Genomic DNA, 72,089 nt, shown 5'->3' with positions numbered 1-72,089 from the left:
ATAATTAAATGGATGAAATATGAAATTTTATTAAAAGAAAAAGGGGTGAAAAGAACAAAGTTTTGTCCATCTTTGTTCATCATAGCTTAAAGTTAGAGAAGAGAAAGGAGAGAGGAGAAAGCTCTTGAATGTTCGGTCACTTGGGGAAGAAAATTGAAGGTAAGTTCATGGTAGTTTGCTTCTATCTTGATGTTCATGAGTTCTTCTTGATTCTACCTTAACTCTTGAAGCATATTTTGGTTTTTAGTTGTGTTGTGAGCATTTAGTCATGAATTAAAATGAAGGAAATGGTTGTTGTTTCATGTTCTTTTGATGAAAAATGGAAGATAGGTGAAGTTGAGCCAAACAAATGAGCATGCATGTGCCTTAGATGCTAAGGGGAAAAATTGGCTAACATGTTGTGCTTTAAAATGATGAAATGGAGATTATACTTAAGTAAAATCATAGATATGTGATGATTGATTGGCGATATACATGTTTAAATAACAAGCATGCAAGTTAGGTGTGAAAGAGTGATTTGGTAATAAATCTGCTTGGGACAGCAGCAGTAACGTGACTTTGGAAAATCACCATAAATTGTGGGAGATGAGTTAGAAGCTGCATAAATTATGTAATTAAATCTTAATGAGTCTAGTTTCAAATGGAATAAACGAGAACATATTTTGAATTCTGTACAATGAGAAATTTGATTCCTAATGAAGAGTGGTCAGATTAGTCAAATAGTGAAACATGGGAAACTTTAAGAAAAATCTGGTATTGATTGGCCAAACCAAAAATTCTGAAAATTTTATGGATAGAAGATATATGAGTCTATTTTCAGGGAAAATTAACGGCACTTGATTTGGAGTTTCGTAGCTCCAGTTATAAATGATTTAGTGACTGTTGTTCAGGAAGACAGCTTGCAGTGAAATTATGATTATGTGGTAAACATTGACAAAAATTTGTTAAAGAGTTGCTTATTGATTTCTTATAAGCTTACTATGATCTGTAGGTGTGGTTGGCCAAATATTGTAAGGGGTTAATACGTAGTTTGTATTTGAATAGTTAGATTAAAGTGTTAGTAATCTAATTGTAGGCGGTTCGTGTGTGGATCTCGTCAGCATATCGTCGCAAACAGGTGTGTAACTGACACCCTCTCATAGACTAGATTGGCAAAAGCCGAAAAGCCGAAATACCGAAAAGTCGGTATTTTGGGAATTTGCGAGTGTGCGAATGCTCGTAAGATAGTTGGGTTTGTATATTTGGTAATCTAAAGTAATAAACTGCAGTACGCACGATTTCGTACATTTTGATAATTTGGGCTTAATGGGCCAAAGATCGGGTTCATGGGCCAACGGGCCCAATTCGATAAGTATGCGTGGTAAGTGTTCTGATAGTACGTAAATTGTTAGGATATGCATGAAAACCCTAAAAGCAGCTAAATTACTATAATACCCCTATGTATGGAAAATTACTGTTATACCCCTAGGTGCAAAATTACCGTTATACCCCTAGGGTTAATTTTGACTGAAAAGCATGACGATCTGATTCCGTATGATGTAAGCCATGATTATATATCTGTTGCATGGGGACATGGGTTATATTATAGAGGAAGCGTCCTGGTGGCTATGCCACAATTATCTGATCTGGTGGCTCTGCCACATATATCTGTTCTGGTGGCTATGCCACGATTATCTGATCTGGTGGCTCTGCCACATATATCTGTCCTGGTGGCTATGCCACAATTATCTGATCTGGTGGCTCTGCCACAATATCTGTATCTGATGACTTCGTCACAATATCTAGCAGCTTCGCTGCGATTTCTGTGGTGTGTAGCGGTTGGGTGGGTCGAGTAGTCTCCCCACATGGTGTAAGGCTGGTACGGGGGTGTTATGGATGAATTTGTGTTGGGTTTCTGCATAAACATGTAATATCTGTTCTGTTCCGTTATGGGCCTATGGGCTTTATTCTGAATTCTGTTCTGGGCTAAGGCCAACTTATTCTATTTCTTTGGTTTGAGCTGATATAGGCTGTGGTTTGAGCTGATATAGGCTATGGTTGGGTTAATTTACACACTGAGTTTCCCCAAACTCACCCATTTTATTTTCATCCACGCAGGTAATCCCCAACCATAGTGGGCTTGGAGCTGTGAGGGAATTCGGAGTTGCCACCTGTTCTGAAAGTTTGATTTTCTTCTGGTGAACTGGACATCCTTTTAATTACGTTTAAGGTTTTGGGCTTTTAAATGTAATAAGGCCGCTTATTTATTTTGATGGTTTTTATATGTTTTATTAAGATAGGTAATATTTATATTTAACTGTTGAAATTGGATAGCTTTAGGGCGCGTTTCAAAACAGTAATTGATTTCAAAAAACACGAAAACAGGCAAAGATTCCGCAATGAAGATATTTTCCAAAATTAATCACTTTTCCTAAAAAGGACTTAATCAAATCAGTTTCCTAAAAATATACATGACGTTAAGGTATGGCAATGGCGGTTTGCATGTCTAGGATTGGATCCGAAGGGAGTTTGGTACTTAAGCAGTCCAATAGACCCACCTCCTCTTTTCCGGTTTCCTACCTGGTGCACAGCTTCCATTCACTTTAACCTATAATGAAATTATCTTTTAAAACACTAAGTAGGTTTTTCTGGATCAACAATATAAAATTTTTTGAACGCTTCGATGTGGCATGTCGGATCCGGCCATAACGTCTGGGCTGGGTTTGGGGTGTTACATCAGCCGCTTCACCAACGTGGCAAGTTGACTTGCCACATCAACTGGTTAACTTGCCATGTCAGCATCCCGTTAATACCCTAACGGAAACTGTTAATCAGTGACTATTTTGTCACTTTTTTATAACGTTAGTGACTGTTTTGTAATTTTTCGATAGTTGAGTGATTGAAATGAAACCTAGGTGACTGTCTTGTCAGCTACCCCAAAGTTGGGTGACTATTGGTGTAATTTACCCAAATTCTATTTATGTTGATTTTAGAGTGTTCATTTTTTTCTTTGATTTTTGTGTAGGTTGAGAAATGAAACTTTTGAATTTGGGTTAATGTAAATTATCATACGTCGGGCAAGGGTGTTCAGCTTGAAAATCATTTAAATATAATGAGGTTTTTTTTAAAAGTGGTTGAAATATATCTTATCCTGTTGCAACCGTCGTTGCTTGTGGTATTGGTGAAAATGTGGAGACTAGAAACTTTTACCTTCCACTTCTCCTGCGGTGAATCAACAATAACTTTGGAAGATATAGCCCTGATAATGTGCCATCCAATTGAAGGAACTATTTTCATTGAGGTGTCTAAATTTGAGTTTGAGTTGAAGAGAAAAAGGTTACTTGGCCATTTTATTGAGGACAAGAGAGATTTAAAGGGCGATCACGTAAAGTTTACATGGTTGTATAGATTGGTCAAGCATTCACTAACGAACAAAATAATGAAGAGCTCAATAAATATGTTAGAGCACACATAGTGTGCGCCACTTAATGTATCTTCCATTGTTGAAAGACACAGCTTGTGTGTGCATACATGGCTAAGGTTTCACAATGTTGGCTTTCCTGTGCTAGACCCTTAATAGTGCAATCAATTAAGAAACACAAAAGTTAAACCATTATTGCATCCTCCTTCAAGTGTGAAAAAATAAAATAAAATAAAATAAAAAATAAAGAACACACAAATTTTACTTGGAAACCCTTTCAGGAAAAAACCACAGGCAGAGAAGAAGAAAATTCACTATGTTGAAAATTTGAATCAATACAAAAGGAATAGACTATGTCTATTTATAGACTTGTAAAGCCATATTCTAGTAGGATTAAAACACCTTATCCTAATCAATATAAAATAGATGGAGTTTAATAAGGTTTAAAAAACTTTATTCTAAAATAAAATAAAAGAAGTCTAGTTCTATATAGATTTTACTTTTATTATATTTTCCATGGTATTTTATTTAAATAAGAATTCGGGTCACTTAATTCTAACAATCTCCACCTTGACACAAATTCTCAATGAACAAGTTTTTTATCGCGAACTTTCAATAAACAAGTTCTCCACCTCTTCCATAAAACACCTTAGGGGTTTAACTTCAACAATGAACACCAATCAAGCCTAAGCAATGCTCAAACTTGGTTATAGGAAGTGAATTAGTCATCATATCTGTAGGATTTTCATGAGTACTAATTTTGCTCACAACAATATCACCACGAGCAATAATATCACGAACAAAATGATACCGAACATCAATATGTTTTATTCTCTCATGAAACATTTGATCTTTTGTAAGGAAGATGACACTCTGACTGTCATAAAATACTGTACTGATTTGAAGGTCTTCATTGAGTTCACTAAATAGTTTTTTCAACCAAATAGCTTCTTTACAAGCCTCAGTAATCTCCATGTACTCAGCTTCAGTAGTAGACAAAGCGACTGTAGTTTGCAAAGTGGCTTTCCAACTAATTGCACAACCTCCAATTGTAAAAATGTAACCTGTGAGAGATCTTCTTCTATCAAGGTCTCCAGCAAAATCAGCATCAACATACCCTATGACTCTATCTTTAATTCTTCCAAACTGTAAGCAAACATCAGTAGTGCCTCGTAAGTATTTTAAAATCTACTGAACTGCTTTCCAATGTTCTTTACCAGGATTTACCATGTATCTGCTAACTGTACTGACTGCATATGATAAATCTAGACGTGAACAAACCATAGCATACATGATAGATCCCACTGCACTAGAGTATGGAACATGTGACATGTACTCAGTCTCATCATCTGATTGTGGAAACAAAGCCAATGAAAGTTTGAAATGGGCTGCTAAAGGAGTACTAACAGGCTTAGCACTCTACATATTGAACCTGCAAAGAACTTTCTCAATGTACCCCTTCTAACTTAGGTACAATTTACTTGATTTTCTATCTCTGAGAATCTCCATACCAAGTATCTTCTTTGCTGGTCCTAAATCTTTTATCTCAAATTCTTCACTTAGTTGGCCTTTGACCTTTCTTATCTCTCATTTATCTTTTGCTGCTATCAACATGTCATCAACATAAAGAAGTAGATACACAAAAGAACCATCACTGTTTTTCTTGAAGTAAACATAACTGTCTAAACTACTTTTGAAATCATGAGAAGTCATAAAGGAATCAAACCTCTTGTACCACTGTCTTGGTGACTGATTCAAACCGTAAAGGGACTTTCTCAGCAAGCAAATATAGTCCTCTTTTTCTGAGACTATAAAACCCTCTGGTTGTTGCATATAAATATCCTCCTCAAGTTCTCCATGTAGAAATGCAGTTTTTACATCTAACTGCTCAAGCTCTAAATCATGCATGGCCACAATACCAAGCAAAGCTCAAATCGAACTATGCTTAACAACTGGAGAGAACACATCTGTGAAGTCCACTCCTGGAATTTGACTATAACCCTTTGCAACAAGCTTTATTTTATATCTGGGTTCTTCAACTCCTGGAGTCCCTTCTTTCTTTTTAAACACTCATTTACAACGAACAGCCTTTTTACCTTTAGGAAGTTTCAGAAGGTCCTATGTTCTATTTTTGTGAAATGATTTCATCTCTTCTTGCATAGCAAACATCTACTTTTCTGAGTCTTCACAGCTAACCGCCTCAGAATAATTAGATGGCTCTTGATTCGCATCTATATCTTCAGCCACATTTAAAGCATAAGTAACTAGATTAGCCTCGGCATACTTATTTGGAGGTTTAATTTCTCTTCTAGTTCTGTTTTTGGCGATAGAGTATTGTGGTGAAGAAGCAACTCTATTCTCAATTTTTGTTCTGGCTTGAGGAGTTGACTCTGTATTAATCTGATGCTCCACCTGCTTTTGATTTTCTTTTTGGAAGAGTCTTAAAAGATAAGTTAGGTAGCATAGCAGTTTCATAAAAAACAACATATCTGCTAATCACAACATTTCTATTTTCAGGACACCATAACCTATACCCTTTTACACCAGCTTTATAACCAAGAAAAACACATTTAATGGATCTCGGTTCCAATTTTCCATTATCAACATGAGTATACACAGGACACCCAAAAATCTTTAAATCAGAATAATTAGCAGGATTACCAGACCATCCCTCTTATGGAGTTTTTTTCTCAATGGCAACGGATGGAGATCGATTGATCAAAAAACATGCAGTAGAGGCTGCTTCTGCCCAAAATGATTTCGGTAAGTTGGCATTTGACAACATACATCTAACCTTCTCTATGATCGTTCTATTCATTTGTTCTGCAACACCGTTTTACTGTGGAGTATGACAAACTGTCAAGTATCTCATGATCCCTGTAATAGCCAATTTTGGCCTAAAAGAACCCAAACCAAATAAACAAAAAAATAGTCCAATACATGGCCCACAATTAAAACAAAGCCTAATTAAAACCCAATACCCAGATTTCAACCCAAAATAAACCCAATAACCTAAAACCCTAAAGCCCAAGTCAGCCCACTATCTTAAACTTTTTTTCAGTAGCCACCCTAACCCTAGCCACCAAAGTTCAGCCGCCACTCCCCCCTCTGCCCTTGGCCATCACGCGCGTCACCACCACCGCTTGGGGCACCAACCATCGGCCTTCCATGCGTCTGACACCTGCAAGACGAAAATAGCACGCGAAACACAAGAAACGAAGAAGAAAAAATAGCAGACAAGAAGAAAAAAACAAAAAACGAATCTATGTAATTCGATTATAAAATTCAAAACATCCATTTGTAGTTTTTTTTTTTGGGGGGGGGAACACGAACTTTAGCAAACAAAATCACAATAGCAAAAAAACAGGAAGGTTGATTTTATTTCTAGTCTTGTTCCATGTTCTGATTTCATTTATTTTTTGTATTATTTGTTTTTTATTTTTATTTTTATACGAAAATAGACAAAGGAAAGAGGAGGGGAAGAGAGTCTTACCGGATCTACACTGTGGCCGCATCGTCGGAGCTCCCCTCTCCGTTTGGCACGGTGAACCACCGGCGATGATGGGTGTTGAAACCCTAGCTGTAAGAGAAAAATGGGTGGGGGAGTATTCTCTGTTTTTTTTTCAAACAGGGAGAAAGCAAAATAAAAGAAAAAAATAAATAAACAGATTTAAATACTGCATGAAACAGCGTCGTTTGGGCAAAGGAGAAGGGTCTGTGAGCCTAAAATGGGATATTTTGCGGTTATGGCCCCTCTTTCTTTCCTGAGTCATTCCATTTAGCCCTGTTTGCATTTTTCCTTTTTTAAATTTCACCCATTTATTTTATTCCGTTTCCGATTTCATCCCTGGACTGAGCTAATAAAACGCCGCGCATCAAAGGGCCTGGGATATTTGCTCTTTCGGGCCTTGGTCCTTCGCGCGCTTTCTAATGCAGTCCCTGGAAGCTTTTGGTATTTATGATTGTACCCCATTATTTTATTAAGACTTACAAAGCAGTCCCCGACTCATTATTTTCGCATTTATTTTTAATTTGCTTCTGTTTATTCATTAATTCATTTATTTTATTTTGTTTCTTTTCTGTTTTATTTTTATTTTACTCTTTAAACTGCTGTAAATCTTTTGTTATTTTATATACATTAGCTCTCTTAAAACTATTTTATATATTGTTTATTTAAAATTGGTTTAAAGCATACATTTCAAATTGTTTACTACATATTATCTTGGATTATGAACATATATATATTTCTTTATTTAGTTACTGCCTTACTATATATTATCTTAAATTATTTGGCATATTATTTATTTTATATTTTACGTATAGATTATTTCATTTTAAACCTTTACATATTTTATATTTTAAACTTTAATATATTATGCAGCTTAAACTTATTTTTCTATGTTTTTATATATGTTATTTATTCCAAATTATTTATCCTTATTCTCTCTATATATTATTTATTCGAAACCCCTTTTTCATTATTTTTGTTAAGACCAGATTTATAGATTATTTACTCTAAAGCACTTTTTCCACATATTATTATTTTAAGTTTTCATATGTTATTTTAAATTTTTTTTTAAAAAAAACTATTCACTTAAGGTTAATATATATGTATATATTATTTTATTCTATTTTAAATTGAAATCATATATCAACTATCTTAACTTATTTTATATTATTTACTCTAAATTTGCTTTATAAACTATTTTAAACTTGTTTTTTGTGAATTGTTGTTTTATTACTTGCTTTAAATCGTTATATGTACCTCATTTTAAAACCCTATTTATATATTTTGGAATGTTTTATTATTATTTACCTTAAGATTTTTATATTATTTGTTTCATACTTTCGCATACTCATATATTATTGGTTTTAACCTTGTTATAATCTTTTAAAACTGTTTTGTATATGGTTGATCTTTCTTTTAAAATTCTCTTTGCATATTATCTATTTATTTATTTAGAACTCATTTATTATCCTTTTAATCTCGTTTCTTCTTACATCTTATTCATTTTAATTAACTTTATGCTATTCAATTTTTATTTGATTATTTAATTCATTTATCTTTGATTGTTAATGTTAGTATTTAAACGATGCATGTTGTACGATTATTGCCATTGCATGATTCGCTTATTTGTATTGTTATATTATTGTCATTCACTTGTGTAATATTTTTATCATTGTTCTATGTCGCACTACACCTTTATTTCATATCGTCACCCCAATAAATCAAACCTCGTTACATTCATCCAATAAATTGTTTTATGTGAAAGTATCAAATTCGCTACTATTCAAAAACGAAATTTTCCAGATAAGGCAATGCTTTGCATTTTGGAACATCAAGGAATAGTGCCCTAACTTTAGGGGTTTCGATTTCCTTATTGTTTCTAAATAGCTAAATATCCTTTTCGAGTTTTAAAACACATGAAATTCTCATTAAATTAAGAGACGACCTTGTGCTCGGGAATTCATGGTATTGTGTCCTAACTTACGGGATGTGATACTTTGATATCTCGAGATAAGGGAATCTTTAAACAATCGATTCAAGCTAATTCAAGAATTTTAAAGTCAATATTAATAAAAAAGATCGTATTTCAAATCCCTTCCCGATTTTCAAATTTTCGATATTAGGACACTAACTAATCAATTCGGTACCAATTTTTGGGCGTGTCGAGGGTGCTAATCCTTCCTCGCACGTAACCGACTCCAGAACTCATTCTCTCAAGTTTCATAGACCAAAGGCACTGTTTTAGTAAACTAAAATTGATTTATTAAAACAAATGTGATCCGATCACACCTAATAAAGATCGGTGGCGACTCCCATTTTAATTTTCGCTTTCAAACCAAGTCGACCCCGTTTTTTCAAAAAATAGTTTCGACAATCCCTTCTGACTTGCACAATCTATTAAACTCATCAGAACAGAACTCTAAGCCATTGTCTATGCGGAGGTATTTTATCTGTTTTCCCGTCTATTTTTCAATCATAATTTTCCAAGACTTAAATACGGAAAACACATTGCTTTTCTGCTTCAGGAAGAACGCCCAAACTTTTTTAGAAAAATCATCAATAAAGGTTAGCATATAATTAGCTCCACCTCTCGAAGGCACTCTGGATGGCCCTCACAGATCAGAATGAATATACTCTAACGTTCCCTTCGTGTTATGGATTCCTCTAGTGAATCAAACTCTATTTTGCTTCCCAAAAACACAGTGCTCACAGAAATTCAGTTTGTAAATTCCTTGCCCATCAAGAAGTCCTCTTTTGCTCAATTTTGCCATGCCATTCTCACTCATATGCCCTAGGCGCATATGCCAAAGTTTAATAATATCATCATCTGACAAGGAAGAGGAAGCGACAGCTGCATCACCAGTAACAGTAGAACCCTGCAAAATATATAACTTGGCAATCTTTCTCTGCCCTTTCATCACAACAAGGGACCCTTTGGAAATCTTTAAACCCCACTTTCAGCTGTGTATCTGTACCCTTTTGAATCAAGAGTACTCAACGAAATTAAATTTCTTTTCAATTGTAGAACATACCGTACATCACTAAGTGTTCTGACAACTCCATCAAATATCTTAACTTTAATTGTTCCAACACCTGCGATTTTACACGAAGTATTATTTCCCATCAAAACAACACTTTCAGACACTGTTTCGTAAGTTGTAAACCAATCCCGATTGGGACTCATGTGGAAGGTGCAGCTTGAATCAAGTATCCACTCCTCGCTTACTTTAGAATCATTGACAGAAGCGACTAGAAGTTCACCATCGCTGTAGTCTTCTACAACATCAGCTTCACCGGAATTTTCTGGTTGTTTTCCCTTTTGATTCGCAGCCTCCCTTTTAATCTTATTTTGTAGCTTATAGCACTCAGATTTAATGTGCCCTTTCTTCTTGTAGAAGTTACAAGTTTTACCTCTGTTTGAAGACTTCGATCTACCCTTAGATTTACCACGAGGATTCCGTTCCTGTGTCCTACCACGATCATCATCAGCATTCCGATCTTGTCTCCCACGAACAATGAGACCCTCTCCTTGAGAGTCGGGTTTAACCACAAGATGCTTTATCTTATCATACGAGGTTAAAGAATCATAAACCTCATCAACTGTGAGAGACTCGCGACTATATAAAATCGTGTCTCTAAAGGTTGAATAAGACAGGGGGCAACAAACAAAGTAGAATCAACCCTAGATCTTCCTTATCATACTAAACCTCCATGGCCTCCAAGTTTGAGAGAATTTCTTTAAACACTGTTAAGTGTTCGTGTACAGACGCACCTTCCTCTAAACGATGAGCATAAAGACACTGCTTCATATGCAACTTGTTTGTTAGAGTTTTCGACATACATATTTGTTCTAGCCTCTTCCATAATGCAGCGGCAGTCTTCTCTTTCATCATATCCTGCAAAATTTCGTTGGACAAATGCAGATGTAATTGTGTTAACGCCTTTCGATCCTTACGATTTTTCTCTTCATCTGTTAATGTCGAAGGCATCTTATCTATCCCTAGCAGGGCATCCTCCAGATCCATCTGTGCAAGAACTGCTTGCATCTTAATCTGCCACAATGCAAATCTGGTCTTGCGATCTAACAGCGAAATTTCATACTTCAAATACGCCATTACTGTGATTGAGGTGAACAACCCGGAAGCTCGGATACCAATTTGTGAAAAAATAAAATAAAATAAAAAACACACAAATTTTACGTGGAAACTCTTTCGGGAAAAAACCACAGGCAGAGAAGAAGAAAATTCACTATGTCGAAAATTTGAATCAATACAAGAGGAATAGACTATGTCTATTTATAGGCTTGTAAAGCCATATTCTAGTAGGATTAAAACACCTTATCCTAATCAATATAAAATAGATGGAGTTTAATAAGGTTTAAAAAACCTTATTCTAAAATAAAATAAAAGAAGTCTAGTTCTATATGGATTTTACATTTATTTTATTTTTCATCGTATTTTATTTAAATAAGAATTCGAGTCACTTAATTTTAATATTAAGTTTAGGCTTGGATATGGTGTTGTTTGTAGTGTCGATCCCTTTTCATCCATTACGTTTTCCATTAGTGAGAAGGTAAGAAGACATATATATTATATTGGTTGTAAGAAATTGTGTAGTCGTGTAATATATATATTGTAATTTGTGGTACAAAATACATTGCAAGACATGTAATAAATAGTATAATGGGGTAATATTATTATAATATGCATAATGGTAAATTTAGCCTTTAATATTTAAAGTTTTGTCAATTTAATTTTTATTTTTTTTAGTTAAATTTAATCATTAACCTTTCATAAAAAGGTCAAATTATTTTTTAAACATAATTAATTTTACTTTAATTCTAGCTAGTTCAATTAATAAATTTTGATTCTAAATTTCAACTAAATTTAATAAATTTAACCTTAAAATCAAATTTAATACTCGTGATTCATGTCGGAGTGTTTTCAAATTATGATCATGCAAGCTTGACATCTGGATTATTTTGTTTAAATTTATTAATTTTAGAATAATTTAAAATTAGATTTAAACAAACTATTTAATCAAGTCATGCTTAACTATTTTTTCATGTTCAAACGATTTCGAATTACGATGGATATATTAAATATATCCATTAATATATATTTAAAAATTTTCTATATTAAATATATATTAAATATAGAAAAACCTTAAACCATTAATATATATTTAAAAATTTTCTTGATTTATATGTCAAAAAGAAAAAGAAATTTAAAATATTACATGTACCGAAAGTATAATTATAGTTAAATTTAAAAATTGGTTGATTAAAATATTAAGAATATAATTTCTTTAGAAGTACGTAAAATTAATTTTAGAGATTATAATTTTTGGTTCCAAATTAGGTACACTACAATATATGTATTTTTTTTTATTTCACTTTAGTACTTCAACTTGGTAACTAAATTTATTTTGGTTTCTAAACTTGAATTCAGTCAAGATTTGATGATGTCACCACTGTTCTTAGAACATGGCTGGATTGATCAATCAGATCGATTGGGTCGAGAATTGACTAGCATATTGGTCCAAACAAAAGGGTTAAAAATTACTGAAAATTAGTAAAAATTAAAAATGGAGACAAAAATTAATAGTTGAATTGGTTTTATAAAAACTTTCTTTTTAAGTTTTTATGAATTTTATTTATTTGTTGTTGGTCTAGCAGTTAAACCAATCAAAATTGAAAACCAGTAGTCTGATTGGTTCAACCACTGATTCGGTTATTAGAACATCATATGTGGCACTATAAGATTGTACCATGTCATCATCTAAATATTTATATAATTTTTTTAAGTGATGATGTGACACAATTTTAAAGTGTTATGTCATTAAAATTTTATATTTTTAAGTTCAAAAACGAAATACTACAATTGTCAAATTTAGATACCAAAATAAATAAATATATATATAGGTACCAAAGTAGACTCAAATGTCCCTTAATTTTATCTAAATAGTTCTCTTTCTTTATTATAGAAATTAGTTTTATGACATATTATATATGTGCGCAATTATTACTCAAACTATAATGTAATCATTTGATACACATGTAGCGGAGTTTTTTAACTCCACAACTACATTTAATGTTCTTAATTGGTGTTCTAGAAAGATAAAACCATATACATGAGACATTTTTCAATTTTTTAGATCTGCTTGGGAGTTAAAAATCTCTATCATATCATATGTATTTTTTTTATTCTACAATTATTCTCAAAAAATTGACATCTATCTCTTTTTTTTAAATATGTTTTTTTTAATATTTTACTATATAAATAAGATAATTATCAACCTTTTAACTCTGTTGTAGAGTTTAAAATTTTTAATATAAGTTTAATTTAATATATTGATGGTAATGAATTGAAATCTCCAAAATTAAAACAAAATGTTATTTTAAATTAGGAAAGCAAATAAAAGTTCCAATATAGAATAAAGATCTAATATCTTAACCAATTTATAAGTAATCTTTTTCCTTTTCAAAATCATCTAATTTTAGATCATTATCTTCGTCGATTTTTAATACGCCCGCAAGTACTAGTATACTTGATACAAGTAAAATTAGAAATTTAATTTTCCTACTTAAAAAAAATTGAAAATTAATGCTTTTTAATGTATTTACCGAAAAAATTACTAACAGTGTTTTTAAAATTTCAAATTTTACTGAGAGCATATAGCGAAATTTCTTAGTCCCGATTTATAAATTCAGTTAATTGTTTGAATATTGTAATACCTAATCCTTTTGGGAGCATCATATTGAGGTTCAGTGATATTCGTTGTAATTTCTTTGAATGTACAAAATTAAAAGAAAATGTTTCGTAAATGGTGGAGTACCAACAAAAATCCAAGTTTAGAGCAATTTATGACTAGTTTAACTCCATTTTAAGGGGATATCTAGTGCTTTTATGGCATTCCACCATTTCAACATCTACAATCCCTATAGCATCAAATAAAAATAAACATACAATATATTCTCTCTCATAAAGGGATATTACAGTTTGGAAAAAAAATCCCATCACACATTCTAAAATCAAAAAATAATAAAATTGCCCCCACTAACTAAATTTCAAGCAAATGTCCCAAAATTTTTGCCATTATAAGGGACCTAGAAGCAACTTTTCCTTCAAACATGATCAAATCAAAACAACTATGAAGGGCAATTAATAGCAGTACCAAGTTGTACCCAGGCAAATTCCTGTTTGTATCCAACACCTTCACAAGAGGCTTCACATGTGTATACTGCTATCGTTGCCCAATCGAGAGATTCCGCATCATTCTTCACACCAAAGTAATAAAGCAACTGAGGTAATATCTGATCAACACATTTGTACATGTATTAGATATTTCCTTCTTTGAGCTAAAGTAGAGATTCCAAGGAGGAATTTGACATTCTAAAATCAATGGGAAAAATAAAAAAAAGTCCACAAAGGATTAATGCAGAGGATTGATATATTCCTCTTATTTTTAAAAATTGATCATAAAAAATTGGGATTTCCATGAAGATAAGATTATCAAGTACCTGAAATTCAAAACATAGATGACCACCGCAATAGCTGCATATGGGAATATCAGCCTTGGAAGGGCGACCACCTAACATGGGCCACAGTGGTTTAGAACCAGCACTCCGGCAATATCTGTTTTTGTTAAAAGAAATAAACAAACATGAGAAACATAAGAAAATCAAGCAATGGAAAAGAAAAAGGAATGAACTTGAAGAAAAAATATGTAGTTCTAAATGCAATATCTTCAGCTTTTTCATTTTTATGGATTAAGTAAAAGATTACGATTGACATTTGTTAGTTTGTTACTTAAACAGGTCTATTTAAGCATATTTTGTTATCTTCTTTCACAACGCCATCCTATATTACTAGACTCAGGTGTAAGTGCTGAATACGGACATGAATTTGGTGGAACCTTGGAGGTCATATCCCCATATCTATGGGTCGGACATGAATGCTGGGCATGGATGCTTTAAGAAAAATGAAGAGTCGAAGTAATATTGATGCCATCCTCCATATCAAGCTAATGTAACATATGTAGGGTGCTTTATAGTTTATACAAGCTAAGCACAGTAGAGACACTACTCACAAGTGGTTTGCTGGAATCCCGATATCTTCTTCTAAACTGTTATATGGTGCACAAGAAGTCAAAAAAGCATTTAAGTTCTCACCTCAAAACTTGTTCAGGAGCCTTGCCTATCCGCTCTTGGAAAGAAGCCCAACTCTTTTTGTCACCATCTCCCTATACAACAAAGGATGCGAGCATTAAGAGACTTGGAACAAGAATGCATAACATGCCACTGCAACAGTACTGGTATCAATACCTCAAAAGTATCCATAAGTGACTTCATTGTGTCATCAACCTTGTTTCTAGGTATCAATGAATTATCGGTATGTTCCTCATCTCCAGACATCTCTGTATCATATTCACTTTCATGCTCATTTTTCATCTCATACTCTGGCCATAAACTCTTGCTTGCAACTGTTTAACAGGCAACATTTTAATACAAGAGAACTCAGAAAGTTTCACAACTAACATTTGTTTAGACTCTGCAGTTCAAATACACATTCACTCTATTCTTAAAAGTTATCCCAGAAGAAAATGGCAGAAGGCTTGGCCATTAACATGCCAATTTACATGCATAGCTGATTCCAAGTCAATACCCAGGGGGTTAATATCAATTAATACTTGCCTTTTGGGCCTTTAATTTGTGCAACTCCACCATGACAGGCATTGGAGTCAGATGACTGAGGTGAAAGACTCAGCTGCTGGCATTCAAGTTTATGACCTGCACGCCAGTGCATGACCTGAAAAGTAAGAAAAAAGGAAGGGTAAGCAAACAATCTTCTAACAAGTGAAAATAACCAACACTTGAAAACCCTACCTACCTGGTGCTTTTGTGAGCAATATCGTGCTACTTTACAGCTACTACAGAACTTATCTCCTTTCCAGGTGCCACACCAGTTACATAGTGGAGCTGCAACAAGCATACAAGGGGGAAAATACCATTATGAGCATGAATGGAATTAATGAACCCAATTTGTGTTGGCTAATACAGTGATGCAACAAGGGGCTAATAAGCTAAGTTGACTCCTAGCATAAAGTGATCGCTATAATGTAATGGTCAAGGAAAAATTGAGTGCATATAATCATGAATAAAGCAATTAAGCAAAATCCATAATAATGTCAACTTAAACAAATATTTAATGACATATAAAAACAGAAATAAATTAGGAAAAGAGCATGAAATCAACTTCAACTTCAACTTAAACCAGTATTTAATGACATAAAAACTGAAATAAAAATCAGAAAAGAACATGAAATCAACAGCAGGGGAACTCATAGCAGGATCACACTGCATTATGGATACACTCAAGAGAAATGTTATTTTCATGATGGAAAAAGCTTTCTTCTATGTTTTTTCACTTTCCTTTTTAAGTAATAATATGGGTCATAAGAAACTTTGCATTAAAATTTTAATAAGCTTCCCTCTTCTAATCAACCATCAAATCTATGGAATCACAGAGATCTGCCAAGAAAAACTTGTATAACAAAGCTCAAGTTTCCCAGAAAATACAATTGCTGGGAGTGATGAAGTACAGGTGGTGAAAAGAAATGAGCAGAGGAGAGGAAATGAGTTTGTCTGATGAAGAAGAAAATAGAAGAAATTGAGGATGAAAAGTAGATTAAACAACTACATCCAAAGTGCTGATAGTTTCCCTCTGTTTTCTCAATATACGGATGAAATGAATCTGAAGGATTTAAATGAAAGAAAATCCATTCCTTCCTACTTCTATTTCCACCTAAAGAATGAAGGGAAATGCATTCTCTCATCTCTCCCCTTTTTTTCCTGGTTTCAACTTTCCCTTATTGCCCTACTTAAGATGGTGAAAATCAAAAGTTGGCAACATAACGCAAAACTCATCCCTTCTAATCAAGCACATAATGTATGCTGAGGTAATAAGATATACACCTACACAAACTTAGTTATATTCAATATTGTCATTAAATTTGAAATAGAATTTAATAACTAAGCAGAACCCAAAGTTACCTCCAGGGGTTAAAGGTTTGTCGGTGGCATTGCCTTCAGGGGGTTTACTTGAATAAAAAGAATTTCCACGAGGCAATTGGCAACGAAAAACCTTCACACTTGAGAAAACAATACAGAATCAGAAAGGTACTAGCACACTGAAAATACTAGCGTTGAGATGGAAAAAAGCAAGAATTCGATATACCTCCTTGATTGCTTATCCGGATGACGCTTCCATTGTTCATGTTGATCTCGGAGAAGACATTTCATAGACAGACACATGAACACAAATAATGTTCGATGAAATGTTGAGTCTTTTTCAACTAATGGAGCATAAACCTAGGAATTCAATCAAGATGAAAATTAGCAGAATCAGCCCACTTCTGCCCCTCTGTCTCCCAAGTATATGGTAACTCGTATCAAAGAGAAATACTCCATGGCGTAAAAAAGTCAAACTATAACTACCAAAAGAGCTTTCAGCTTTGGAAATTTCAAGTAAGGAGTCAAACAGAGTGATGCAGAAGGATAATCAAGCATTTTTATTTTTCTAATATAACAAAAATATAAAACAAAATATGACATTTATTGGAATTGATTCAAGTTTAAAGTAGAACTCAAGCCTGACAAAGCATTACAATTCAAATAACCAAAAAAGGTACCTGGAGTAGGAATTGCAGGGGTTCTCCGCATACATCACATACACAAGACATACCTGTAGGCAAATTATCTGGGTCCAACCAAGCCTGCAAAGAAAACAATATCATAAAAATTCCAAAAATGTATACGTTTTTACTATTCAATTAGCAAAGATATTAGAGAAAAGCAAAAAAAAAAAAAGGAAGAAGAAGAAGAAATAAGGTTTACTGGGACGCCTCCAGCTTTGCTTGGAAACTGCTGGCGAAGAAGTGACCAGTTGTGTTCAGGCTTTTCTACAAACCCAAGAATTACAGATTCCTGTTCTTCATCATCGTCTTCGTCTTCACCATTATCATCCTCGTCAACAGCGATGTTTTCGTCATCGTCATCGTCGTCATCATCGTCAAGGTTAGTAATTCGGAGGCCCTTGAGCTCATCCACGGAATCACCCTTGCCATTAATATCCATCTCGTTGCCGCTTTTTCAAAAAATCGTTAAAAATAACAACACTGTTTCAAAATGGACAAGCTTTTTTATTTGTATTAGAGGCAGCAGGGAGATAAGAGAACTGAAGAATCAGCTGCGGCGGTGGACTGATGGCAGTGGATTCAACTGGCGGCGGAGGAGGTTAAAGCTTCAAGTGATAGTATCGAACTTGGTTTCAATGGATTTTAAGCTGCTCTCGGTTGAAAAAAGAAAAATTAAAATAAAGCTATCATCTTTCCTTTGCAGGTAATCAAATTATCATTTTTATTGCCTAAAAAATATAGGTTAGAAATTGGTATCCCAGCCCAAGTTTTCAATGGTTAAAGTTAAACAGACTTTTAAAAAGCCCAATTATATAAATCATCAAATTATGTTCGTTTTATTTGTTTTTTTTTTTTGAATTTTGGTTTTCAATTTTTTTTGGTAGAAAGAAAAATAGGCCAAGCTTAAAAACTTGAGAAACTAATTACTTGATTCCACAAGAGCACTCAAACAAATATCTTTTTTTTTAGTGAAATCTTGATTTTGGAGGGTAGTTCTTCAAGAACCACTAAATGATCAATATCATCCTTAATCATATTGGCTAGGTAATCCATCACTTTATTATTTGTTATACTAATACTTTTGAAATTTACTTTCCAATCTTTGAAACACAAGTCATTAATCATATGAATTTCAACAACATTTCTAACTATTGTAAGTTCTGTTTGAAGAATCTCAATAAGCAAAGCACTGTCAATCTCCAATTTGACTTGTCTAAAACCTTTATCCCAAGCTAATCACAAGCCTTCAAGAAATACTTTGACTTCAATTTGGAATATATATGCTATAATTATTAATATTTAATATTTAAATATTGATAAAGTTGGTGTTAGGAGTCTCTTTCCATTATCTTGAACTTGTTTGCACTCAATAATTCTTCTTGATAACTTGTAAGTACATTTTAGAGCTTTTAGTTCCAGTAGCTTAGTGAGAACAAATCGGAGAATTAGAAGTTTACTAATAAACATCCTACTCTAACCAAATTCCTACCTATGCAGCCAAATTATTTCATTACTCTGGACTTTCAGGAGATAGCCTACCCCCATTATTGTCATATTTCTTCCCCAGCTTAAAGAAATGTTGCGAATTTAGAGAGTTGAGTAGATGATTAGGTGATACCCAAAGTTTGTCCTACTTCTTTAATTTATTCCTTGAATAAGGTTTGAATTATGCACGAGGCTAGGTTGGATTGAATTATGCTTGCAATAGATGTGAACTTTTCATTTATGATTTCCTTGTTGCATTCCAATGTTCTATTAGGGAGGCTAACCAATCACGAACTTATCCCGAATCTGATAGGATTGATCTTAAGTCCCGAGAGGATCCAAACCACGTTGTCTTTGCAAATTCACATGTTAGGAAGAGATGCATTCCATTTTCATTTTTCTTATTCATTATTGTATCTCCATTTTAATCGGCAGAACATTGTTCCAAATTTTCCAAATGAAGATGGTTACCTTGAAAGGCAGTTTCATAGCCTATGCTTTCCTCCGTACTCTTTCTGAAATTCTTGCTTGATTCAAGTTCTGCTTCACATTTTTGCTTCTATTGATTTCTTTGTGATATGCAAATTGAATCGAGAATTCTCCTTCAAAAGAATGCCTCCATCTTGTTACTGTGACACCATCAAAACATGAGCTCCGCTTTGTCCAAATGCCTATCATCTTGGTATGGAAGATTTGAGAGAATTGACCCTAAGTTATTTAAATTCTTCAACTGAACTTCCTTTTGCCACTTGATGACATCTCTCCCACAGAGGATGATTTTCCGTGTCCAAGAATTACCAGGTTTCGACTGAGAATTTATGATGTTCTCATTGTAGCAATATTTCTGAATAAGCGTTTCTTGCAAAAGCCAGCTACTTAGCTAGAAGACTTTCGTGATCTCTTTCTCAAACCTAATCCTCCTCAAAATCTATTTGAACAAAGGTGATCCTAGCTAAGATATGGGTTTCCTACTGTCAAAATCTTCACCCCACCAAAATTTTCACATGATCTTATCTATTTTCTCACAGATGTTTTCGGAGCCTAAAAACAAGATAATTGATAAATCGGCAGATTAGAGAGTATCATCTGAACAAAGTGTTATGCGCCTTGGCGTAAGATCTAGTCACAGGTCTAGACAAGAAAGTATCCTTGCTTCGACCTATGGTTACTCAAAGGCAGATTCGTCTCTGACTGAACCCCCTTCCCAAACTAACGTTTGTGATAAAAAATAAACTCCCCTTTTATTTCATATTGGCAGCCTTTTTATAGGCTGTTAATTACAAAGGAAAATCCTAATCTAATTCCTAATTTAAAGTCCTAATAGAATTCCTAATTTAAAGTTTATAAGGAAATAAAACCTAGTAAAACTAAAACTCCTAAAGAAATTAAATAAATGTAGAATTCTAATTCCTATTCCTCCGTTGATATTGTTTTCCAATGAAAACATCTATATCATTACTCCCCTCTCGGAGTTGAGCTTGTCCTCAAGCTCAAATTCAGGATAAGCTGCTCGAAAATTATCAATTGGTTCCCAAGTGGCATCTTCTTGAGGACATCCTGCCCATTGCACTAATAGTTCCCGCCGACCCTGATTATGTGGAGAAGAGAATGGTGATCTACTGGGTCGAATGATTCCTTGTTGTAACATTTGGTCACACTGCTTCTCAATCTCATCCTTTTGAAAATGTGGATATCGATAAGGCCTGACTACAATTGGTCCCGTTCCTGGTTTGAGAGTTATACGATGGTTACATTTGCGGTTAGGAGGTAACCCAGACGGTTCTTGGAATAAATGCGCAAATTCTACCAGTAGCTTATCTAATACTACATTAGTTAAATCCTGTCCCTGTATCAAGCTGAGTTGTGGAACTTCCTATGGGTGCTGCCCTTGCCAGAGTATCTTCTTCTTGTTTACTGCAAATTACATAATTAAGAAGCTGAAATCCCATAAAATTGGACCAAGGGTACACAACCATTTAACCCCCAAAATCATATCAAACCCTTCTAATGGTATTGTATAAAAATCAGCTTGAAAGTTGTCATTGGCCACAACGAACTGTACTGATTTACAAATGCCAATGCTAGGAACCCGTTCTCCGTTTGCCACACATACTTGCAACCCCCTTTTCTTTTGTATTTTCAGTCCCAATCTTGGCACTAGACCTTCGCGTAGAAAGTTATGTATACTGCTTGAATTAACGAGAACTAACACTGTTTTTCCTGACACCTTTGCTGGTAGTTGCATAGTAGATGAATTGCAAGTTCCTCTAATGGCATGTAAGGAAATTTCAAGATCATCTACCTCATCATCTTGCTCATCTTTAATATCTGGTACTTCTATCCAAAATAGCCTTTTACATTTGTGTCCCATGGAGTAAGACTCGTCACAATTATAACACAATCCCTTAGCCCTTCTCTTCGCCATCTCTGCTCGTGTCAATCTTTTGATAAATGGTGTGGAAGAACCTATTTTGCTGTTATTCCCCATTGGTTTCGTTGTTTGTCCTCCTCCCTTTGCAAAGCTCTTAGTTGTTGGAATAATGGAATTGCTGCCAGTGTTTTGGGAAGCTGACCAGTTTATATTGGTTTGAGATAACATCTTGGAAGAGACTTTTTGTTTCCATTCCAAAGCTCGAGCCATATCATTGCAACTCCAAGGTTTCCCGGTTGTTGCATCTCGATATCAATTCTAAGTTCCTCTACTAATCCGGCAGTAAAAAGGTTTACTTGTTGTCGAGGTTTAAGATCAGTAGTCCTAGCCAGTAATGATTGAAATTGATGTTGATATTCTTCTACCGTCCCAGTTTGTCTCAAGTTTGCAAGTTCCTCAAGGGGTTATTACTCATAAGTGGCCCAAACCTGACATGACAACACTCTCTAAAGCGCTCCCAATCTAGATTTGCCTCCTCTTCCTCGATTTGATCAAACCACAATTGTGCTTCTCCTAAGAGATGGAATGAAGCTAAGCTGACTTTGTCTTCTTCGTTGGTCCGCTGATTGCCAAAAAAAATTTCGCATCTTTTTAACCATCCTAAAGGATCACCAACACCATCATAAGTGGAAAATTCCATCTTGGAGTATCTTGGCACCATGCCCCCACCGTGTTGTGAATTTGAATTTCTTTTCTTGCCTCCACTGCTGCCTTGTTCTTCATTATTTTTTTCTAAATTCTCTTTCGTTGTCTTTTGGACCGAAAGAGATAAAATCGTCATCTGCTCCTCTAATGCTTGTTGCCTTGTAGCCATTTGTTCCATAAATGCCTCCAGCTTGGCTGTCAAAGTTTTTTCGTCACCCATGAGAGTTGACTCTGATACCAAGTTGTTATGCGCCTTGGCGTAAGATCTAGTCACAGGTCTAGACAAGAAAGTATCCTTGCTTCGACCTATGGTTACTCAAAGGCTGATTCGTCTCTGACTGAACCCTCTTCCCAAACTAACGTTTGTGATAAAAAATAAACTCCCCTTTTATTTCATATTGGCAGCCTTTTTATAGGCTGTTAATTACAAAGGAAAATCCTAATCTAATTCCTAATTTAAAGTCCTAATAGAATTTCTAATTTAAAGTTTATAAGGAAATAAAAAACCTAGTAAAACTAAAACTCCTAAAGAAATTAAATAAATGTAGAATTTTAATTCCTATTCCTCCGTTGATATTGTTTTCCAATGAAAACATCTATATCACAAAGTCAATCTATCTATTTGTCTAAGAAGTTTCGCCTTCCACAAGATAAATTTTGGTTCCGTTTTGGAAAGTAAAGGCTGGAAGAATTTACCTCATCTTTTTAAGTCCTCTAAATTCACTCCAATATATTTACCTCATTTGGTTGTAAATTTGACTTGTAAAATATTTTTGATCACTTGTTCGAATTTAGGCTGATGGTTTCGATTCATCATAAATTTCAATTTCTCAAAGTTGATCAGGAGTCTAGAGAACTCACGGAAAAGCTTAAAAAGGCCTCTAATGACTTGACATGTTTCTCTGCTCACTTTGAAAAAGATACAACTATCATCTGCAAAAAAAGTGAGTGATGGGGATGCTTCTACTACTTATTTTAAGACATTTTATTTTCCTTTCACTTTCAGCCATTTCAATCATAAGCGAGAGGAATATTTTGGCATAACACAAACAAGTACGGAAAAAGAGAGTCTCATTGTCTTAGATCGCCTTCTGGCTTGATTATTTCTGCAAGGGTTCCATTGATGAAAACTGATATGTCACCAATGAAACGCATGTCAAGATTAACTTAATCCAGTAATCATCAAACCCACTGACTCTCAAGATTGCCTCTCGAAATTTCCATAAAAAAGAGACGAGATAAATGAAAAAAAATAAAATATATTTAAAAATATATTACAATTATGATTATTATTTGATAAAATATAATTAAAAAAAGCACATTCTTTTATTTAGCAATAATAGCATCTTCCATGAACCTCAACAGAATTATCAAAACAAAAACTAAGTGAAAAAAAAAACTAGTACAGCTCGATTGAGCTAACTGATCAGCTGTCTTATTATTATTAAAACGACTAACAAAGTTAAGTATAAATTGCAAACTTCCTTCTCGAAGTGATCTGATATGGATATGTCCAACTTATCATCGCGCACCTTCAAAATCAACTCATATGAGTCGCAATGTCCGTGAAACCCATATTAGTAGCATACTCAAGCTCATCTTGTATGGCTTGAAGCTCTGTCCACCACACTCCTATCATCCCCTAAACAGACCGCACACAGCCCTCTATTACCATCTCGTCACAATCTTGTATCTAAAGAAACATTTTGGATCGTGTAATCTCACATTATGATTTCATCGTAACATTAAATCCATTTGATTGACAACTTTTTAGTCAATCTCAGATTTATGTCAAATTTATCTATTATTTTAGTGATTTGATTTATTTTATCCTTAAATATAATAAAATAAAAACAAAAGTTAAGCGAATTTCTTTCATTTTAAAAATGAAAATTAAAAATTTGTTATAAATATGTTATTGAGTGGATGGCCATCATAATTAAGATAAAGTTTTAATATGCTTTAAATTCTAATAATTATTAGAATTAGATCTCTACTTCTTTTATACTTCTTATACCTATAAATATAAACAGAGACTCTGATGAAGTATTGTAATTATTCCTTTTGATCAATAAAATACATTCTCTATTGCTTTCATATTTTCTTTATTCTTTATTCTCTCCATCTCTCTTTATTTTATAACACGTTCTCAGCACGATCTTACTTAAAGTGATAGTTCCTTTTATCGACGATCAAATTTATCCTCCATGATTTTTAATTTCTTTGACAGCAAGATGCAAAGTTTTTATAAGAAGTTTCTTTTATTTAATATTTCATATCTGATTATTATTTTTCCTTCTTCTTTCATTATATGTTATCATTGTTTTGATTAACTTATTTTACTTTTTGTTCTTAAGGATGGTGAAAGATTTGATACCGTTATCTATATGAAATCAAGAATATTTTTGAACTATCGCATACCTTCTAGTGATGACAATGATGTTAAAGATCTTCAGGTATATTTCACTATGTTTTATTTATTGTTTCTTATAATTGAAGACTAATCATGACAATATGCATAGATAGATTTTGATTTGAAATCTCATACATGTTTGCGATTGTGATTATGAAATAAAAAATATATTAGGATGTTTATAAGTTCGTCTAGTATCTATTGGGATGTTTATAAGTTCGTCTTACTAGATTTGTTGCATTCCCTGAAGTGAATGTAAAAATAAAGAAAATAAAAGATATACTCATTTACCACTAAAAATGGGAACATAGTAATAAATAAGAGAACAATGAGAGTTCTCAAGATAACTTTTCAAAGGATAAAGATAACTTATGTTATCAATGTGATATGAAATATTGTTGTCCACATATGTAGCGTATGCCCAAATATTTTAATATTCTTTGAGGAAAGATATGAAAATATAATAAAGAATTCTATCATTACAGATAGAAAATATTTATCTTATTTAGTACTAAAACAAACAAATATTATTCCAATATTTAATAGTACAAGAAGAGCTAATATATCACTATCTAAAAAGCACAAAATTTATGATGGATAATGCATTACTTTTAAAAGTTATTTGTAATGGATCTCATATTGAGATTGTGAATGAGTAAAAGATTATATTTCATATGAATAAAAAAAGGGATTAAATTATTAATTTATAATATTTATGATATTCTTTTGTCATCATCCCTATTAAAGGGTTGAAAGTAAAATATTTGACTGTGAAATATCTACTCATAAGAAATAGAATATGATAATTCAAAACTTATTATGGTGCATCAAAAGTTGCAAGTATTTTTTAAAAACTGTAAGTATAACTCTACAGTATTCAGAATAAGCTCTCAATTAAAATTACGTGGTAAATTATTACTGATGAGAACTTGCAAGAGAGAAAACTTTATGTATGAAAAGTCATTGGTTATGTACTTGCTATACACATGGAAAATAAGATTTACTCTCAAAGTTTGCTATTAATAGATTTTTGGGCATTTGAAGATTTTGACATATTCCCTGAAGCGAATATTGCATACAATTATTTGAAAATTATATTTATTGACTTGGTGACATTATAGACTTCACATTGATTTACACATTTCTAGTAGTAAATGACATAATAGTATTTATATGTGGATACAAATCAAAAAGAATGATAGTAAAACTATTAATTTGTTACAATTTAGTACAATTGAAACACATGCTAAAGTAAACAGAAGTTTACTGATACAAATGCGTTTACTACTTGGCATGACCAGTTAGACTATCTTGCTTCATATATGAAGTAGAAATTAATTAAGAATTCATATGGACATCCATTAAAGAACCAAAAGATTCTTTAATTTAAAGAATTTTCATTTGTTGCTTGTTCTCAATAAAAATTGGTTCTTAGAAACTCACTAGCTAAAGGTGAGATTTAATGTCTTGCATTTCTAAAATGAATATGGGATCATTCATCCACCATGTGGATGGTTTTGATATTATATGATTTTGGTAGATGCATCTACAAAATAATCACATGCGTTATCAACTCGCAACCTGTCATTTGCGAGATTGCTTGTTTAAATGATTAATTTTAGATTATGCAACTAAAACAATTCATCTTGCTAATGTTGGTGAGTTGGCATCCCAAGTTTTCAATTATTATTGCATGTCAATTGGGATAAAAGTTGAACATCCTGTAACTCATGTTCACACATAAAATGATTTAGCTAAATTATTTATCAAATGCCTCCAACTAATAGCTAAATCATTACTTATAAAAACAAAACTTTCTATTTCAACATGAGATTGTATTAATTTCCATGCTGTATGCATCAAGCCAATAAATTATAAATACTCCCCATTACAATTGATTTTTGGTAAAAAGCCAAATATTTCCCATCTTATAATTTTTAGATGTGCAGTATATGTTCCAACTGCTCCACCACAGCGCACAGGTCATAATAAGATATTGGGAATGTATATTTATATGAGTCTCCTTATAATATTTTTGAGCAAGTAATTCGAGATTTAAATGTGACATGAGTTGTCAGTTTTCCCAACAGTAGGGTGAGAGAAACAATAACTTGTAATGAGTTAGGGGAGAGTAATTGAACCAGAAGTTCAATAAGGATAACTTATTATAAGTTAACTGTTAGATGTATTTACAACACTACACGAAAACAAACTTTTAGCGGTGTTTTTTTTAGCTAAAAGCGCCGCAAAAACTATTAGCGGCGTTTTTCCAAGCGCCACAAAAAAACACCGCTAAAGGTAACGCCACAAAAATTAGCGGCATTTGTATGAAAAAAGCATCGCTAAAAGTCAAGGCTTTTAGCGGCGCTTTTCCTACAAACGCTGCTAATTTTGGCAGATTTGAGATGTTCATTTTTTTACCAATTTCCAACCCTTCTTGCATGAAATCCAACCAAAAACAGCAAATGTAGCATAAAAAATAGAATAAAAAACATTAAATCTAAATGATACTTCAAATTCAACGAAAGATCTATGATGTGAATTAATAAATTAAGTATAACTCAAAACATTCTTACAATAATGTTAAATGTAACAATGTTAAAAACGTTTCTTACAAGGAGAAAACTAATGTCTAAGATGGTCGCTTTTGCAACTGCTGAAACATTTGTATCATTTGCTGAAGCTGTAGCTGGAGCTCATCGTACTTTCTGCTCTGCTCTACTGCCGTCGCTGCTGCCGCTGCCTCCCTCTTTACTGCCTCCGCTCTAAGTTGAACCTCGGCAATTTGCTCAACTGTGCTCGCTTGCATCTGAGCTATCTGGTCTCTTAACCTCTGAACTTCAGCTTGAGCTTGACTCCCGGAAGGCATGTATTGCTGGGAGCCGGATCCAAAATATTGGGTCGGGGTAACACCAGATCCTTGAAATCGAACCCGACCATACCTTTCAGGACCCAAAACTTCAGTGATAATTCTGTTATCAATATTCTCGAGATTAACAGAACTATCAGTCGAAGCAATCGCTTCGTACTCCGTCTTTTTCTCCTTTAGTTTCTCCTAATAAATCAATTAAAGAGTTAGAAACGAAATATATAATAAAAAGAAATGCAACATAACTTAACATTATTTAAAACTACTAATGACGAATTAAACCATTATAATTAAACATTATAAATATTTATAATAAATCAAATTTTATTAAGTAAATATATCATAATTTCTCCAACTTCGGATGTCATAGGAGATCCATCTTTCTTCCTATGCGTAATCTCAAAAAGCTGAAGGCGGCCAACTTTTTGACCTGACAAAACTTCCTACAATATAGTAGTAAAAATATTATTTAATAGTAGAAAGTCATTAATATTTGACAGAATTAATAAATTCATAATACCTCGGCCTCAGCTATAGAAGCAAAACTTCTCGACCCTGCCGTGTGCGTGAATTTTTGTTTTTGCCCGCTACTTATTCCAACTCGCTCACGGTCCTACATAATGAAATTATTATTACGTATATAGTAAATACTATATATAAGAGTTTTGAAATACATAATACCTCTCCTTTCTTTGAATTCCAGAATCTAACCGTATCTTCCCATTGGTACCTCAGCATTCCCGGTGGGACATTTCTCAATTTTTCCTCGAGGCTTATGTCTTTCTTAAATTATAGTTTTTTCAAAGTGCTTTTATGGTCTCTCCATTTTTTACCCAATGCCTTCTTGATATAGTCATCAAAGACCTCTAAAGCAAATCTCTCCTAAAAAAACACAAGTTTAGAATGTAAATATAAATGAAAGTTAAACCAAAGTATTATAAATTACTTTAACGTTTTGTTACCTTAATTTTATCAAGAGCCTGATTTTTGTTGCTATCAGGCATGTGATGCCATGATTCGTAGTTGATGGGCAACATATTAGCATTTCGTGCTATAATGCCCAAATAGCCTGCTAAAAGTCGAGCTTCAGATCCAACAGGCTGACCATGACTGTTTCTACTTACTTTGACACATTCGACAGGATTTAATTCGTATAAATCTTTAAGCAGCGTAAGTCCTCGAACTCTAGGCGTCCCATCACTTTCAGCTGAAAAACGATATGTTATTATTATATTAAAATTGAAAAATGAATCAATAATAAAAGTCAACACACATGTAAAATAAACTTAACATTACTTTGAAATTCTGCAGGATCGTCAAGTGCCTTCGGTACATTCGAAGATCCAACAACTGTCTGCTATTCACTATTTACTTCTTCCAAATTTGGAGTATTCTGGACAATACTTCGTAATCTTCTTTTATGCATTTTTCCTGCAATACACATAAAATGATTGAAATTTTAGTAACAAATTACAACAATAATAGTACATGTAAAATAGTTAAATTATATAACATGACCAAGATTAAAATTATAGTATTACATATAATTAAAAAATCGTAAAATCTTACTACATCATTATTCGTAAATATCTTCATCTATATCATATTAAACCCATTGATGTTGTGTACTAGTACTAGGGATATTTTCATCTAAGTTTTGTTCTGGAAAAGACAATGTTTCTGATCTTTCGACGATGTCATCTCTACTTCCATTACCTATGTCAAACAAGTCTCTAGGGGTGTTTCGGAGTACAACATACCAACCCTCATCAGTTGGATCTTTCGAATAAAAAACTTGTTTCACTTGAGAAGAAAATACATATGGTTCATCCATCAATTGTTGTCCAGTGTGAATCAAGCGAGAGAAATTAACTATTGTAAAACCAAATTGATTTTTTTTAATTCCGCGAGCAGTATTAACATCAGCACAATCACACCGGAATATAGTAATCCAACTCAATAATGTAGGTAAGAAGTCCGTAATACTCCACATTACCCTCAACCGGATTACTGTCCCTAGCACTAGCATAACTTGTAATTGAAGAATTAACAACAATTCCACAATTTTGAGTTCTCCTCATTCTCTCGCGATATTTTGTATGAAATCTGTATCCATTGATGAGGAAGACACTATATCTTTTTATTAATCTGTTCGGACCTTGGGAAAGCCATTTAACTTCGTCATTGACATCTTTCCCACTCCAAACCTATTAAATCGAAAGTAAATTGAGAAATTATAAATGTATTATGTAAAAACATTCTTATTTGATTAACTAAATTTCGTGATTATATGTAACTTATTAACTTCAGTTACATACCGTTTGGCTTAACCATTCATGAAAAGATTCTGTGAATAACTTATTAATCTCTCGATGTTATAATCTTCGAGAGCGTGCACGAGATCTCAAAATTTGTTTGTATTCACTATATTAAAAACAAGTTTAATTGGTTAGAAAATAAACAAATCAAAACGACGAATATGTGAGGAAATTTTAGAACTTACTTACGTAACGGTTCAATTGAATCATGGTGAAAAAGTACATATCGATGTGCTTGTATCCACGATATATCATCTAATTCTGTAATTTCAACTTTGATGATTGGTTCTCCATAACTTTGGAATAAATAAGTTTCGGCCAAGTTATGATCATTGAGCCCAGCATTTCTACTTGGTCTATTCAATCGTATTTCAACATCTTCTAAATATCTAGAACAGAAGGTCATGCATTCCTCTACCAAGTAGCCTTCAGCAATTGATCCTTCTGGATAACGCTTATTGTGACAATAAGATTTCAATTTGCTTAGGAACCTAAACACGATATACAATATTTATCAAAAGTTGTAACTAAATGTATAGAGGTGAATGAATGAGTACTTGACAAATAAATTAGCACCTTTCTATAGGATACATCCATCGATAAAAAACTGGTCCACCAAGTATTGCTTCGTGAGGGAGATGGATTACCAAGTGCACCATAATAGTGAAGAAGGAAGGTGGAAAGATCTTCTCCAAATTGCATAAAGTCAAAGCGGCTCGATCCTGTACTTTCTCAAGTTCTTCAATATCCAAAACTTTGCCACAAATAGCTTTCATTATATTAGATAGTTCAATTATACAGGACGTTACATTTTTTGACATACAGCATCGTAAAGCAACTAGGAGTAAATCTTGCATCAAGATGTGGTAATCATGTGATTTTAATGAATATAATCTTCGATCTTTAAAACTCACACATCGAGATATATTTGATGCATACGCATCTAGGACCTTTATATCCTTCAACACCATGCAGAACACTTCTTTCTCTTCCTTTGACATTGAAAAAATAGAATGCGACAACCGATATTTCCCATTCGGAAGTACTTGAGGATGAAGATCACACCGAATTCTTATGTCAACTAAATCAAGTCGACTCTGAAGATTGTCTTTTGATTTTCCATCGATATTCAAAATTTTCCTAATTATGTTCTCGCAGACATTCTTCTCAATATGCATGACATCAAGATTGTGACGTAAAATGTTGTGCTCCCAATAAGGCAACTCAAAAAAATACACATTTTTTTCCACAAGTCTGCCTCATTATGATCATCTTCTTCGTTAGATTCATTATTAGATTCATCCCTCGACCTTCTCTTTGATTGTGCGTTAGGTGGTTGATTCATCTTCCCATAACTGAAGTTGATATCTTTTAACATAAACAAGATTTCAGATCCAATGGTTGATTCATCTTCCCATAACTGAAGTTGATATCTTTTAACATAAACAAGACTTCAGATCCAATGGTCTGCTCAAGAGCTCCACTGTATTCTTTAGTACCGTGAAATAGAGTTCTCTGAAATCTAAATTTATGATTTCCATCTATCCACCGATGGTGGCCCATGTAAGAGAACTTCTTCCCATTATACGACCACTTCGAACAAGTTTGCGCAGCACAACAAGATAGGAATAACGTCCTTTAGTACTCCAACCCGATAAATTAGCATAAGCCAGGAAATCATTAATTGTCCACAACAAAGCTGCACGTAAATTAAAGTTCTCATTTCTCAATACATCATATATCTCAACACCCGACCATAATTGTTTTAACTCTTCAATAAGTGGTTGCAAATAGATGTCAATATCATTTCCAGGACCTTTCTCTCCAGGGATAATCATTGATAAAATAAATGAAGATTGCTTCATGCAAATCCATGGAGGCAAATTGTAAGGAACAAGCACTATAGGCCAAGTATTATACGAAGTACTCATGATTTTAAAAGGATTAAAGTCGTCAGCTGCTAGGCCAAGCCTCACATTCTGAGGATCGTTTGCAAAGCTTGGAAATTTACTGTCAAAAGATTTCCAAGCTAAAGAATCAACAGGATGCCTTAATAATCCATTATCAGTTCGCTGATCATTATGCCACCTCATAGAATCGGCCGTCTTTGACGACATAAAAAGCCTTTGAAGTCTTGGTATTAAGGGAAAATCGCAAAACCTTGACTGGCTTCTTTCTTAACTGTGCCCCACCTTTATCCGCATTCTCATCTTCTGTATTCCCATTCATCCAACAAGACTTACTGCAAACATGACAAGACTATTGGTTCTTCTGATCACCCCAGTATAACATGCAGTCATTTGGGAAACTATGAATTTTATCGTACCCAAGGCCCAAATATTTTATTAGTCTCTTCATATCTTGATAAGACTGGGGGATTTTTGCAAACGGAAACATCTCTCTCAGAAACTCTAGCAGCATTGTAAAAGAGTTTCCGGTCCACCCTCCCAAACATTTTAAGTGAAATAGACGAATATAGAAGGACAATTTCGAATATTTTGATCCCTCGTAAAGTTCTTCATTCATTTCATTAAGTAAATTGTAGAACTTTGCCGCTTCTTCATTTGGCTCATCATCAGGTACACTTGTTCCCTTTTTGCCAAAAACATTTCCACCAATATTACAATCATCGGATGCAATAAAGTTAGATGGAAACGATTGCTCACCATGACTGTGCATATTAAATGCATCCCGCAACATACCTTCCATGTAATCTTGTCTAACATACTGATGGTAAGCAGTATCAGGATAAGTCGAATTAATCGTTGAAGAAGTTCCACTAGATGTACACTCTCCATGAAAAATCCATTTTTTATACCCCGAATAAAGCCATCAATAATTAGATGTTCGTAGACAACTTCATGATAATGCCAATTGATGTTGCCACACTTCTTACAAGGGCAAAGAATCATATTCTCTTGGCTTGCATTTTTAAAACATACCTTAATAATTTCAACAAGCTGGTCTACTCTACTCTCACCAGGAAATAGAGGCTGGAGTCAGAAAAATAGTATTTGTTAATTAATTGAAAGTGAAAATGCATATAAATAAGCCAAGAAAGTGTGCAATTCACATGTGCTTGATAGTACCTAGAACTGATGTAAGATATGCTTGGTTCCCTGTACCGCCCCAATTTTCGGGAATTCTGTGAATGTTGGCATAAGTTTAATTATGTTAGTGGGCCTCTAGAAAGCCAAGCTTAAGATAGAACCCGTCAATTTTAGTTAATTTTTGTTCCATAAGAAAAAGGTGGTGAAATTATAAAATAAAACCTATGTGAAAATGTTTGAAAATGCAATAGGCTAAATTGAAGTGGCCAAATAAATAGGAGTGCAAAATAGGAGGATTTGCATGACAAACCTCCCATTTTACATGAAGTGGCCAGCCATCATGTTGTTGTAGACAATATGAGCACTTGATATCCATAATTCATGGTACAAATCGATAATGGGTTAGGTAAATGTTCCATGATAATGGATTAGGTAAATATTCCATGATAATGGGTTAGGTAAATGTTCCATGATAATGGTTTAGGTAAATGTTCCAAGATGGGAATTTCATGTCTCTTGTATTAAAGAATTAAATGGATTAAATATGAAATTTTATTAAAAAAAAGGGGTGAAAAAAACAAAGTTTTGTCCATCTTTGTTTATCATAGCCTAAAGTTAGAGAAGAGAAAGGAGAGGAGAAAGCTCTTGAATGTTCGGTCACTTGGGGAAGAAAATTGAAGGTAAGTTCATGGTAGTTTGCTTTTATTTTGAGGTTCATGAGTTCTTCTTGATTCTACCTTAACTCTTGAAGCATATTTTGGTTTTTAGTTGTGCTGTGAGCATTTGGTCATGAATTAAAATGAAGGAAATGGTTGTTGTTTCATGTTCTTTTGATGAAAAATGGAAGATAGGTGAAGTTGAGCCAAACAAATGAACATGCATGTGCCTTAGATGCTAAAGGGAAAAATCGGCTGACATGTTGTGCTTTAAAATGATGAAATGGAGATTATACTTAAGTAAAATCATAGATATGTGATGATTGATTGGTGATATACATGTTTAAATAACAAGCATGCAAGTTAGGTGTGAAAGAGTGATTTGGTAATAAATCTGCTTGGGACAGCAACATAACGTGGCTTTGGAAAATCACCATAAATTGTGGGAGATGAGTTAGAAGCTACATAAATTATATAATTAAAGCTTAATGAGTCTAGTTTCAAATGAAATAAACAAGAACATATTTTGAATTCTTTACAATGAGAAATTTGATTCGTAATGAAGAGTGGTCAGATTAGTCAAACAGTGAAACATGGGAAATTTTAAGAAAAACCTGGTATTGATTGGCCAAACCAAAAATTCTGAAAATTTTATAGATATAAGATATATGAGTCTATTTTCAGGGAAAATTAACGGCACTTGATTTGGAGTTTCGTAGCTCCAGTTATAAATGATTTAGTAACTGTTGCTCAGGAAGACAGCTTGCAGTGAAATTATGATTATGTGGTAAACATTGACAAAAATTTGTTAATGAGTTGCTTATTGATTTCTTATAAGCTTACTATGATCTGTAGGTGTGGTTGGCCGAATATTGTAAGGGGTTAATACGTAGTTTGTATTTGAATAGTTAGATTAACGTGTTAGTAATCCAATTGTAGGCGGTTCGTGTGTGGATCTCATCAGCATATCGTCGCAAACAGGTGTGTAACTAACACCTTCTTTCTTAGTCTAGATCGGCAAAAGTCGAAAAGCCGAAATGCCAAAAATCGGTATTTTGTAGATTTGCGAGTGTGCGAATGCTCGTGAGGTAAATCGATTAATGTTTTTGGTAAGCTGCAATGTTTGGGCTACAAAGTGCATGATTTCTGTGCCCTCGATATTTTTGGGCTTAATGGGCCAAAATTGGAATGATGGGCCAACGGGCCCAATTCGGTAAGAACCCTCGGTAGTGATTCTGTTAGTACGTGAAAGGTAGGAATATGCATGAAAAAACCCTAAAATAGATAAATTACTGAAATACCTTTAAAAGTGAAAAAATTACAGTTTTACCCCTAGGAGATAAATTACCGAAATACCCATAGGGTCAAATTGACCTAAATGCATGTTTGACTGTTGTTATTTACTGCATGCCATGTTGTTATTATCTAATGCATGGGACTGGGATATTGACGGAGGAAGTACTGAAAGTGGCTTGTCCACGTACTAGAGGTTTTGCCTCAATTTACTGTTAACTGAGCAGCAAGGCTGCAACTGTGGAGTGTTGGGCTGGATGGGTTGAGCTATTCCCCACATGGAGTGTATGGCTGGTACGGGTGGAGTGTAGTGGTTGGTGGGTTGAGTAGTCTCCCCAAATGGGCTTGCATATGTTTACTGATGTTGCATGTATTTTGAAATGGGACTATGGGCCATACTGTTATCTGAATAAGGGGCTAAGGCCCAGTTTATTGTAATCTGAAAAGGGCTCTGGCCTAGTACCACTGTTACCTGAATGGGCTTAGGCCCAATGGGCTTGAGCTAACTTGGGCTTTGAATGGGTTTTCCTTACACACTGAGTTTCCCCAAACTCACCGCTTCTTTAACCTTACAGGTGAGCCTTGATGTGGGTGACTTGGAGCCGGAGGGGATTCAGAGTGGCCATGGTGAATACTTTTGGGTTTGAAAAAGAGACTGGTTTTCTTAAGTTATTTTTAATTGCTATTTAATTTTTGGGTTGTAATAAGGCCATTTTAACTTTATTTTCTTCTTTGATTTTTCTGGGATTATATTATTAAAAACAACTTTAAATTGATGGATACTAATTCAAATGGGCTAGACTTAGGGTGTGATTTCAAAACGATACTTGTTTTTTTAAAAAATAACACGACGTCACGAATATTCGGTTTACCAAAGATAATCACTCAAAGAAATTTCAACTTGTTATAACCAATTGTGGCAATGGATGTGAGCATGTCTAAGATTGGATCTAATCGGGGAGCTTGGTACTTAAGCAACCTTCATGGCTCACCTCCTCTGTTATGGATATCTACCTGGTGCCCAGCCTCCATTCACTTGGTTAGTTTGACAAAAGTCGGCTTTTTTTTAAAACACTAAAAAAGGAACACGAGTTTTTGACTTCAAAGTGGCACGTCAGATTCGGCCTTAACGACTGGGTCGGGTTTGGGGTGTTACATTCCCCTTTCACCTGACAAAGTAGTATTTCAACAACCTGGTCTACTCCACTCTCGCCGGCAAACAGAGGCTGGAGTTAAAAAAGCAGTATTTCTTAAGTAAGTTAAAGCGAGAATGCATAGAAATAAGTTAAGTAATCAACCTTCCAATTTGGTATAGTTTAATCGCCAAGGTGGCCCTTAGTGTTTCAATTTTTAAACATTGATTGTGAATGGAAAAGAAATGATTTTTTGTCACAAATGTCAAATGGCTGAGAATAGACTAAGGAAGACTCCACAGGACATTCCTCTTACACAATCTATCCTTTTTCAAGGCAAATTTACATGCATGATTTTCTTGGATTCAAAAATGAGTGTTCGATAGATATGTGTTTAAGATGGGAATGTTTATTTTCAGGAGGAAAGATTTTCACATCATCCCGAGACGTGTTTAACACGGATTAGTTGAGAACAGGATTGAGTGTTTGGTCAATATTTTTGAATTTTACGTATGAGAGCAATGAAATCAGAAAGTACATTGACAAAAGCAAATCTCAAATAATCATGCAGAATAACAAATTTAAGAGCAGATCTCAAATAATCATGCAAAATAACAAATTTAAGTTCTCTACTTGAGTCACTATAGTCCATTGCAAATCTGGGGGAAGACCAACAAAATCATCAAATTTGGTCCCTACCAATATTGGAATTGCTGTCTGCAAAATGAAGATAAAGAAACAGTAAGTAAAAACACTTTAAATGCAAATCTAACGTTTACTGTAATTTAGTTCATGTAACCGTCCTTATCTGGATTTGGTCATTGCTACCCACATATAGGTTCAAATCAAAGGAGATGTGCTTTCAAATGACAATGCCTTAAAAGGGTCGATGGGCGTCTAAAGAGGACAAGGAAATTGACAATGACCTACTACTTAACGTGCATTAGTTAAGTCAATATTTATACATAAACATAACTAAAATGTTTAAAATGTTTTAATGGAAATATATTAAATGATAATTAAATCCTTAATCTCTTATTATCGTTGAAGTAGTAAAATTAATTTTAATACATAGATATAGTACATGGTAAAAATATAAATAAAATATTATAAAATATTGCAAAAATACAATTGTTTGCAAAAGGAGCTTAAAGATAAATAGATAATAAAAGCAACCAGTAGAAGGCATAGAAACTAATCACTTTCGTCAATTGTTGATAATTCATCATCGTTAAATTACTCTGATAATAAATTCTAATTAATTAATTGTTGCGAAAGGTACCCAAAAAATTCAGTGACATACTAAGCACAAAAAAACCAAGTCTAAAGTGATTTATATTACTCATCACTATCTTTGAAGTTTAATTTTGTGATGAATCGATAAGGATTTTCGATAAATTTGGTGGCATGCTTGCATATACATAACACATTAGAACACAGGTAGAAACAGAAAATAGATTTAAAAACACTAGGGCTTTTGGAACAAATAAAGTATAGTATAACTTCCAAGGTAAACACATTACATTTATTTACAAATTTTCATGAAGTGGTGTTTGATGGATTAAACGGCGATAAAATTAGCGTGAAAGCAATTGAAAACAGAATCTAAAAAGGAGATGAATAAAATTAAAATAAATATTGAATAAAATGAACAGAAAAACAATTGAGAGAGGATAATGCCTTCCTTGTCCTTCCAAAATATTTTGTAAGAAACAAGGAGGGGAGACATGAAATTTCTATCAGAAAACATTGGCTTTAGTACCTGATTCCACTCTCTTGCTTGACTATACCATCCAACAACACTGAAAAATCCAAGAAAAAGTATTGTAAGCATAAGGAGTAAAGAATAATGAGGAAAACAAATTTGTACCTAAATTACACGATTAGTGTAGCAGAATCAGATGAACCGCTTCCAAAGTCGATATCGCACAGACGTAATGGTTTCGGGGAATAACAGTAAGAAAGACGAGAGGACAGGGAAAATAGTTAGGGATTTCGGGATGGGAGAACAGATTTAGGGAAAACATGAGATTTGGGGAAAATGTTAGGGATTTCGGGTTTGGGGAATTAGAGGAGGATTTGGGGAAAAAGAAAGTGGTGTTTTTTGTTTTAGAGATTTAAGGAAGAAAGAACCGAAATGGGGGAAAATGACTTAGCAAAAAACTGAACTAATTTCGGGTAAAGGGCATAAACCTCAAGGGAGAAAAAATGACGCCGTTTCAAATAAGGAAACTTTGTGGTGTTTTCATCAAAGCGCCGCTAATGAGACATTTTGTGGCGTTTTAGGCAAAGCGCCACTAACGCCTCTTTTATCTACACTACAAAACAACGTCATTCTAATATAATTTGTGGCGTTTATTATAGAAACGCCGCTAAAGCCACTAATATTTAGAGGAAACGTTGCCGTTTTACTCTAATGTATAATTAAATTTTGTGGTGTTTTCTGAAAAACGCCGCTATTACCTATCATTTGCGGCGTTTTATGTATAAACGCCGCTAATACCTAAATATTTTTTAAAAATTGGTCAAAATTTAAAACTATATATTTAGAATTTCTTTTGTATTATATCCAAGTAATGTTAGTGTGACGAATGTTAGTGTAGTACAAAATATATTTTTCATATATTTATATTAGGTGTAGTACAAAATGGTAAGAATCTCATAAAATTCCAAATATTGGTTCAGTCTTCAACAATATACCTTAAACTTTAAACCTCAAACCATAAACTTACACTCTAAACCCTAGTTAAAACTTTAATTTTGATTAATACACATTTTAAAATACATCAATATATTTTTATATTGAATAAATATAAATATTATGTATGCATATAAATTAATTAAATAAAAACATGACACTATTTATATCAATAATTGTGTTAATAGGTGGAAAGATCTAGATCAAATTACAGTTCATGTACACAATTGCACACTAAACCACTTTTCATCTTTGCTATTTGGGATTTAACCCATTTTGATATATATTATTTTAAAATAATAATTTATATATATTTATCTTATTTATATTTATCTTCTAAATTAAAATCCAAAATTATACTCTAAACTTGAGACCCTAAACCCTAAACCCTAAATCCTAAACCTTAAACCACAAGTACAAAACCCATAACCCCAAACTTTAAACCCCAAAACCATTCACATTAACCCCTAAACCAACCGTAAATCCTAGACTATAAAGCCTCCAAACTATAAACTCTAAAAATCGTTAACCCTAAACATAATTGTAGACATATTTTTGGGAATTAGTGTGGCCAATGTTAGTATAGTACAAATTAAAACACATATATATGTTTATATTCTTATATTAAATAATATGGGTATATACAAAATGGCATGAATCTCAGTAAAATCCAAATGTTCTTCAGTTTCTAGCTAATAGTATCCTTTCCTTAAACCCTAAACCTAAACTTACACCCTAAATATATAGAATCTTAATTAATATATATTACAAGTTCTAATATATATATAACAAGGGACACAAGTAATTAAAATAGAATCTTAATTCTTACCAAAACCCTAAAATAAATTATTTTTTTATCATTAATCATAACCTCTAATCCCTAATAGCATAACCCCTAAAACCATGAACATTAATATTAATTCGACCCCAATACCTAAAACACAGTAAACCCCAAACTTACACTCTAAAACATAAATCCATAACCTAAAATAATAAATATTATATCATAAACCCTAAAACTCTAAATTAACCTAAAATTCATAACCTTAAATCTTAAAATAACATAATTTATTTGAGGCGTTTTCTAAAAAAACGCCACTAATGATTCACATTTTGCGGCGTTTTTATAGCTAACTAAGGGACGGCGCCGTTTTACTCAAAACTTCTGCGGCGTTTTTAGACAACCGCCGCTAATACGTCACTTATTACGGCGTTTTTTAAAAAACGCCGCTATTGCTTGAATTTTTTGCGGCGTTTTACCAAAACTCTGCTAATGCCTCAACAGCTCACCAACAAACCGCGCCGTTTTGCTCAACACATTTGTGGTGTTTTTAGACAACCGCCGCTAATACGTCACCTAACGCCGCTAATGCTTGAATTTTTTGCCTCACCAACAAACGGCGTCTTTTTGCTCAACACATTTGCGGCATTTTTAGACAACCGCCGCTAATGCGTCACCTATTGCGGTGTTTTTTTAACGCCGCTAATTCTCATTTTTTTGCGGCATTTTCTACATAAACCCCGCTAATATTGATCTTTGTGGCATTTTTTTGGCAAGCGCCACTATAACTCTGACCTATAGCGGCGTTTTTATCCAAACGCCACTAATGTGTATATTTTGCGGCGTTTTTTGTCCAAACGCCGTTGAAAGCACCGCTCAAAATCTATTTTGCTGTAGTGCAAACTTAATGAAAATAACCAAGTGTTATATACCATATAATATTTTAATTTGAATCAAAGTCCAGTAGGACAATTAGTTAGAATAAATAATAGATTGATCGGTCCCAAAGATAAAAATTATTCTAAATGGTCATAGGCGAGTACTCCAGAAGAGACCTAGGACATAACTAATAAGTAAAACTCCAGAAGAGATTCAATTACCTGAAACTAAATTTTAAAATAATGAAAATAAAAGATCTCGATAAGTTATGTCAATTAGAAAATGTGGAACCGAAAAATAAAAGTTGTCGACAATGATTTTGCATGCAATATTATTATTGAAATAATGAAATAAAAGGAGGATCTTGATAAATCTATTGAGAAATATAGATATGGAAAGAATTGATCAAAATAGAAAGACGCAACTCAAGTACAATTAAATTCGAGGAGTTTTAGACCAGTAGTCCAAATATCTAAAGGTATAAAGCTAGTGAGGATGCAAATGAAGTAGTTTTACAAAAGCGGAATAAAAATATGAAGTTTTTTGCTAAGTACTGGTATTGATTATGAAAAGATATAATATTCTTTTGTAGTGGATGCAATAATCTTTAGACATATTATTTTGACAATTCATAAAGGATTTAACTTGTGTCTAGTGGTTGTTTTTACAACATTTATAAATCACTATATAATAAAGTTTATATTAAAATCATTGAAGGAATTTAGAATGCTAAAAGCATATTGAAATTCTCGGGAAATTATTCATTTATATGAATTGAAATAATTTGAACATATGTGATAAATTTGAGTAGTTGAAGAAGGATTATAAAATGATATAAAATACCTATTTGTATTTTTATATAAGAATCATATTAAAGTTTGTTATGATATTGTTGAATCTCCTGAAGAGATCAACATATATTTCTCAAAATTTTCCCTCACTCATGTTTTAAAAGAATGGTAATATAAATGCTTAGCAAATACATTCAAATATTCATTTGAAAAACTAGTATTCTAGATTGAATATGTAGAATATGATAAAATATGTGATGTTTTCATGAAGGGGAGTAAATACGCGTTGTACTCTTTTTCCCTTAACTGAGGTTTTGTCCCATTAGGTTTTCATGGTAAGGTTTTTAATGAGGCAGCATATTATGCGTATCATAGATTGTGTATTTCTTTTCCTTTATTAGGTTTTTATCCCACATGGTTTTTCCTAGTAAGGTTTTAACGAAACACATTATCTATCAATAGACATCTAAGGGGAAGTGTTATAAATATTTTATTAAGTGGATGTCCATCATGATTAAGATAAAGTTTTAATGTATTTTAAATTCTAATAGTTATTAGAATTAGATCTCTACTTTTTTTATACTTCTTATACCTATAAATAGAGACTCTGATGAAGCATTGTAATTATCCATTTTGATCAATAAAATACATTTTCTATTGCTTTCATACTTTCTTTATTCTTTATTCTCTCCATCTCTCTTTATTTTATAACAAAATTATATATGTTTCATTGAAAATAATTTTTTATATAAAATAATTTTTAAAACATCATCGTATTTTCTTAAACAAGTTTATAATAATTTTCTAGTGTTTGAATGATTCTAGGTAAAATAAATTTCAATATTTGACAAATTTTACTAAAATAAAATTTTGAAGCTTGATTTTTATAAAACAAACACAACATAAATTATATTTTGGGTAACTACACCCATTGTCCTTGAACTTTACATAATAACTATTAATGTTGTTGAATTGCCACATTTTAGTTACTCATCTATTTTTTCCCGTAAAATCAATGACGTGGCACGTTAGTTTAAAGGATTAAAACTAATGTGGGCCCTGAAATATAAATACAATATTATTTTTCTATTGTTAATTTTTTCTTAATAACAATTTTTAATAAATTATAAATAATAAATTAAAATAAAAAAATTATAGAGATTCTAAATAATTATTATAAACAATTGTTTATAAAAATTGTTTATTTCCTTTCTTTAATGCTTCTATTCAATCTTTATAAACAATTGTTTATCTAAATGACCACCCTATAGATTCTATCATCTCCACCACACCACAACCAAGATTGAATTAAATGATTTTAATTGAATTAAAGCATTAGAGAAAGGAAATAAAGAATTTTATAAACAATAGTTTATAATAATAATTTGAAATTTTTATAATATATTTTATAATATTAATAATTTTAATGTGGGTAAATACCTCCTATTTTAGTTAACAGTACGTGACGTCCCGACGAGCAGTATTCTTTCGTCCCGATGATGCAATGGTCATCTTGTCCCAACAAGCAACAGAGCTTCATCCCGACAACGCGACAGTCCTTCAAATCCTGACATCATATCAAGCCACATGACGACGTGACGACGTGCAGATCAAATTTTCTCAGTTTTCTTCTCTTAGTTAAACTCTATTTTTAGTTCCCCCTTTAAACTCTAATTAACCTAGAGTTGTTATAGTCATATTTGCTACAAATTTCAATCTATAAATAAGGCTTAATTACTCTAAGTTTTACACAACAAAAATATTTAGACTGAGAGAATCTTGTTATTTGTTTTGAAGGGCTTTGTTTTTGGGGCTTCGAGTTTTTCTTTAATTACCTTTATCTTTTGTACTCTCATTTATTATAGTGAAATCTCATTCTACCTGTGGTTTTTTATCCTCTTTTGAGGAGTTTTTTCACGTAAAATTTATGTTTTCCACGTAAAATTTATGTGTTCGATCTTTTCGATTTTAATTTATTTAATTGTTTGTTGCATTACAAGGGTTAATTTCCAACCTTTGATTAAATTTTTTATAATTTATTAAAACTTTTTTAGAATTATTTCAAGAAAAAAAATTAAAATATATATTTTATGTATATTTCAAGGACTAAATTAGTTTTTTAACCCTTTAAATTAAGATGCCACATCATCCATTTAATGGGAGAAAACGATTAAGTAACTAAAATATAATAATTTGATAAAGTTAATAGTTGATACATAAGTTTTAAAAGTTGAGTGACCAAAATATAATTTAAAGTAAAATTCAGGTACAACAAGTGTAACTTACCCTTATATTTTTTACCCAATATCATAAAAGCATTTTCGTTTGATAATAGAAATTTATTTATAATAAATGATTTCTTATATAAACTTATTAATATCCAACATTTGATATATATATATAACATCAGTGGCACATTGTAACTATAAGAGATAAATGAAATTAAATAGAATTTATATAAACAGTAATATTTATATTATTAAAATATTTATTTATATTATTATTTAAGTTTTCGATTGAGTAGGTGTTACCTTAAATCAGGTCACCAACTCAGTTAAAAAATCATAGGAATGTCCTTTCGTAATTAAAATAAGTAATATTATTTGAGGGTATTTTAATTTTTTTACTTAAAAAAATCAATAAAAATATGCATATTATAATATTTGAATTCACGCTAGTTGTATTAATAAAACATATAATTTACCATTCAACTAGACATGATCATGGGCCAAGCCGCGGCCAGTGCAAAATTTTAGGCTCGGGCCTAGCCCAAAAAATGGGCCTAAAATTTGTTCAAGCCTGACATCGATAAAAAATGCTAAACTCGAGCCCGATCCACTCATATTAAAAAATTTTATATTTTTTTATATAAAAATAAATTTAAAAAATATAATACATTAAATACACTAAAATATTAAAAATAAATGTTTCCTAATAAATTGAAAATAAATTAGGAAAAATCTTTATACTTAAATAATACTAAGATAGTTGCAATTTATTTTTTGCCAAACTAAGATAATTACAACTTAGCAAGCAAATGCATCTAAAATAGTAGCAAAATTAACAATAAAATAAGAGTTATATAAAATTCAATCAATAACAACAAAATAGTAACAATATAATAGCAAAATGACAACAAACAATAACAAAGCAGCATCAAACAATAGCAGAAAAAAATTTAGTCAAATTCGGGCCAGGCCAAAAAAAATTTACGCGAGACTTGGCCCATTTGAAAAATGAGCATCACTTTTTGTACAAGCCCATTTTTTGGGCATATATTTTTGCCCAAACCCTCTTACTTTTCTGGTGGACCTTCAGATTTAGGCAGATAACTTGACCCATAATCATGTCTATATTCAGCTAAAGTTTTTTATATATATATATTTATACATTTTAATTTTATTATTCACACTTTATTACTTCCATCAATTGTATATCTATATTATTAATTAAGTTCCTGATTGAGTCAATTTTACCCTCAACTGGATCATCAACACAATTATGAAATTATGAGAATACCTTTCATAATTAAAATAAATAATTTATTCGAGAACATTTTAATATTTTTACTTAAAAACTAATAAAAATATATATATGATAATATTTAAACAGTCAAAACTTCATTTAATTTATCTTTATATTCAAACTGTATAATTCATTATTTATTGTATAATATTTTTAAATATATATATATATTCTAAATCTATAATTTTCGTACGAAAATGAGTGTGATAGGAATTTTTTTTTTAAATAACTCTAGCTGGTAACCATTAAATGAAGAGCATTGTTACCACAAAATCAGGAAGACCCCGTTGGCCGGAACAAACGGTCCATTTAAAACAAATTAAGATAGCAAAGCAAGCTTAAAGGAAAATGAACAGACAAGAAAAGCATAAAAAAAACTAGACTCAACAAAAAACCAGAAGAAATGAAACTCCAAACCAGATTAAAATTATGAGCTCCTATTCCATCCTCGATGGTATCTTCCATTGAAAACTTGAAAATGCTCCTGCATCCCTTATCTCGACCGAAGTAAAAATATCCACAATCCTTCGATTTAGAAATGCATACACAAACTCTTGAGGTTACTCGTTGTCGTTCCCGATCTACTACTGCTTCCACCCCCACCAGAGCTTCCTCGACCCAGACCCTTATTCCCTCAAAACGCCTCCTCTCCGCCGCCAGCGTGTGCGTCGCTTGATTGCTCTGTCGAGGTACATATCTAAATTCCACTGAATCAAAACACTGTCCCCTAGCCCTAATCTCTTTTACAAGTGCACTAATGATCGATATGTCAACCCCAGGACATCGCAGTTTCTTGATGACAGACAAAGAGTCCCCTTCCACTACCACCACTCGGAACCATAAATCGTTCAACAGAATCATCGCACTCAGACATGCCTTTGCTTCTGCAACAATCGAATCTGTTACAGATTCAAAAGGGTAAATACCAGCCGCCATGATTAATCCATCCCCATTCCTAATTAAGACCCCCGCAACAGCCTTGTATGTTAAATGATTGAAAGACACATCAAGGTTTGCCTTTACTTTAAATCCCTCTGGTGGCTTCCAAATGCTACACGGAGGACGTTGAACCTCTTGTAAAACCGAATCCAAACAGTCCAGTTCTTGCATGTATGTTTTTTGACGAAAGCCACAATACCATATGCTTGTTGATTGACACCCTCATGGTAAGCACTGTTCCGATTAAACCAAACTGCCCAAAATACAACCATCCACAATTTACATTTATCAAGGGAACTGTTGACAAACTCTTTAACTAACCATAGTTTCCAATTGTTTGTATTGTTTGAGGGAGCAAATGGTACCAGCAGAGCATTCAAAACCTGGGTAATTACAGCACAATCACAGAAGAGGTGCTTCACTGTCTCCTCAGCATCACTACATACTGGGCACCAGCTACTAGTTGCCACCCTTGGAGGTACCAGATTGCTTAGTGTAGGAAGAAAGTTATTAGCAATTCGCCAAAATGTAATCTTAATTTTATTTGCCAATTTAAGGTTCCAAATTCTGTTGTAAAAAACTCGTAGCTCATTGTTCTGGCTTGTATTTGCACATTCTGTACCATCGCCTGTATTTGAAACAAGCCACTTGTAACCACTCCTTACCAAATACTCCTCCGTATTATCCCCTTGCCACAAGAATTCATCCTCCTGTGTGAATCTTGACAGTGGCATGGAAAGCACCCTCCTGGCCTGATCACTACCAAACAAACTATTCACCACATCCGCCTGCCAGGTATATGTATTTACATCAATAAGATCCGAAACGAGTGTATAATTAATATCAATCGACTGAGCCGATTGTCCCTTTTCCAGTCCAGGCAACCATGCGTCTCGCCACATGTTAATAGAGGTGCCACTGCCCAATCTCCACCCCCACCCTCTTGAATCACCCTACGGGCCGACCAGATACTGCGCCAGGTATATGAAGGGTAAGAACCAAGTTGTGCATTCATAAAATCCGTAGATTGATAATACTTGGATTTCACAACACGGGCAAGTAAACAATCCGGTTTCATCAAAAGCCTCCAGGCTTGCTTAGCTAACAGAGCTATATTGAAAGCACCTAAATCTCAAAACCCCATACCCCCATAAACTTTTGGCCTGCATAATACGCCCCACTTACACCAACGTATACCCCTATTTGTATTGTTATTGCGCCACCAAAATTTACTAATAAGGCTTTCCAGCTCACGACATAAAGAACTTGGGAGTAAAAAACAATTCATGGTATAAATTGGAATTGACTGTAAAATGGATTTTATAAATACCTCTTTACCTCCCGCGTAGAGATAACGAGCAGTTCAACCATCAATGCGCTTCATAATCCGCTCCTTAAATCCCACAAAAGCCTCCTTCCTCTTCCTTCCCACAATTGTTGGCAAATCGAGGTACTTTTCCGGGTTAGACGAAATACGGACCCCCAAGATATCCCCTATCCGAGCCTTTGTCCTGTCATCGACGTTGCTACTAAAATAAACCAGTGACTTATCAAAATTGACAGTTTGCCTTGAAACCCCTTCATACTCCACTAGCAAGTCTTTCATCGCTCTTGCCCCCTCTTCCTTCGCCTCTCTAAATAATATAAAAAAGAAATATGTTATCGTTAGTCGCCTCCTCCCCACTGTTTCCCCTCGCGCCCTCCCGCCTAGCCAATTATACAAACTGGAAAGTCCTTCGGAACATATTTATTACTAGGATTTTTTAGTATTTATAAAATATTTATTACTAACATTTATAAAATGTAACATATTTATTCTTAAATGTTAATATATTTTTTAATAAAAATTTTAAGCATCATTTAAAAATTAAAAATATTATTTATGTTAGTTTTTATTAAAATAAAAGTATAATATTGAATAAGTTAATTAAAATATTAAATTATATTAATAATTTATTATATAATTATATATAAGGGTAAATATTTAGGACATTGGTAGTGTATTTTTTTTATTTTACAAGCAGTTTTAAAAAATTGATGTGTTTTTTAAATATTTTAATATTTTACTATACTTTATAAGACACTTGTTAAACTTCTGATCTTATTTGTGAAATTTGGTGTTAAACCTTTGATCTTATTTGTGAAATTTTTTTTGTAAAATCTAAAAATTTTACTGGCAGTGTACCACTTTTCTTAAATATAAATATGTATATTTAATGATATTGAAAATTATAATATTAGATATTAATATTTTAAAATATATTTAAACTTTTTAAAATTATTATTTTAATCTTATTTAGGAAATTGAATTTTTTTAATTTGTATTGCATAGTTTTATATAAATGCGTATGTTTAATAATATTAAAAATAATAATATTTGAGATTAATGTTTTAATTTTTAAAATATTTATTTAAAATTTTAAAATTTATATTTTAACTCTATTTAGGAAATTGAAACATTTAATTTGTATCTTAATTTATTAGGTAGTTGTTTTTAGTACAGTTAGATTATCTAATATTAGGGAGTGTTTGAAAAACCATTAAAAGTTTTTATTTTGAAAATGAAAACAATATATTAAAATTAATAAATAAATAATATTTTAAAAACCATTAAAGGTTTTTATTTTGAAAAAGAAAATTTTCAACATATTAAAATAAATAAATAAATAATAATTTAAAAACTAGTCTGTACTTTTATCAAACAACGCCATTACATTTAACACTTGTATTTATCAATTTACCAAACAAAATTTTAATATAAACTCAGCACTCATCAATTTCAATATTAAGATTTAGGGGCTTAATTTGTCTGCACCTATTTGTTCTATTTACAAAAATAAAATATTATAAAATTTGGAAAAATGTTATGATAATCTCATTATAATTGGATAAATTGATTTACGGTAATATTTAAAATTTTGATTTAAATGCATTTGATTCAATTTGGATTTACGTCTTAATTAAAAAATTATCATTTAATTTTTAATTTTTAAATTATTTTAAAATATAGAATGTTAAAAATATTTCCAATATGTTTCTTTCGAAATAAAAAAAAAGAAAAACTTTCCAATATTAAACTAACAAAATTGAAATCAATGTTTTGATTTTAATTTTAAAGATGAATTAAATTGATAACTTTAATACTTTAAGATTACAATTAGTTTTTTTTTCTATTATTGACATAAACATAAAAATTAAATCAACTTCAACCTCAATTCTCAGAATATTTTTTTATTTGTATGAATTTAGTTTTTAAGTATATTTATATGAATTTTCAAGTGAGAGTTTTTCTATTTTCATTAAAACTTAAAATAAGTGTTGAAGTAAATCATCTGTCATATGTTAATATTTTATTATTATATTAAAACTTCTTTAAAAAGTTATCATATTAAAACTAATTAAATAAATTTTTTGAATAAATTAAAGTTCAATAAATATAATCACTTAAATTTAAAAATATGTAAATTATTTAATATTGTATAATTAGTTAAATTATAATTTGAAATTATTTTATTTGGAAAATATTATAAAATATTAATTATATTTAATAATAATTACTTATACTAATTACAAGAAATAAAATATATTAAATAATAAAAAATGAATGCTTATATTCACGTACAACTCACATGGGATTGAATATTATCATTAAAATATTAATATTAATTTTCATTAAATTATTAAGAATATTACTTAAAATATTAATTTTTTTGTTAATGTTAAAAATTCTATTAAAATAAAATCACAATATGAAATATTTTATTTAAATAATAAATTATATTAATAATTTATTATATGATTAAATACAAATATGTATGTTTAATAATATTAAAAATTATAATATTTGAGATTAACGTTTTAATATTTTTAAAAATTAAATTCTTATTATATTGTTTATTTAATATAATTTTTATATAAAAATTAAATTACTCATAAAAAATACATTTTTATTAACTAATAAATTATTTTTTGTTTACCAATATATCTTTTACCAAACAAATTAGGAAAAAGGCATTGAAAAAATTGTAATTCATTTTTGGCGAAATAAACACACCATTTATCTCACTTCTATTATCATTTCTTTTATTATTTCTTTTATAATATAGGAAGTTGAGATTCAATGCTCAACCATATCATCGACTTCAGCTTCTTTATCCTTTATCTCACACCATAACATCTAGAACCACTTAGGACATGAAATTCAGTCGCGCAGCATCAAACCCATTTAGTTATCGCATCAACAATCATATTCGCTATTTTTAGAACTTATCTTATTTCTACTTTCTAACTCAGATTGCTTAAAAATATGTGCTCCTTGTTCTTGAATAACTGAAAACTCATAATATAACGATTAAAAATGTTTAATTCTGAATTTTATTGCTATACTTTACAAAAATTATGAAGATAATTTATATACTTTAAGCTGTCAAAATATAATCTTGAGAATTGAAAAAAAATTCATCTATTTTAATTTGTGGAAATTTAGTCTTTCTGTGTTACAAAAAATGAAAATTTAGTCTTGTTGGTAAACAAGAGAAATTGATACCATTGATTTTTGTTATCTATTATATATAGATTACTGATTTTCTAATTATTTACATAAATGGTTGAACTGCTTATACTCATGTCAGCAACTTAACTGTAAGGTTTAACAATCGACTATTTTCTTCGTTTTTCGAGGATTAAATTCTAATAAAATAAAATAAAAGGACTATATTTTAAAATTTGTAAAATAGAAGATTGAAATTTGGAATTAGTCCAAAGAAAAATATGGTTATGACCCCAGACAACTTGGGCCATTTAAAAAATTATCAAAAAAGTAAAAGAGATAAAAATAGTGGGACTATGCATGACAGAAGCACCCATTTTGTTTTTTTTTTAGAAATAAAAAAAACCGAGGTCGTAGTCCTCAACGAAGAAACCCGGCAAAGAAGATGAAGAAAAGCCAAAATAAATATCAGTTTTCTACAATGTGGACTTACGAAGACTTACAAAGTTCCAACCGAAAGAAAAAGAAAAGAAAAAAAAAAGCTTCAATTCTTCTCTGAAATTTGAAAAATCCTATATTGAATGGAAGATCCAATGGAAAGGATAGGATCGGAGGAAGAATCGGGATTAGAATCGACGATCAAAGAAGATCTTTCCATGGAGATCGATCCTCCATTCAAAGAGAACGTTGCTACCGCAGAGGATTGGCGGAAGGCTCTCAACAAAGTTGTTCCGGCTGTCGTCGTCCTCCGTACCACCGCCTGTCGTGCTTTTGATACGGAGTCTGCCAGTGCTGGTTCTGCCACCGGTTTTGTTGTTGATAAGCGAAGAGGAATTATTCTCACGAATCGGCATGTCGTTAAACCTGGTTGACTTCCTCAAGAATTATTATTATTATTATTATTTCTTGAATTTCATTTTGTTATTGCTTCTCAAAAAAAGATGAAAGAGTTTGTTAGTTATTAATAATTTGAAAGAAATAAAAACAATTGACTGTTGTGAGTAATAAAATTGATTATTTTACTATTATATTTATCAATTAGAGGTTGAACGTGCCTTGCATTTTAGCTGTATGTTCTAATTTTAAGGTATATGAATATCTGCGTGTGTGTGTGTGTATAATACTATTGGTTTTACATTTGAACAACTTTTGAAAAAGAATACCAAAGGAAATACAACTAAATGGCAATAGCTAAATGTTTCCTGTTGTTTGTCTGTCAAAAATTGGAAAAAGAAATTTTGTAAATTTAGAAGAATGACTTCCTGAAATGTCTGCTTTTAGGACCTGTTGTTGCCGAAGCAATGTTTTTAAATCGAGAAGAAATTACTGTCCACCCCTTGTATAGGGATCCGGTGAGTATATAGTTTGTCTGGGATTAATGTTATTTTGAGTGTAATTTAGCTTATTGTGAGAATGGATTTTTGAAATTTACTATTGGAAATGTGCATTATTTTGGTTGTCGTCCTAGGAAGGCTTTGATCTTTGAGCATATAGCCATGTTATTTGGACTTAGGTGTGAATTTTGCATACGAGTATGCGTCTTATATGAGTGCTGTTGGATTATTCCAATTTTTTACATGTATTTGGAAGGTCACATCCCCTTATCCAGGTGCTAGGCAGAGTGTCAGATATGGTACTTCAACAAAAATGAAGATTTGGAGAACATAGGCATATAGTGCTTGAAATTAGTAACTTGGAATTGTATGTGATCATTTGGCACATCATATGCTTTGCATTATTGTAGAGTTTTCTTCTTGCTCTTGTGACTATTGACTAACATTATGTTATTGTTCTCTAGGTTCATGATTTTGGCTTCTTTCGTTACGATCCTAATGCCATTCAGTTTTTAGACTATGAGGAGATTCCACTTGCCCCAGAGGCTGCTTGTGTTGGGTTAGAAATCAGGGTTGTTGGTAATGATAGTGGAGAGAAGGTAATACAACAGCATTAGTATTCTTTGGTTCTTTGCTTTACTTCTTTTTTATTTTATTAACATGAGGAAATGATTTGTAATTTAATGTTTTGATTCCATTTGATGAAGGATTGTCAAAACGAAAAAAAAAATGGAGTTGTTTAACTTGGTTTTGAGATGTTCATCTTTTTGCTAGTACTAGTGCTTGTCATGAGTGATGTCTCGCTATGTAATGCTAATGCAGAACATGAAAACTAGATAATTAACTACAACGTTGCTGATTTGATAAAAAAATTGTATGCCTAACTACAATGTTGCTGATTTGATAAAAAAATTGTAGGTTTCAATATTGGCTGGTACTATCGCTCGTTTGGATAGAGATGCTCCTCAATATACAAAGTATGTGGTGGTTTTATTATCATTTTCCTTTTGAATCTTTTGCTTTCCAAATGGATGTAGAATCAATGTTGTTTAACAAACACTTTTCGGGTAAAAAGTAGATAGTCTACAAATATGTAATTTGTGTCATGGTAGCTGACATGCTTTTTGTTGCAGGGATGGCTATAATGACTTCAACACTTTCTACCTTCAAGTACGTAGCCATTGGAGTCTTTTCCCCTTGGGGGAGGGGATTGATGAACTTTCTGGATTAGTGTTCGTTTATTTCTTTCGTTGCTATTTTAAGTTAATCAGGAATAGGTTTTGTCAGAGTGTATAAAAATGTTTCTCACATTATGCATGTTTTTTAAATATATACTTGCTAATTTTCATATTGGATTCCCATGTTTTACGTAAAATTTATTTAACAAAGAGGTTTTGACTTTGAGATTTCTTCTATTAATATTTGAATTATTTTCAATATTGATAGTTGATGGTTTTTTAATTGCCAAAAAAGAAAAAAAGTAAAATAACAAAGAAAATAGATATAATTTCCACACTTCCTAAAATGAAAAGATGAGTACAAACTGAGAGAGACCATGTAATTGTATGCATCTCAGATAGAAGTTCATGATATAAGTCATTTGAAAATTATATACTTTCATTCTATGAAGTTTAAAGTAGATGGTGATCTTTAGAATGATATGATGCAATCATGTGGACGATATGTTTAACCACTTTCAGAATAAGCAAACAATTTTAGACTATAAAATGCTTATAACCTGAACAGCATTCTGATGGATCTGCTGCATTTTGACATGTAGTTTTAATATTGTTTTTGACCTGCGTGGCATTAAGATGTTCAATGTTGTTATCTTTGTTAATAGTTTTGTTGCCAATTGTTTTTGGTGAAGAAACACCCTTGGTTATGCTGTTATCTTACATTGACATCCATGTTTGTCTGTTCTAGATTGTATTGTTTTACATTTATGCTCATTTTCAGGCAGCATCTGGGACTAAAGGTGGTTCAAGTGGATCCCCAGTGATCGATTGGCAAGGCAGAGCCGTGGCGTTGAATGCTGGTGGCAAGACAACCACTGCATCTGCCTTTTTTCTACCTCTAGAACGAGTGAGTACTGAGTGGTACTTTAACTACTTGACCTTTATGCCTTGTTTTTGGTATTATCTGAGATTTCATTTTTCTCTTTAGGACTGAAGATTGTATTAACTTGAGAGAATAAGACTACAAGGTCTGATGGTTTATATAGCTCAAGCTTTCTATGATTCGCTTAGAATTTGTAACTTAAGGGAGTAACTAACCTTTCCATGGGTTGCTCTAGAGAGGTCCTTGTCCTTTAACATAAAATTTCTATTATTTATTATTATTCTTGGTTGTATGCCTTGTAAGTATTATTGGATATTGCACTTAAGATTTTCCGTAATAAGTCTGGGGCTCACATATTTGAGTCCTAGTTTGGTTATCCATGAAGCATGGATACTGCTATTGGGAATATGTCCAAGTATCAGATTTATGTCTGATACAGACACGGCTCCAACACGACAAAGTATGTGTTGAACGTGTCAAAAAACTGTTTTTTTTTTTTTAAATCGGATGTGATCAAAATATGGTTAAGACATGGCCAGGCATGGTATAAGGATTCTTTTTCTTTTCTTTTCTTTTTTTGCCTATTTATTCCCTATACATAATCAATTTGAATAATTTAGTCCTGACGAGTTTTTTAAGATTCAAGTTTTTAAGTTGGAAAAGAATTTTTTTAGAAAAGCTATTTGTATGTTAATGTCAAACTGAAAAGCATAAATTTTACATTTTTATTGCATGTATTTTTGGTACAATTGTGATTTGAACCCAGGCTAACCCTAGGGAAGGTGAATAACTGGCCAATAAGTTATAACTTGGGGCTCAAATTTTTATTGTATATTATTATACAGAAATTATTTTTCATTGCCGTGTTCTGTTTTGTCCTACTTTTCTGGAAATTCGTGTGCTCATGTCGTGCCATAGCCTGTATTGTGTGTACATTTCTGTGCTTCCTAGATGGTTTTTCGTTTTTGTAGATTGAAATGTGAAATTTATAGTTTATAAATTTGTGCTTATTTTCTGCATTACATTTTTTTTTGCCCTAATAGATTTTTTAAAGAAAAAATTGCAATGACAAGAATATGTTTCTCAAATTTAGTCCACCCAATTAATTGTTGGCTAGACGAGAACCTGTAAAGCCTTAAAACAATATTGACCTGCTCAAGATTCTTGCGGAGGTTATCTTTTCATGCTATGTTTCTTCTCCTGTATTGTGTCTAAATTTGGCATAACATGTTTATTTTAGCTTTTTGGATTTATTTTCAAACTTTTACATGCACTCTGTTAGCTATAATATAGCTAATCTATATTGCTCAGACTTTGCATATTTCTTGAATTATTCATTTGACAGGAGTCTCAGACACATTTTTAGACATGGGTGGGGGACATGACCCTCCAAGGATCCTCTAAACACATTGAAAAACTTAGAAAAATTGAACATGCCAATGTTGGAAACATACCTGTATCCAACACTCACACCCAACTCCAAGTAATATAGCGGCTAACTTACGAACATGTTTCTAGATATTGGCATGTTCAACTCCTATTCATTTGGATTTTATGTATAAAAGTTTTCCTTCACCCGAAAAATAGGCCTTGCCCTTGCTTTCTGTACAAATTGAACCTTCATTTTTTAGATTTATGTCTGATTTCTAAGTAAAATCAGTAATTTGATTTTCAGGTGGTAAGGGCTTTAAAATTTTTCCAAAAAGGAGGAGAATCGTACACAAGTAAGTGGGAAGTAGTTTCTATACCACGCGGTACGCTTCAGGTTTGTTGATTTTATCCTTGTACAAGTGAAAAATAACATTTTCACTAATTTCTACAGTTATAAATTAAATTTTCCATGGAAGTGAAAATGCTAAAATGTCCTGCTGGATCTTTTTTCTTTTTTGAATTTTTTTGACAACTCGGAAAAATGAACTTACTAGGCATACTTGCACCTCTTCTTCCATGAACAAACCCCAAACATATTAACTTACTGGTAACAAAAGTAAACTCTCTTTGACCCACCTTCTATGCGGTGTGGTTAGGAGGAATGAGTAGCAATTTGGGTAAGGGGAGCGGAAGAGGGAGGAGAGAAGAGAGAAACGGCAAGGAAAGAGAAAATTGTGAGACAGAGGAAATCAGAGGAGAAGTTAGAGGAAGAATGAGAGAAAAATAGTGAGGATGAAGTAGAGTGAATATCTCAATGATGCAATAAAATGATGATCTGTATTCCAAAAGTTCCCTGAAAATTGCAAATCTGATTCCCAACATAAATTGCTGATCTTCCTTTGACTGAGGCTCAATAAAGATCCTCAATGGGGACATAACCATTCAAGCACTACACAAAATATGTTTGCTAGTGCCAGAAATTCGCATCATACACAGTATTGCTTATCAACTGCTGCACTGTGAGGATATTTATTTATGTGTCTATGCTTTTAGTATTCTGTCAATGATTGGAAATTTGCTTTTGTTAGATTTAATGCGAGATATTTGTTTTGTACAGACTACTTTTCTCCATAAGGGGTTTGACGAGATACGTCGTCTTGGTCTCCAGAGTGAAACAGAGCAGGTTCCTAGTTCTTTTTCATCAACATTTTTGCTACCTTTCCGTGGCTTGTTTTAGGAAAAAAAGTTATTTCTCATTTTATTTTCTTACTAATTTAGATGGCACGACATGCATCTGCACAAGGTGAAACTGGAATGCTTGTTGTCGACTCTGTGGTGAGTAACGTTCTTTTTCTATTCAATTTCTGCTTTAAATTTGCCCCCCTTTTGTTTCCATTTTTAGTTCACTTCTTATTTCTGAATCTGAACCTACTCTAGGTGCCTGGTGGCCCTGCTCATAACCATTTGGAGCCAGGTGATGTACTTGTTCGGGTAAATAGGGAGGTGAGTTATGCATTCAGTAATTGAAGAAACAAGTTTTGATTCTTTTTAGGTTTATGGATTTTTTTTTTCTTACTTCATTTGACGGATTTTTTAAAACTATGTGTGCTTTGTCTCTTAGTGAGTTATGCACAAATGTTGGGATCTTAATTTATGATTTTTAAGGCACTTGGGAAGATCTCTGACATGGTTTGATTAGTAATGCGGTGCCTACAAGCCCTTTTTTAGTGCTTGCTCAAGCATGAATTTTGACTTTGACCATAATGTGAAACTTTTCATTAAAAAAAAATCTGACAGTTGCTGCTATTCATTTCTTTAATAGATATTGCTTAATTTCTACGATCTGAAATGAAATTGCTTCATTTTTGCCTTTCATTTTATTGAAAATCTATTGCAGGTTATTACTCAATTTCTGAGGTTGGAAACTTTACTTGATGACAGTGTTGAGCAGAATATAGAGTTAGAAATTGAAAGAGGTGGCACACCATTGAGTGTGCAATTAGTGGTAAGACTTACTCTTTCTCATTTAAGCATTTTTAGCTTCTTATTTTTGATGCCTTGAGGTTTAAATTACATCTCATATTATATAGTTTGTTATTAATATTGATTTTGATCCTGGTGGCTAATACTAAAGGTTCTTTATTAGTTGTGTCAGTGTGACTATGCAGTGTTGTTAAGGAATGCACCTAGGTGTGTCTAGCTATTGTGCCCTGGCACCAAGCTACAAAAGTGCCTTTGACCCCTTTAAGCGAGATTTGATCAGACATTTTTGTTAGACAATGCACACAAATAAAAAGCCTGATTGATTGAACTTCTTTTTAATTTGTTTATTTTTTTATTTTTTAAAATTGTACCTTTACCTGTAAGAAAGGGGATAATATTAAACTTACTTTTGTATACTTGAGCATTCAACAATAGACATGAGACCGAAAGGAAATTGTGCATACAGACCAACAAAGAAAAAAACATTTTGCATGTTTTTAGACACACACATTCATGTTGCACATTACTTCACTCAAGATTTTTGCACCTTGTGCCTCAGAAAATATAAGGGTTCTAGTGCCTAATGTATGCCTTGTGTGCCCTTGGCAACATAATATTTACCTCTGGCCTGCATGTTGATGTAAATCTGATGATCAAGTTATTTTTTATCTTTATAATTGGGTATCCTAGTTGTGTCCCATTATTGACCTGATGTAAGAGTTCCTGTAAATAATAAAATGTAGGCCCACCACTTAAAGTTAATATGATATTTTAAATTGTATACTAATAGAAATAGCAAAATGTGATATGTTTAGATCTACTGAATTAAATGGTCTACTAAATGAGGAATTTGATGTCATTTAATGAAGTTGAATGTCTATTTATTTTCTTTGAAGTATATGACCTTGTGCTGTTGAACTTGTTGACAAAATACGGTATTTTGTAACTCTAAAAGAATGAATGCTATAGCAGAATAACTGTTTCCTCTATTACTCTCATTGTTGTTGAAGCATAGTCCTTACGTGGTCTATTGCTTCTTGCGGAAAAAGATTTGGCACTCTAATTGCACATGTGCCTAAAGCCTTTGATTTCTATTTTCTTGGATTGACAATTTGATGGGATGTAGCATTTCTATTTTTGGTTCAGACATATTTTTGGACAATGGTTCTGAATTTAGTACTAGCTGGTATAAGGCCCTTGCATGTGTTCTTATGATTGCTTTGCTTTCTGTATCAATATAATTTTAGCATGTAGCTGTTATCCAGACTGTTAATTTTCTTGAAAATTAATGTTGGACATTTGTGGGTAAAATAATCTTTCTATATTCCATCCCACAAAACCCATTGATCACATTCCACTGACAGCCTTTTCTCAAGAACATTGAACCTGATATTATTCATTGTGGGATTTAATTTAGCTTTTCTTTTTTGTGTGATGTTAATGCCAATGATTTCTTGAAATAAGTTAGTGTAATGTGCTGCTTAGGTTCTTTCTGGAAATTGACTGAATGTGCAGAAGCTCGTTCTTTTAGTTTGTCAAGTTGCTTTATGTTGAGTGTGGTTGCAAAAGCTAATATCTATCCAATTTTTTTGTCAGGTTCAGGATTTACACTCAATAACTCCTGCTCACTTCTTAGAAGTAAGTGGTGCAGTAATACATCCCCTATCTTATCAGCAGGTAGGTTGCAGTTTCTGCTTAGCACTTATAATCCCAGTGCCCCTGCCCCTTATCCTTTTTAATCTGATTTTTGGTACATTGTTTGCTGAATAGGATTTGTTTGCTTTTATCCTTATGCATATTTAGGATGGTACTTTTGTTGCTGAAAGATAATCTTATTTTGCTGATACTTGAAACAGGCTAGAAATTTCCGTTTCCAATGTGGTCTTGTATATGTCTCAGAACCAGGGTAAGTCTACTAGTCTACCTGTATCTATTTATGAAATCCCCACCTAACTGTTCAAAATATATCTTGAAAATAAATAATAGAAGCAAAAACTTAATGTATACATATGTTTCTGGACCTATCCATTGGTAAGAAAAATAACTTTTGTTGTCAAACGAATTAGCTTGAATTGTCGCAAGCAGTATCTTTCTAAATTGTTTAAGCTAATTTATTGAATAAATGAAGCTTGATTTTAGGCCATAATTCATGATATTATTCTGATTTAAGTATTATAATTTAATGATCTCTTTTTTCTTCCCTGTGCAATGCACCTGAGGATTCCTTCATCACTTTGGAGGTTGAAAGACTGATTTATGCTTAATTTTATTTCCAACAAGACATAGTGTTTCATGATGAACATCATAGATTGCCTAATCTATTGGGTCACCAGCATGGGAAATATGGGAGTTCTGTATAACACAATTAGATTGCTTCTAATTTGTATCAATTATTAGGTTGCTTCTTTATCTCTATGGCTTTGTTTGATTTATTAATAATTAGATTTCCATCTGTTGCAGATATATGTTATCTAGAGCTGCAGTTCCTAGACATGCCATCATTAAGAAGCTCGCTGGTGAGGAGATATCAAAACTTGAGGACCTAATCTCTGTTCTATCTAAGCTATCTCAGGGTTCTCGGGTACCTTTAGAATATATAAGCTACACGGACCGTCATCGGAGAAAGGTATTTTATTCTTGACTTTGCAGTTTCACCTGATGCTTATGTCTCCTCAGACTTCAGGGGTTGAAAATTGTGGCTGAGGCTTACTTCTAGAGTTTATTTTTGATACATTGACTGGAGGTTTTTAACTCCACGAGCTTGTTAAAGAGATTGCCAGATGTCACATTAATCTTTTAAGTAATTTTTTTCTTAAAAAGAATTTAGATATACCCTAAGGGGTATGTCTCACCTATCTAACTGTGGTTGTGGACTCTAAAACTCCTCTAGTGTGGATGCATTATGGCTGCGCTTGACATAACAGTTGCATTGGATGTTTCTGTTAAAAAATATGGTCCAAAAGTGCATAAGGTTTCTTTTGCTTTTCGATCAAAAACAGCTAGTATATTGAAGAAAATAACAGGCAGGTGGTCTTTGGTGGAGCCTGCTTTTGGAATTGGATAACAGCTTAGAATGAATTCGTTTGAAGTTAAACAACATAGAATGAGAATTTAAAGCTTATTAATAAATGAACCAGATCTGAACCAAGGTGACTTTGAAACATTTATATGGATGAGCGAGCTTGATCAAATAGTTTCCGGACGTGATTGATAAAGGGTAATGAAGTCTACATAAATTAAGGTTCAAATCTGTTTTATAAAAAGAAGCCTTAATAGTTATCTCTATAAGAAATTTAAAATATCTAACATCCTCTTATTTTTTTTGTAAAATTTCTGTTTATTTTGTTTAGCAAGAGAGTGGAGAAAAAAAAATAGGATTTGATTCTGCAAACTAGAAGCGTGATTTTTGGCTCTTTAGTGGTTTTATGGTTGTGGTTTAATCAAATATAGGTGTAGTATCACTTGAGCGCTAGATACAGAAAGTGCTTATCCCATTGAAGAAAGAAATAGTTAAAAAGATCCATAAGTATCAAATAGAAAAAAAAATCTATTATTATACCACAAAATTAAAATTAAAATTTTTTTGATGATTTGACTCCATTCCTTGTTTATTAAAATTCACCATCAAATTCTAGCTCTTACTATACTATCTACATGTGACTAGAACTAGGCCATATTTCGTTTTTTCTTGTTTAGCACACATTGGCCTATCTTTTCAAGTCCATTGTGGAACTTGTGATTCATCACTTTTCTTATTTGCTTCCTTATCTTCCTTTTATTTCTTCTTTAAAGGCACTCTTCCCTCCCTTGGCTTCTTCCCTCTCTCTGCCTCTGGTGCCAGCTTGTTTTCTGTATTCTACTTGCTTGCTCTGTGGACATGTTCAGGTTTCATTTCAATCAAGATTGTCTTTGCTATTTATTGATCTTGGTTTTTCTGTTGATGTTACAGTTTGTCTTGGTCACGGTTGATCGCCATGAATGGTATGCACCTCCACAGATATACACTCGTGATGACAGCTCAGGTTTATGGACAGTAAAGCCTGCATTTCAGCTGGAGTTTATGCTTCCATCTGGTGTTAATGTTGAGGCTACTCCCATGGAACACATACATGCATATAACCACCAAGGGTTGACTGATGGTGCTACTAGTATGGAAACCAGTTCTGAACATGCTTCTGCAGTATTGCATTCTCAGAATGAAACAGGTACTGGATCAAAAATAAAGCGAGTTGAGGAGTATATGTCTTCTGATGGATTTGTTACTGACTGTTCATTAAATACAACTGTTGAAGTTATGTTGGAGGACACAATTGCCAAGGAAAATGTTCTGTTAAGGGATGGTCAAGGTGCAGCAGCAGTAGCTAATGCGTCAATTGCTGAACGAGTAATTGAGCCTACTCTTGTAATGTTTGAGGTAACAAATTTCTGTTGGTCGCCATAGTTCATTCTTGTGAACTTACAGTTTAAGTATTTTTATCACAATGCTGTTTGACGGTAAATGATAATTGTTTCATTGTCTTTAGTCATGGATCATTCTTCTAAGATCATTCTACTATATGAGTTCTTATTGCTATAATGACTGTTTTCAAGATTTTTATTGTTGGCTATTTATTGTTTTCCCTCTTGTTTATCTCATTAGAACAACCTAAGTTAATCTTCTTTATAGGTTCATGTGCCACCGTCGTGCATGCTAGATGGTGTCCATTCGCAACATTTTTCTGGAACTGGTGTCATCATATATCATTCTCATAGTATGGGTTTGGTTGCTGTTGACAAGAATACAGTTGCAGTTTCCTCATCTGATGTGATGCTGTCCTTTGCTGCTTACCCGATTGAAATTCCAGGAGAGGTATGCTCTTATAACGGAAGAACATTGAGAAACCATAGAGTTTTTGTTACAGTTTCATGTTTTAAATGCAGGTTGTTTTTCTTCATCCTGTTCACAATTTTGCTCTAGTTGCATATGACTCCTCAGCACTAGGGCCTGTTGGTGTGTCTGCCGTTCAAGCTGCAGAACTACTTCCTGGTAGGTGCTACTTTTTGCAATTACCCTGCAGTTTGGGTTTGTTACTTGTTCATCTTTCCTTATGCAACCAAGTTTGCACACTTTTGTTGTTATTATATACTATACTAAATGTTTTATTGTGTCCAAAAATATTAGTTGGGAAATTGATTTTACCAATAGATAAAAAGATTGTACTGTTATGCTTGTAGAAGTCCATTTTGGTAAAAGGAAGTCCTTTCTCAGTGAAAGAGGGCCTGGGGGATGGAAAGCTAACATTGATTTCCTTAATTGTGTTTTCTGTTAATTTTGTTGGTAAGACACAAGAAGACTACTTTCGACAAGGATTAACGTTTTGTTTTATTTGACAGACCCTGCATTGCGTCGTGGAGATTCTGTCTATCTTGTGGGTTTAAATAGAAGCTTACAAGCAACATCTAGGAAATCAGTTGTGACCAACCCATGTGCTACTCTGAACATTGGCTCTGCTGACTGTCCACGGTACAGAGCAACAAATATGGAAGTAGTTGAGCTTGATACTGGTATGTTTATTGCTATTACTTAAGAAGGAATCTAATTTTACCATTGTTGTCAAGGTGTGTGCCTACGCCCTGTGCCTTAGTGGTAAAAAGCAAAAGTGTCTCGGACCCTTTCGTGCAAGGCGCATTTGATGAGGTGCATACCTAGTCTGCCTAGGTGCACTTTTTTTAAGTCAATAGGCATAATAAACCCCACCTCTCTGAAACTCTCTTCGATTGCTTCTATTTTAAACTTTTTTTCATTAGACATGTTTTCACTAATAAGAAAGTGATGGTATCAAACACTACTTCTCAATATTTGAGCATTCAACAATAGGCATGGGACCCCAAGGAAATTATGCATATTGGCGAGCGAAAGGGTTTGCATGTTTTGCAGATAAACTTGAGCACTTTTTAGATTTTATTATCATAATTACATATCTTAAGCTTATTATACATACTAGATTATGGCACACAACACAAAATGATGTAACAAATATATTTATAAAAAATTGATATAAATAACAAATGAGGCTTTAGTTGAATGGTAAAGTACAAATGTGGAAAGTTAAAGAGGCATGGGTTCAAATCCTATTTTGCGTGTATATTTTTCTATTTTCTATATAAAAGATATAAAATGACAAAAAGACCCTCATAATACAATTTACTTTGTAAAGTGAGGGTATTTTTGTCTTTTCCCAACTGGGTTGGTACTCGGTTAGCCCGTGACACCAACTCAGTCTAGGGCTTTATAATAAGTATAGATATATATACACTTACACACACATATGCAAACATACATATAAAAACAAACGTATACATATTGCGTCTTTACTTCATTCAGGCGAGTGCTTTTTTTTGCGCCTTGTGCCTAAGGAAATATAAGGGTTCTGGTGCCTAGAGTGCACCTTGCATGTTTGCCAACTCTGATTTTACCTGTGTGCTGATTTGAATGTATAAAATGGATTTTGAACTCTTCTGCAGATTTTGGTAGTGCATTTTCAGGTGTGCTGACAGATGAGCATGGAAGGGTTAGAGCAATCTGGGCAAGCTTTTCAACACAGGTTTCCACTCTGAACAAAAAATATAAAAAGAAAAGAAAAACAAAGGTTTCCTCTAGTAATCTACCTTTTTGGATAAACTCCAATATGCCCAAGTATTCTGATGCTTGCTTCATTGATTTCAGCTGAAAGTTGGTTCCAATACATCAGAGGATCATCATTTTGTGAGAGGTATCCCAGTTTATGCAATAAGTCAGGTACTTCACAACATAATATCTGGTGGCAATGGACCGCATCTTCTCATAAACGGTGTCAAAAGGCCAATGCCGCTCATCAGGATCTTAGAGGTTGAACTTTATCGTACTCTGCTTTCAAAGGCCAGAAGCTTTGGACTTAGCGATGATTGGATCCAAGTATGTTTATTTGTTCCTTTATTATATCTGTTTTGGTTAGAATGTTTTTTCCTTTCAGGACTTAGCAATACTAAACTCTGATGCTAGTGACAATGACTTTTTCTTTCCTTTTTCTCTTTATATCCTCTCAGTTTCATATTTCACATTGCATTATTACAGTATCACATTATATGTTACTTTTTGTAGGCTCTAATCAAGAAAGATCCAGTTCGTCGTCAAGTTTTACGTGTTAAAGGTTGTTTGGCAGGATCAAAAGCTGAAAACTTACTAGAACAAGGTGATATGGTTTTAGCAGTAAATAAAGAGCCAGTTACTTGCTTTCGGGACATAGAAAATGTTTGTCATGCGTTGGACATTGGTGAAAGTGGTGGGGAGCTTAACATGACCATTTTTCGGCAGGTAAGCAAATAGATTCAGGCAGAAAGACAATCTATTCCTTTTCTACCTTGTAATTATTACCATTATAAATTTGACCTGTCCGACAAGATCTGTGTATGATCTAACGAATTTTCTTTTGTTCTTCTAGTTTTTAGTAGTACTAACATGTAACATAGAAACAATTATGCCTCATTTTCCTTTTAATTGTATTATTTTCCAGGGACGTGAACTTGATCTTGTTGTGGGGACAGATGTTAGGGATGGGAATGGCACAACACGGGTGATTAATTGGTGTGGGTGTATTGTTCAGGATCCTCATCCTGCTGTGCGTGCTCTTGGATTTCTTCCGGAAGAAGGGCATGGTGTATATGTGGCACGGTAAGGATTTTTCTCTTAGTAAAAAGTTTTTATTTACATTTTAGTTGGAAAGTGATGAGGTGAACATAGCAGGTGGAAGTAAAGCAGTAGAACCGATTTTAACCTCAATATGTTTGAAGGCATTAGAACACTGCTAATACTACTATTACTAGAATTTCTTAACAAGTTAACTCGTGAATATACCTGATGGTAGAAAAATGCCTGTGAGTTTGATTGCTTAGGCTTGCATTTTTCATCAAATAATGGAAATATCTTATCAAATTAATGAACATGTATTTCTGTTGGGTTTTTTTTTCCAGATCATGATAATTGTGAATTGATGGCAATTATTTGTTTTTTTAGCCCTCTGATTACAAGGGAGTGATAATCAATACCTTTTACATTTAGTTGAACCTCTTTTTTACTGAGGATGTAGATGTAAAGTATTTATCTAACTTTTCTGCAAGTCTGAAGATAATAAGAGAAATTATTTAAACTTTAAGATGCCTGATGTAAAGGAATTATAGGAACAAATAGCAGCCAAAATTTGAATATAATTCTAGGATATTAAATAATAATTTCAATTAGGGTGAGCCTGTTTCAATGCATGTTTCAACTTTTTTTCTCCCCAAATAATAATTTCAGTGGGTGGGTGGAACCCACATGTCTGTAAATGTGGCTAGTTTGTATGAGAATTTAAAAAAGCATGATAGGGCCACTTTCCAGTTATTAGAAAGAAAGTAAGAAACAAGTTGACAGTTATATTTACTGCCCAAAACCAATTCATATTTGGTTTAGAGGCATTTGTGTGAACATCTTTGTCCAAGTAAGATTTGGGTTTGCAGTATAAAAGGCCATTAGTATAGCAAGGATTCCCTTAAATTTTGATAATAAATGTGGGTATTTATTTATTTTTCTCCAATAATTTCATGAACCGTAACTTTTCTGAGGGATTATATATTCTGTAAGATCAAGTTTGAAGGTTTTTGAAGGTTGGCCATAGTCTGTATCTCTTTCCAGGATTTGTGAAATTTCTTATTGACTTGTTATGGATTTTTTATTAAAGCGTGTTAAAAAAATCTAAAGTCATGTGATTCAAATTGTGTCTTGTATAATTTAATGAAATTGTATAACTAGGAATTATTCCAAAATATATGAGAATGAGTCTGTAACGGGATTAAGGATTGGAATATGAAAGAGTTAGGGTTCACAAGGAGCATCACAAAATGAAATTGTAGCATATAAGTTTAGATTAAATTCTTTGTTGCAATCAAAATTAAGTATGAAGTTTTACAATTTGAATTTTATGTTTTTGTGAACATCTTGGTCTTGCATAATCTCCTACCTTACAGGAAAGAGATGTTTTATGTTTGTTTTATTTATGTATTTTCTTTGCACTGGTTAAATTGGCTGCTACGCTAACTCGTTTGATCCCTAACTTTGGTTTTAAATCACTTGCTTATGAAACTATTTTGATGAAACTTCCCATGAACTACTAAGGATTAAGGGGCACTATGCTATATGTTATATTGGGTGATCAAGTCTCCCAAAATCTCAAGCTAAAAGTCCCTAGTTATTATATTTAAAGTTCAACACATCTCCTCACGTGCAAGCCGGATAATTATAATGGACTTGCACGTGAACCCAAATGTGGAAGAAAAGTGGAAGTTGAAGAAAGATTTGAGAAGCAGAGCTCAATGGGGCAATATGAAATTGCGTGAAGAAATGTTATAGGGGGAAACTGGTTGCTAGGATCTTGAGCTAGAGAGCTCTGATATCATATTAAATTGAATGACAAGATAATCCAAAAGCTTAAACTAATAAGAAAGGGCACAACTATAATATACAAGTCTGGATACTGTATTTACAAGCTTTAATAGTAACATAGTCCGAGTGTTATTTATGCTAATATCACTGACTGCTTCTGAATATTACAAAACATTAAGATTTTCTGAACAGAAATGGTACTTTTGATATTCTGTTTGTTGAGTATTTCTTGTGACAATTTGTTCTTCTCTCAGGTGGTGTCGTGGTAGTCCTGTTCATAGATATGGGTTATATGCTCTACAATGGATTGTTGAAGTTAATGGAAAACCGACTCCTGATTTGGATGCTTTTGTTAATGTGACAAAGGTACCGTCTATTTACTTCCCTTTTTCCTACTTTGTCTATTATGCTTCATACATAAGAGAATTTATTTGATTGCTTGATGAGTAGCATATACGCCTTCATTTCTTAAGTTGACTTCTTAACTATGTTGAACTCTGGTGTGAGGTCCTTAAAAAAAAGGTCTGACCATACTTGTGTTGAACACATACTCATACCTGGTACTCACGCCTGAATCCAAATAACATAAATTAAATAAATTAAAAAAGTCTCCTCCCATGTTAGATACATATTCGAAACACTCCCAGGCTCAGGTAACATACTCTAGGATCTGATTGAATCATTGCTTTTTAATGATCTGGCTATGAAAAAACTTAAACATTATATGACTAATTAGTTTTCTTTTCTTTTCTCTTAAAAAAAAAAGAAAAAGAAAACTCTAGTTAGTACTAAAATAATATGTACATGCTCTTTGTATTTGAACAGGAATTGGAACATGGGGAGTTTGTTCGCGTAAGGACCATCCATTTGAACAGCAAGCCTCGAGTTCTAACATTGAAGCAGGATTTGCACTACTGGCCTACATGGGAGCTGAGATTTGATCCAGAGACTGCAATTTGGCATCGACAGACTATCAAGGCCTTAGATTGTCAGAACTTATGAATTTGGTGTCTTTTTTTCAGTTTCTCATCCTTTTTCAGGAAGGAACCAATTAACCGAGTCGGATATATTTTCCTGGTATTGCTTGTGGCCAGTTGTTGATTTTCGACATAATCCAGTGCAAGGTTAAAGTATGGTTGGCAGACTCGGACCCAACCCAGTGCAGGGTTAAGCTTGGTTAGCAGATTTGGACCCGACCCAGTGCACAGACCATACGGTGAGTTGTGTTGTATAGCTGATTGGTTTACGTTTCATGGTGAGTTTTCTGAATCCGACACTCCAATGAAGACTAAGCATTTATATACTGTATGAAAAACTTTTTACTTGTTTTCAACTACCTGATATTGTATTACTTCAAGTTATATAGACTTGCATAGATAAATGATTGGATGAAATTAAAAAAAAAAAAAAAAGGGTTTGGAGCTTCCTTACCCATTCGGTTTTCTAACTTAAATCTGAATGGTAAAATTCGATCCTCCGGCCAATTCGTTTTGAAACATTAAAGCGTAGTTGTTTTGGTAAATGCTTGCTGTAACATACACGTTGTTCTGGAAAAAAACTACTTATCCACTCATGTTTGAAAAAAATAATATAAGTACCTTGATATTTATTAAGTAAATTTTAAATAAAAAAAATATCTGAAGTCGTGTCTAGGAGTGTAATTGAATTGAGCCGGGTTTAAGCATGACTTGAAATTTGGAGCTTGATATTTAACTTGAGTTTGATCGAACATCTATTTATATGTTTGAATTTAACTCCTTTACTTTTCTAAAGTTTAGAATTTAATCCATCTTAATTATCTTAATAAACATATATTAAATCATTTATAAACGTAATTAAAAAATTGAAACTTTCGAATGCTAGCAAAACAATCTGGTAATCATAATTAGAATGATCAAATTATTGAATGTGTGTACAAAATAAATAAAAATTCAAACTATATATCATCAATACCTACACAAATTAATGATGACAATAGATTTGTTTAAAATATAAAATTTAGAAAATATTAAATCAATTTGATAATTTTAACATTAAAGGATATGTTGTATTTATTTTTTTAATATCTTTATTAAAAAACTTATATTAAATAAAAATTAGTTTAATTATCAAATATATTTAAAATATTTATATTATTGAAAATGAAAATTTCCATGAAATTGATTAAAAAAAGGAAAAAATATACCGGCAATCACTAAACTTTGATTAAAATAACATTTGTCACTAAACTTTTAAAAGTGGCAAATTAATCACTAATTATTACGAAAAGTGACAAATTAGTCACTGAGCCCATTTTCCGTTACAAACCTAACAGACAACTGACATGGCTCGTTAGGGTGCCTATTGTATTTATAATATCCTTTTATTAGTTTATAAGGATTACCACCTAAACAGAATAACCCTAGCCGGAAGAAAAAGAAAAAGAAATGGAGATACCCACTGTGATTCCAATATGCTATTGTGGAAACCCAGTTAATTTAAGGACTTTTTGGTCTAATGACAACCCAAGTAGGAGGTTTTTGGGTGCAAGAAGTATGGGAGTGGGTTTCAAAATGCATGTCATTTTTCACTTTGTTTGATCCACTATTAACGCCCCTCGTTCATGAATTGTGTTGTTGGGTATTTTGAAAAATGTCAAGACAATAGAGGATGCAAGGATAGAGAGAAAAATATGGTTGATGGTGATGTTATTTGTAATTTTGTTGCGGTTGCTGAAATGAAAAACTAGATTATGATTTTTTCTGGATCAATGGCTCGAAGGACATTGGTATTGTTCAGGGACATTGGTGGAGGTAGTGTTAAATGTAAGAAAGGGTTTAGGGTGTGAGTTAAAAGTATGTTATCTATAATCTGCTTTATGTAATGTATGTTGGAAAGTTTAATTTATGGAATCTTCGATTTTGGTTTATGGAATGGATTAAAAACAACAAAGATATTTTGTACAAATGAAACAAAAGCATAAACCATTGCAAAACATTGTAATTCATTCATTAATTAAGGCCAAACTATTTACAAAAACAAGATCATCCTATATGACTTGTAACTATATATGGTTAGAAGGCCAAATTGTTTCCAAATCTGCCTACAATTCAATACAATTGATCTCAGTTGAATTGTAGGCCAATTTACAAAAAAAAAATGTAGTTATTTGCCTAAGTTAAGAAATCAGTAGCAATACTAAGCAAATTTACACAACAAACCCAAAATAGTAAACGAAATAAATTTTCATTTTACAAGTTTGGTTCACAGGTATTAGGTAAAGCTTGATCCATAAAGTGTCATCAATGGGTCTAAGGCAGATGAATATTGAGTAGAAGGCATCCATTTTAATAGTGGTTGGTTGTCCAGTTGATTTCCTCTTGAATTAAAGTTTTTTTCTTGGGGCAACTTCTTGATAAGTTAAGGCATGTGACAGCCCTAATTTGACCCTAGTCGGAATGTGGTTTCGGGACCACAAAACCGAGTCATAAAATTTATTTAAAATTTATTTGCATAACTTCTATGTGTGATAGTGCATGTGTGAAAATTTGATGTTTTAAATTTAGTCTTATGAATGGGAATTTTACTTGAAATGACTTAGTTGAGAAACCATAAAAATGTGATAGGTAAAAGTTGAAGTGGCCAAATTGTATATGGATAGCATCATAGAGGACTTGTATGTTAAATGGACCACTATGATTATAGTGGACGGTAATGATGATGAAGAATTTGGCATTTTGTGTATTTTATATTAGTGAAATAATATTAAATAGTTTTATATTAGAAAACCATGAATTAATAATTGAAAAAGGGTGATAAAAACAAAGTTTCTCATTTTTGTCTCCCTTTTTGTCGAAACTAAACAAGAAATTGAAGAAAGAACACCTAAGGCATTCGACCATCTTGTGTTAGGAATTAAGGTATGATTTCATATGTTTTTCTTTGGATTTTGAGAAATTTAAATTGGTTTTGAAGCTCCTAACATGACCTATGTGTATGATTTTGTGTTTGTGATGCATGAAGCATTCGGTCATGAGCTCAATGGGTTACATTGTGTATGTTTTGATAATTTGTAAGGAGAAATATTTCTAATTGAGTATGAACAAACTAAATTACTATATGTCGCTCAAATGAGCTTGAGTAGTCGACTAATGAAGTTAAGTATATGAATTAAGAGCATGAGTCCATTCGGCAATTTAAGATAAATTGTGAAATAATGCTTAATATTAGTAGTACTTGTTTAATTGGCAAATTGAGCTTAGAATGGATGAATTTATGAGTTTGGGACAAAGTATATATATATTCGGCTATGAATTTTCGTGTTTAATTTTGAATGTTGATGTTTCAAATTGAAAATGGATGTTAGTTGAGTTATAATACTTGCTTAATAATGAAAAGAACATGAGCTTAATGCTCAAATAGCATTCGGCTTTGGAGTAAGTTAAATTAGTTAGAAAATGAGTTCCAAGATAGTGAATTATGTGTTAAAAGAGGGATTTAGGTTGTATATACGTGATTAGATTGAATACAAGAGGCTATGTTAGCTAATTGAGGGATTCGGCCATAGTATTTTAGTGAATAATAATTTGAACAAGGGTTTTAATTGTATGATAGGTTTTCGGCTATGGTTAATATTAGATGGAATACCGAATATGTGTGTGTGTCTATGAGGAATGAATATAAATTGGGGCTACGATGATTGAATTATTTTATTTGCTTAGTTGGAGCTCAAAATCAAAGGGAACCAAGTTCGGCCAAAGGAAAAGCGAAAGCGGTTGAGTAGCTGATCGGAGTTGTTCATCCGACTAAAAAGGTAAGTTCCTAAGTAATTTAAGTTACGATTAATATTGCACATAAAATAGGTTGGATAAGAAATCATGGTATGTATGAATTTGTGAAAATCGAATCTGAGATTTATCAACCTATCTATGACATAGTGGTAGCTATAGATAAGAAATTTCAGCACTATGTGTGCGAGGTTATGCGGCACTATGTGTGCAAAAACTACATGGCACTATGTGTGCGAGATTATATAGCACTATGTGTGCGAGGAAACGCTGCATTATGTGTGCGAATGAGTAAGAGCACTATGTGTGCATACCTTTAAATTGAGCACTAAGTGTGCGATATCGATCGTAGAGAATTGCTTGTGCAAATGAAAAAGTTTAAAACTTTAAACTGGGAGTAATGAAATGTGCATGGATATTAGACATGGGACTTGATCTATATTTGTATATTAATAGATAATGCTCGGGAAGAGAGAAAGAAGAGAAAGGTAATCGGCTCAATTAGTATATAATTGAACAAAGATATAAATTAATGATAAATGAATCTAAATGGATTGGAGATTGATTTATAGATGGAGCGGCTTGGTTTGTGCTTTATTTGATTAATTGGACATTGTTTGTCATTTATATATATATGCCAACGATATGTATATGATATTTACCATGGTCCTTTCAATTTGCGATTAAATGGTGTAGGAGTACATAGTGAATTCAGGTAAGTATGTACCAAATTCATAATGTACACATGTGACATAAGATTTCCTTGTGATACCCTGTTTGAATTTGGCTAATATTGGATTGAAATTTTAAATTTTTGTTAAGATAATTGGATCATTACATCTTTTTTTTAAATTTCTTAGGAATTATTGAGTTAATAACTCACTTGGTGTGTTTATTGGTTTTGTATAGATCATCTTGTCGAGGAAAGCTTGGATTCATTACGAAGTCATCACATTTTTTGACAACCCCTTTTTGGTATCTTTGTTTAAAACTCAAATAGACATTATGGCATGTATAGAATAATATTTTGGGAGGTTGCTATTTTGATAGTATTGTATATATATAAGGCCATGTGAATATGGCTAAAGTTCTATTTATGGATGTGATAATGGTTTAATTATAAATCTTGAAGTGAAA

At 32.7% G+C, this 72,089-nt stretch overlaps 2 protein-coding genes across 4 annotated transcripts; one reads left to right on the top strand and one right to left on the bottom strand.

The window, feature by feature from the left end:
- Positions 1-13,812: 13,812 nt before the first annotated feature.
- LOC107893761 (programmed cell death protein 2) lies at positions 13,813-18,310 on the bottom strand. The gene is made up of 10 exons (XM_016818842.2): positions 17,806-18,310; positions 17,601-17,684; positions 17,147-17,280; positions 16,963-17,060; positions 15,800-15,888; positions 15,604-15,718; positions 15,235-15,392; positions 15,082-15,152; positions 14,431-14,545; positions 13,813-14,223 (listed from the first exon to the last, which is right to left on the bottom strand). The coding sequence occupies exons 1-10, from the start codon at positions 18,043-18,045 to the stop codon at positions 14,059-14,061; spliced, it is 1,269 nt and encodes a 422-aa protein (XP_016674331.1). The 5' UTR covers positions 18,046-18,310; the 3' UTR covers positions 13,813-14,058.
- Positions 18,311-50,377: 32,067 nt separating this feature from the next.
- On the top strand, positions 50,378-67,567 carry LOC107912712 (protease Do-like 7). Of its 3 annotated transcripts, none has more exons than XM_041081342.1 (25): positions 50,378-50,868; positions 51,283-51,353; positions 51,800-51,934; positions 52,254-52,312; positions 52,469-52,505; positions 53,295-53,420; positions 55,072-55,161; positions 55,885-55,950; positions 56,046-56,102; positions 56,205-56,270; positions 56,665-56,772; positions 58,347-58,427; positions 58,607-58,656; positions 59,211-59,376; positions 60,700-60,955; positions 61,043-61,164; positions 61,417-61,599; positions 61,671-61,776; positions 62,124-62,294; positions 63,255-63,334; positions 63,457-63,684; positions 63,871-64,083; positions 64,283-64,440; positions 66,441-66,552; positions 67,012-67,567. In XM_041081342.1, exons 1-25 carry the CDS (start codon positions 50,583-50,585, stop codon positions 67,186-67,188), a joined length of 3,204 nt encoding a protein of 1,067 aa, XP_040937276.1. In that variant the 5' UTR covers positions 50,378-50,582; the 3' UTR covers positions 67,189-67,567. The 3 variants fall into 3 exon arrangements, with proteins under 3 accessions (XP_040937276.1, XP_040937275.1, XP_040937274.1); XM_041081341.1 differs by having other exon boundaries at positions 63,255-63,379; XM_041081340.1 differs by having other exon boundaries at positions 60,700-61,164.
- Positions 67,568-72,089: the final 4,522 nt, after the last annotated feature.

Source organism: Gossypium hirsutum, chromosome A11 (assembly GCF_007990345.1).
Source record: "Gossypium hirsutum isolate 1008001.06 chromosome A11, Gossypium_hirsutum_v2.1, whole genome shotgun sequence".
Lineage (NCBI taxonomy): Eukaryota > Viridiplantae > Streptophyta > Magnoliopsida > Malvales > Malvaceae > Gossypium > Gossypium hirsutum.
The sequence above is the reverse complement of the archived record's forward strand: the minus strand, read 5'-3'. Positions and strand labels throughout refer to the sequence as shown.

Bases quoted from the DNA above. Each gene is read 5' to 3' on its own strand.
- LOC107893761 (XM_016818842.2), bottom strand. From the start codon at position 18,045: ATGGATATTAATGGCAAGGGTGATTCCGTGGATGAGCTCAAGGGCCTC. The intron at 17,281-17,600 runs GTACCTTTTTTG...TTGAATTCCTAG, and splicing joins CCCTGCAATTCCTACTCCAG to GTTTATGCTCCATTAGTTGA. The intron at 15,889-16,962 runs GTAACTTTGGGT...TGCTTGTTGCAG, and splicing joins CAAACCTTTAACCCCTGGAG to CTCCACTATGTAACTGGTGT.
- LOC107912712 (XM_041081340.1), top strand. From the start codon at position 50,583: ATGGAAGATCCAATGGAAAGGATAGGATCGGAGGAAGAATCGGGATTA. The intron at 52,506-53,294 runs GTACGTAGCCAT...GCTCATTTTCAG, and splicing joins TCAACACTTTCTACCTTCAA to GCAGCATCTGGGACTAAAGG. The intron at 53,421-55,071 runs GTGAGTACTGAG...TTTGATTTTCAG, and splicing joins TTTTTCTACCTCTAGAACGA to GTGGTAAGGGCTTTAAAATT.